Raw genomic sequence first — 64161 nt, forward strand, 5'->3', positions numbered from 1 at the left:
TTTTTCAGCACCCCCCCTAATCCCACTTCAGATATCCTTGCCTGTTTACAACCTCCTCCAAAGTTTGGATGATAAAGAAGGGAGGAGGAAACCCACCCCTCCACTTTCTCACCCTTGTTCAGCTCCCTGTAAAAGCAGTTTGATGCCCTCAGTCATTTACTGGGGTGGGAAGGGAGTGGGTTAGACACACGTGGAGAAAAAAAAAAAATGACAGCAGTCATCATCCCAACCACAAAGTCATGTATGCCCCGCCTTCATCTAACGGCCTGGTCATAAAGCTGCTGCTGCGGTGGGAGGGGAGCAGGGGAGGAGGGACCGGAGGGTGATGGTAAAGTTCCCTTTTCCACTTCCTCCCTCCCTGCAACCTGCCGCTCACTGCAGCACAAGGGCTGATACCCAAATTTCCCGATCTCTGTCCACTGTTTGCCTTGGCCTGACCTTCCTTTGCCCTGGGCGCTGTCCTCCACCACGGGTCCAGAGACATGCAAGCCATCAAGGTGTGTCGTGGTGGGAGATGGGTAGGTACTCCACTGGTTTGCTGTGGATGTGGGGAGGGAGGAGTGGTGACAAGGGCAAGAAAGAAAGTGGCTGCTTAGTGAAACATCCCTAGCTTGCTTCTGACCTCCTGCAGACTGTGTTCTCTCTCTTGCTCGCTCTTCCCTCTGCAGGGCAAGGGACCTTCCTCTGGAAGGGTGTGAAGAGGGAATTTTGGAAGGGTGTGGAAGAGGGAATTTTGAAGGGCATCTGCAAATGGGCATGGAAAGTGGAGCAGGCCTGTCCCACGCACAGGAGGTGGTGGTGTTGCTGCCAGATTGAACCTGTAGGCAGGAGTCAGATTTAAAACCCAAGAGGTACAAGCACCCTCCTGCAGGTGAATGGCTGCTAGAAAGCCATCTGCTCACTGGGACTGACTGAGAGAGGGCATGGCACTATGGTTCTGATGAGATGTCCTCCAGTATCTCTGTGTTCAGCTCTTCTCAGCACATTATCTCTGTATCGAGGCATGGGGGAGACTGTCTGGCAAGGTGTTTCTCTGGGCACAAGGAGGAGGGGCTCTTTCCACTGAGATAGGTGGAAGTGTATGCCAATTTGGGAGTGGGAAGTAACATAACCTTGCCTTCACAGCATGGTGGTGTCACTGCCCATGTCACGATCCCTGGAAATGGCCAGATCTAAGCCATCAATAAGTGAAGCAGTCAGTACGGCTGAGGGCAGGAGGGATGAGGTGGACAGGGCATCTTCTTGCCCTGCGGCTTGAGTAGATGTAGGGAAGAGAGGGGAGGAGAGTCCACATTTGGCATGGAGTAGGTTAATTCATTTCCCAGCTAGGAGCTGGCCAGGCTTTTATCTGGGGCATCTATCAGGTGGCAGATGAAGAGACATTTGCAGCAGCCCTGCTCCCCACAGCCACTTCCTCCTTCAAAAATCGACCAGGGAAGAAAATGTCTGCAAATGTAACTGTACATGTTAGACATATTCTCAGGGGCTAGGGCAAGGGGAAGGGGAGAAGGGGATAATGAAGGACAGAGCCCCAGATAAACACTGTTTCCTCTAAGAAAAGTCCTCTGAAGGCTGGAAGCTAGAGCTGGATGAACAACTCCACTAGGCATTTATCTGTGTCCTGTGAACCCTGCAGTTTCCCCCTCACACATTGCACTGACTCTGTAAACATCCCTCAAGGCAGCATTCCCTTCACATCATGGCTAACCCCACCACATGTCCTGCTCTCAACCCCTCTGACTGCAATTCCTCTTAAATGTCTTCTGTCTTGTCATTTGGCTTCTCTGTACATTGCATCTCCCCTCTCACCGTCTCGCAACACAACAGTAGTCCAGTCATCCCCGCATTGTTCTGGGCTCTCAGTTCACCCCCCTTCACATCCCTTCCAACCATACCAGCCATGTCACCCTCCCTCTGCTCAACCTTACCGACCACAGGACCTTCTGCTGTGGCTCTGCTAAGCCCCTCACATTCCCCCATGGCTGTTCTGGCCCCATAGCCCTCTTCATCATGCATCACTGACCTCTTAGTACTCCCTGAGTTCAGTCCCAGGAAACTCCAGGTGTGACTAAGCTCACCTCATCTCTCAATAGCTTTGCCGTAACCTTTGCTCCTTCCTTTGTGCTCCTCTCTATTCAACCACACTAATTCAGAACCATTCTCCCTTCCATGACAGCCCACTTCCCAATGCATAGATCTCCTGAGCCATTCTCTGCAGAGGTTCAGGAAGCCTCTATAGCTCTCCCTCAACATCTCTATGATAAGAAGGAAGCAAGGGAACTAGGGAAAGAGAAGGTGCTGAGAGAGGAGGATCTGAGAGAGGGGGTGGCAGGAGGAAGAAACAAGCGTCAGAGCACGCCAAAGAGCTGTTTCCTCCCCAGCGGCCCCACAGTGCAGTGACCGAGGCAGGTGCCTCGTGACCAGGGCGAAGATGTCAGCTGTGCCAGTCAAGGGCACTCCAAAAGGCAGGGCTGCAGCTCTGCAACGGCAGGCTTTGCAGGTACAGCTGAGGTGGTCAGAGCATCCCCAGCAGCGGGACCCTGGCCTTTCCCTCAGGAAGTGTGTCTCTCTCATTCTATGGCTGTGCTCCTAGCTTGAGGAGGCAGGTTGCTCTCACCACCTCCATTTCACACATGCTGTAATTGAAGCATGGCCAGACTGTCCCAGGCCATGCAGACCTGAGAAACAGCACCCCAGCAGAAGACTTCTCCTTTCCACACCTCTCCTAGCTGCTTTCTCTTCCTCTAGTTTCTCTTCTTCTCTTCTTTCCCTCATCACAGCCTTCACCTTGCCCACAACACCTTCTCCTTCCCTTGATAGCCCTACTTCTCCCTTTCCACCTCCCTCACACAAATGCTCTCACCCAGCCTGGACTGTGCAGCTACCCTGGCTTGTTTGTGCTCCACCCTGCTGCAGCTCCGGTGTGGGGGAGGCTGATGAGAGAGGAAGCACCAGCTCGTAGCTCAGAAACACCACCGGCAGCCACTGGCAGCCCCAGGGAGAGACACCTTGCTGGCTGCTTACAGCTCTCTCTGCAGGTGATGCTGCAGCTTACTGTGGGCAGGCGAGACTGGAAGGTGTGTGGCTAAGTCAAGAAGAGGGGCTATCAGCCCCTGGCCACGGCGCCTGCTGGAGCAGGCAGGAGTGGCTGCATTCAGGGGCTGTAGCCGGCCAGGCAGCTGCGTCCTGGCGGTCCCACACCAATCAATACACCTACCCTGGCTGTGAGCATATAGCACTGCGCACGCAGTGGAAAATGGGCCCCCACTTCTATCTCAGAGTGGATGTGTTTTAGCTGAGTGATCTCTGTACTAGACCGTAAAAACAAGCCTTGTGCTGGAAGACAACAAACATATCTGGGTGACATCCTGTCGTTCTTCCTGCCAATTGTCTAACCCATGATTACGCACTGTCTGGTCTTGTAAATGTGTTTCTGCTTCCAGAGATCATAGAATCATGGAATAGTTTGGGTTGGGAAGGGACCTTCAAGATCACCTAGTTCCAACCCCCTTGCCACGGGCCGGGACACCTTCCACTAGATCAGGTTGCTCAAGCCCCATCCAACCTGGCCTTGAACACTTCCAGGGGTGGGACATCCACAACTTCTCTGGGCAACCTGTTCCAGGATCTCCTGACAGGGCTAGCTTAGAGGTGTGGAAGGATTGCCCCATCCCCATCTCACCCTAGCAAGAAAGCCTGTGCTATCATAACTTCTTGCTATTTTTTTCTTTCTCTTCCAGAGCTGTGGGGAAAACCTGTCTCCTTATCAGCTACACCACCAATGCCTTCCCAGGAGAATACATCCCCACCGTGTGAGTGATGCATAAACAGGTCCTGGGTTGGTGGGAGGCATAGAAAGGCAAAGGGGTGCAAAAACCCCTTGTTGTGTACCCTGAAGGCAGGGTCACATCTCCATGCCAGCAGAGGAAGGGCTGCCAACCAGCAAAGGCACCTTTATGCTTTGGATCTGTCACCTTTCACCAGAAGCACAAATGGCCTTACAAAACCCTGGTATTAAATGGGGTATTTGGGAGACATGAACCAACTCAAGGGTCTATCTGCCTGCTAAGTTTACAAATAGTATATGCGTTCCTGCTAGGCCAAACAATCAGGCACCAGGCTACAAAATCGGGCCAGACTCAAGAGAAGGCCGTTGGCTGAACGGGGGTTCCCACTTCCTTTTTGTCCAAGACACCCACTGTCATTGGAGCAGGGATTGATAACCCTGACAGTAAGTTGCAGGATTCAGGTCAATGCCACAGTAGAAGCACTGTGTGATGCAGAAGATGTATGCGTGAGGCTGGGACAGAGCTGTAGACTATTGGAATAAGGAGAAGCTTTGAGTTGCTTTAGTCTGAGTGGTCAGATGCATTTGTGTCCCCATAGTGCATGGGGATATGTTTGGAGGTGCACACCGCACATACTCATACCGTACCACTGAGGTGTGGGATATGATGACACACTCCCTGAGGTGGGAAAAGGAGCTAGGCACAGTGTGTCAGACTGCCAGCTCAGGTTCAGATTCCTTGAGAAGGAGAGGTACAGAAAAACCTCAGACACTCACTTTTTTCTCCAGACCAATTTGCAACGGATGTTGCAGAAAGTGGTTGTGGCAGCAGGAACCCATCTCTTCTCAGAAGCTGGTTTGCGGAAGGGCACCATTTCTTCCTAACACGTAGCAGTGAAACGGCCATGCATTTTGTGTGTCACACACCTTTCTCCTCCTGTTGGAGGCTTGTATCTGGAGATGCGAAAGGGAGGCCATTTTGTGCTCCTGAACTGCATGGCTCATCTTACAACGGCAGCATATGCTGTGAGTGCATTCACAAGGTCTTTATGTTGATTCCTTCCTATCACTGGTTGCCCTCACCTTAGCCTGAAGAAAAAAAAATGAAACCAAAGGAACAGGAAAGGATATTTTCTAGGTCAAGGGAGGAACATCTCTATTGACTTAATAACACTTTTTTCCTTTAAGTCTTGCTCCCAAGCATGCAATCTTGACCGCTATTCTCAAATATTTCATGCTGGGTTGTCAAAGAGTAAGGAGACACACCTTGGCATATTGGCCTCAGTTTCAGCAGGGGTGTTGAGGAGTGCAGGGCTCTGGGGGAGCTAGAAAGACATAGGTTCTTCACTTTTAAGATGAAAGCTGGGGTTTAGAGCATGAAAGACAGACAGGGGCTTGGCTAGGGCAGACACAGTTGTGGGAAGGACACTGTGGAAAAAAATGGGAAACTGAAGGGTTTATCAATCTGCATGCAAGGCAGCAAAGGTGGATCTGCAGCCAGGCACCCATTCAGGACAGCTGGGTGATGAGGAGGAGGTTGATGCTGAGTGGGAAGTCCATAAGGTAGAGGTTCATGGGAAATCAGCATCACCCAGGTGAGCTGAGAAGAGGAATCACTACCCTTTGCTCTGGGGTGCACCTAGTGAACCCCACATACGCTACTGGAAGGACTCCCTCTTTTCCTGTTTGAGCCGTGGCCGATGTCTCTGCGTTTCAGGTTCGATAACTATTCCGCCAACGTGATGGTTGACAGCAAGCCTGTAAACCTGGGGCTATGGGACACTGCTGGACAAGAGGACTATGACAGGCTGAGGCCACTCTCTTACCCGCAGACGGTGGGTCACTGTTCCTCCCTCAGATATGCCTCCTTCTCCTGCTGCAAAATCAACATTTGCCATAACACAATGACAGGACTGTTCCCATCTCTCTCTCTACTTTTCTGGGAATACCTCTGTTGATATACAAGTGTCTTGAAACCCTAAAGGTAAAAGACATCTAAGGGTGTTTTGGACCTTTATCTAAACTTTAGTACTGGAATAACTTAGCAAGAAAACTGAGTTCTTCAAAGATATTTATGAGCCCAGCTGACATTGATTTCTGTGTGGGACAGATGCTTCACACAGCCATGGTTAAAAAAAAAAACAACCAACCTCTTGTGAAACTAAAGTGGCTCAGGGAATTTTGGAGCTAAGGCAGGAGCTTCTCACATTTCTGTGAACCCTGCTATTCTGGCTTCTGCCTTTAAAAGAGATCTGATGCGTGGACACATGTATTTGATCTGCTGATGCCTCAAGCCCAAGCCCCTAACAGAACAAATGGATGCCTCTCCTCACATACTGTGTTTACCAGTTTTTCACTGTGTTGACAAAGTGATTTCAGGGTTTCAAGATCACCTTCCCTGGAGGATGCTGTTCCAAGCAGCCTCTTGGCAAGCTCAGAAAGACCCTGCTGCCTCAGGCGTTGGTCTGAAGGTTGCCATCGCAACCAAAAGGGCTAGGAATTGAGGGCACTACGCGTTTCAACTATGTTAGCCACTAAAAAGTCAGACACCTGGTGTAAGCTTCTTGCCTAGGTGCCTTCTGCAGTCTGTGCAAGCAGGCACATTGCTCAACAATGTACTTGCACCCACCCTGAGACACATCCCAAGGATAGGTGGGGAAACTGTTCTGCAGGGTACTTGGATGCCCTCCAGGGTACTTGCCTCTGACAATTGTAGAGGTATGGAAATGGATAGGTTGGGCCTGACACACTTGTTTTACCTAGGTGAAGTCGAATGAAATAAATATAACCCTGAAGAGTTGGTTTGGTTTGGTTTGGTTTCGGTTTAAATGGAAATCTAAATTCTGCCATGCCCAGGAGAATCACTTACGTGGATAACCGAGACTCCGCCTCATTTGCGTCCTGCGTGTGCGCTTTTTGAGCTGAGCCCAGCTCTGTCTCAACAGCAGGCAAAATTATTCTGACCTGAAAGCTCTCTGGTGTTCTGTGAGAAATGAGCAGGACGCTGTCAGGCCGTTTCCCATGAGGATGAGTGTGCCTACCACAAAAACCCCATCCTCCTACTTAAATGTTTGGCTTTTCTGATAATGGTGGCTATGGTTACCATGAGTCAGGGGAGCAAACATCCTGCTCTCCTCTAGAGGCAATTAGGAGCCGTCAGGACTCTGTTACATTGTGAGACACAGCTTTCCCCAGCATGACCCTCTGCTGTAGAGGAAGGATGTTGACCACTCAGCTATTCTCTCCCCTCCCTGTCTCCTGTCATGCAATCCCATGCTCTCATCCTAACTCTGCACCATGGTTGTATGCCTACAGGACGTCTTCCTGATCTGCTTCTCCCTTGTCAGTCCAGCATCTTATGAAAACGTCCGTGCTAAGGTGAGAAGGAAGTAACCCTGGTTCATCAGGGGTTGAGGAAGGTGGGATTGATGGTGGTCTTGCAAAGAGAGTGACTGTGGGTGGAGACTGCTAGTAGGTTGTCTAGATTCAGAGAGGTAATATCTTTTGAGTCAGTCAGAAGGAACTAAAATATCAGCCTCCTTCAGGTGTCTTTTCCGGGTCATCTCAAAGAAGGCAGCCAACTCAATTAAAGGGCTAGTATTCATCTTGCTGGGCTATTGAGCTGTGAGGCCACAGGCTCATGTTCTGATGGCATCTTTCAGGCACAACAGTCATAACATAGACACGCAGAACCAGTCCATAGGGTATGAGAAGCAGATACCCATAGCGTTTGGATGAGAAGTGGGAGAAGAAGGAAGTGATGAATGGAGAGGAGAACAACATACTATTTGCTTCCTAGCACTTTCAGGTTCCTCCCTGGGTTTCAGGGCACCATGAAGGGTCGAGAGCAGCTTGTGCTTTTGCTTAACAGAATTTGAGTCCCCTGTCTCAATTTTACCTGTGGATCCAGCAACAGGGGCTGGACTGGGCCAGGCTATAGTGCCCAACACTGGATGGAAGGCCTGTGAGGAAGGACAAGGTGCCAGCTATCTTGCTGTCATTTTTTCAGGGATATCTCTTTTCAGGGATATCTCTTGTGCAGGACCATACATGTGTCATCTTCTTACACATTTTCCATTTTGCTCCCTTGCTAGTGGTTCCCTGAGGTGCGGCACCACTGCCCCAGCACACCCATCATACTTGTGGGCACAAAGCTGGATCTTCGCGATGACAAGGACACCATTGAGAAGCTGAAAGAGAAGAAGCTATCCCCCATTACCTATCCTCAGGGCCTTGCTCTGGCCAAGGAAATTGGTATGTGCCCAGGACATAGTGTTTCGGACCTAGCGAAACGCAAAGAGGCATAAGTTAAGGTCTTCCGCTCAACCTAATGAGGCTTCCTTAGAGGTATCACTGAGGGACACAGGGAGACACATCAAGGTTCATGGGACAAAATGCACTTCAGGAGACTCAGAAAAGAGATCTTCTCCTTGAGAAAGCCTCAACCTCTCAAGCCTCTGTTTTCTGCCTCTCTCTGGCCACCATCTTCCCCACACCCACACACAAATATACATTTGCACATTCCCCTCCCCTTTTACTCTGCTATTTCTATCAGGGCAAATATTTTTTCTGTGAAAGCCGCAACTGCTCTGTGGGCAGAGGCCTCTCCTCTGCATCCGGAAAGAGGCAGAAGGCTGAGTTTTCTAACATCTCTCAGGAAGAGTTGCAACTGCAGCTTCCTGTCCCTGCCTCTGACTGCCGGGGCTTATACATGCAACCTCAGGTATGCATGTCTCACCCCGCCATTCACCTCAGGGGCATCAGCTCCCTCCTGTATTTCATGACAAGCACAAATGTCTGTTCCAGGTAGCTTCTCTTCTCAGATGCAGCATGCAGGGACAGCAGAAAGGGTGGGAAACACAGCTTGAGGGAGAAGTTTTCAACCGGGATCTCAGAGGAGAGAATGTCGGATGAGGATAACACAGCCACCTTCACATGATGGCTCTGCTCTGGCTACAAGGGTGGAGAATAGGCAAACCCTAGTCTTGGACAGCTGGCAAGCTTTGACCTGAAGTCAAGACTGCCTGAGTGACCGAAGTGTGTCCTGACAATGCTTAATGGCTTTGATCACCTGAGCTGTGTTTATTCAGTTCAGGCAAGATCCAGGTGCCTTGTTCTTCAGTAAACCGTCTATGAGAATTTGGGGTACAGAGTCCCAAAAGGGAGATGTCAAGCAATTTGAGATGCCGCCAGAGGTGCTTGACACTTGAACCCTGAGGAGACTTGAGGCCTTATCTCAAGACGAGACTCAGGGAGTGTTCAGGTGGTGTGTATGTGCCTCAGGACACTGTAAAATGGGCACTGAGGGAGGAGGGTGCTGTGGCTGTCAGGTGATGGGAGCCAGAAAAGTACCTGCCAGAGGTACCTGCAACTCTTCCTGCTTGACATGATTTGTGGTATTCCTCCTGCTTGTTTCTCTTCTGAGGACCCTTCACAGCAGACTCCTGGGTACCCCCAGTGCCTACCTGATGGTTAGTTCCATCCTCCCCATTAAAGCACTTGCTCTGCTCTTGACAGACTCCGTGAAATACCTCGAATGCTCGGCTTTGACGCAGCGTGGCCTCAAGACGGTGTTTGACGAGGCCATCCGAGCAGTCCTCTGTCCGCAGCCCACCCGCACAAAGAAACGAGTGTGCAGTCTCCTCTAAGTGAGTAAGTCTGAGAGGATCCTTGGGAGTGATACCTGTGGCCCTTTCCTGATCCTGAAAAGTCAGGGCCACTGCGTTCCTAAGACCTGCTGTGTGCCTGGTGGGGTGGGTCACCCTCAGAGAGAGAGATGGAGACAGCTGTACTGATGGGGGAAAGGACAGGACACGGTATAACAGAGCACACGGACCCCTGAACCACCTCCCCCTCCTTGCTGCCCGCCCATGGGCAGGTTTGCCTCATTTCCTGGTGCAGGGCAGCCCAGGATTTTCCACCTCTGCCCTCACAGAGGTCTGCCACCTTCTGCACAGAAGGAACTCCATCCAGGCTGCCCTGGGGATGACCTGCTGTGAGAGCTGTGAACCCATAGCCCTTGCCTATATTAAAAAAAATAAATATATAAAAAAGCTGTTCCTTATTCATGGCAGCTGCCCAATGACCCTTCCTCTTACCAGGCCCTGCTCACCTCAAGGGGATTTTCATGTCACTTTTCATTGGGAGGCAGCAGCTTCTCTCCCAAGACACCTTTACTTCTCCTGTTGTCCCCACCTGCCCTTCCCCTTCAACTCAAGGCAGCAGAGGGAGGAGAGAGGCTTCAGGATGAGAGGCAAAGCTGGCCAGGGCCTGAGTAAAGAGAAGAGTGAGAGCTTTCTAGCTGGGACCCTGCCCCTTCCTCCTCCCACCAGCACCAGGGCAGAGGGAGGGAGGGCAGGAAAATAGCCATGCTGGTTTCACAAGGTCTGTCATGTTTTTGGCTACAGATCCCGGCCCCTTCCCGACACTCGGCTCTGCTGGGCATGTAGGAGAGCGATGGCTCCAGCATCCCAGAGCACAGTACCTGTGGCGGTCACAGGGCGTTTTACTTCTGCTGGCTTGAAAGACTGTTGTGGGTCTGCAGCACTGGTTTGTCCGTTTGCACAACTTCCCCACACTCGCCTCACCCAGCTGCCCCTTCCCTTCCTCACCATCCCCGAGGTAATAACGTAGTGAATGCGATGCAATAAACAGACTGTGTGTTCTTGCCATGTCCGTGATGTGTGGCACCTTGGGGACACAGCTCTGCAGCAGTGAGCAGTGGGATGGCTGGGGTGGTGGCACCTGCCAGCTGTGTCTTTCAGCACTGATAGCCCAGGCAGCACCACGCTGAGCTCGGTACCAAGGAGCCCCAGCCGCTATAGGATCAAGAGATGAGGCATGATTCATGTACGGAGTTGCTAAGTTCTCAGCTGAGCCCCCTGCATTCCTCAGTAAAGCGCAAATATCATGTGCCAGCCAAAGGGAGGAGGGTGATTACACTTCACATCTTGCCCTTCCTCTTCTCAGCCTCCATATGTTTAAGGGAAAAGTCGTCCCCCTTCCAAGACACACAGAGGACAAGATGCAGGCTTTGAGAGGGAACACCCTGGTCCAGACTCCTCTCCCTGGGAACTGCCCCTGCAGAATCCTGAGGACATCCTTTCACCAAAACATTTCTGCATTAAGGCTCCTAAGCTCACGTCACACGCAGTCATATCAGTACCAGCACTCATGCTGCCAGGCACAGGCAGAGTGAGAACGGGAGGGGGGCGGGGGGCGGGGGGGGGGGGTGGGGCGGGAAGCAAGGAATGAGTCACCAGTCCAGACAAATTGCCTTCAGTCACTAAATTAAGCTGAAGAGAGTGGTCCCAGCGGTACTATGGATCTGGCAGCTGTGAGCACCTGCCTTCCTGATGCATTGCAGGGTCTTGAGAGTGAGGAGTGTTACAGGATGTCTGCTACTGCCACTACTTGTGGGAGGGAGGAGGGCTCAGGGTGCAATGATTGGCACTGCAAAATCCTGCAGTCCTAGGAGGGCACAGAGAAACTGTGGAGTTGAGCCAGCTTACCACTCCCCGATGCAGCACCACTTCTGAGTTTCAAAGGCTGTTTCTTGCACCAAGGAAGGTGCATAGGTAGCATCAGCAACAACCTGCCACAGTGAATGAAGCTCCTGAGGTCCCCTGCCGCCAGGGAAATTTCTGCAAATTCAATTCATGATCGATTCTGAGAAAGGCAGTTAATTCAGTGATGTGACACATTATCCACTGATGATGTCCAGAGCAAGCCTGGAGGACATCCTGCGGCAGCAAGTTCCACAAATGTCTGCACTGCTGCCGAAAGAATTGCCCAAGCCCCATCCAGAGGTAACATAAATTGTGTCAGTGTAAGTCCAGAAGAGCAGAAATTAAGTCTCTGGTGTGGACATTATACCTGTGGAAGGGCAAGGGACACAAAGCCCTTGAGGTGGGGGTCTAGCCTGCCTTAAACATCCTAAACATTACGTGAATCAATGAATTCCCAGTGGGTTATTAATTCCTGTCCAGTTTTCAAGCCTTGGCTTTTACCTTCTCAGTCTGCCCTTTCCCCTGTCACATGCGGCAATGCAGAGAGGAGAGACTCACCGTATCTGCCTACCTGTGGAGGTGCATAGGCTTAGCTCCCCTCCCAACACAATCCAGGCCGTTTGCACAACTCCATTGGAGCTGAGGCAGGGAATAGGGCAGGACTCTGAGCATTGAGGAAGCCAGCTGGAAGCCTGGAAGTTGTGACCCTATGGCTGTGCTAAACGAGTCCTGCAAGGCGTAGCTGGCCTGGGTAGCGCTCTGCTGTTGCACGACTCTGTTTTCTCTATGACACGACTTGGGGGGCTCCCTGCGTGATGCTGTAGATACCTGCCCTGCCATGACAAAGATAACCACTGGGTGCTGCCCATGCCATTCCTTCCCCGGTGAGGCCTCATCTCTCCTCTGTGTCTCCAGACAGCATTGTGGCCAAGATCTAGGCTAAGGCGAACTGACAGCTTTGAAGCTCTGTACTGCCTTCATCTGTTCACCTTTGAGCAGCACTGACTGGACATGAAATTGCTCAAGCAGGTTTGGAAGGCCAGGTTTTAGACCCTGGCTATGTTCTGCTCGCAGAGATACTTCCTACGACTGTTAAGGCTGGAACTGGCCCTAGTTGCTCAAATGCTCCTAATGGCAGTGCCAAATGTCAAGAGCTATGTGACTGCACAGCACAAGGAGTCACCGATGTCAGCTGCAGGGTGGGGAAGGGGGTGAGGACTACAGGGAAGCACTTTGTGCAGAGAATGGGATGGGGAAATCCTAATTTCTTTCCTGGGAGAACTGCTCACACAAAGGAGCTTAATTTCTTGCCCTGCCCCATTTCTTCTGGGCCTACTCCTTGCAGCAGAGATGAAATTTGGTAGGAGAGTTTGGGGCTGTTGAACTGGACCTTTTCCCACAGAAGGTGCAAAAGACATGAGATAGATTGTGCATGGAGCCAGGGGAAGGAGAGAGTTGAGACAAACACCCCTCTATTTGCCCATCTGCCCTCAGCTCCATCCATCTGGAGGTGCTCACAGGGCAGAACAGAAGGGTTTGTGTGTTCAGCATCCACCTCAATTTCAAAGCATCTTGCCAGCCAGAAGTCTTCACCTTGTCCCTGCAGCTCTGAGCAGCACCGGTCCTGCCTGCAAGATCCTCGAAACAAGGAGCCCCTCTCCTCTGTGCCCGTGGGCATTCAATACACAACTCCCTTTGCCTTAGGGGAGCCGAGCTGAGCGGACCCCCCCTCCTGCCACGCCACTCTCCCACCACACTGCTGCTCTCTGCATCCCTCTCTTCTTTCTCTCCCTCTCCCCTCCGCTGTCCTCAGCTTCTTTTACCGCTCTCCCCATTCCTCCATCCTCCCTTCCTCCGCACTCCCCGCCTCCCCTTGCCCCTCTCCTGCACCTCCCTCTCCCCTTTTTATCCTCCACCCGAGTCTTTCCTACCGCTCCTCTCCGTTCTCCTGCCCCCATCGTCCATCCCCTCCTTCTCCTTCTCCTGCCGGTGTTGCCGTGCGTGGCGCCGATTGGCTGCCGGCATCCGGCCCCCGGTAGCCGCCGCTCCGCTCCCTCTGCCCGAGCCCGGTAGACGAGCCCCCTCTCCCGCAGGTGGCGAGGGGAGAGACCCGCCGGTGTGAGGGTGGGGGACCGCGCACCCCCGGCCGGCCGCCAGCGGGGCGCGGGAGCGGGCCCCGGGTACGGAGGGGGCGATGGGCAGGTCGAGGAAGAAGGAGTTGCGTCTCCGGTAGTACGTGGTGGGACTCGGTCCCTCCTGGGACTGCTTTGCTCGATCGCTTTTGAGAAAGGGGAAGGGGAAAAACATGACTTGGAGTCTCCCGGGGAAGCAGAGGAAAATGTACATCCCAACGACACGTAAGTACCAGGCGGCTCTGCCGGCTCTTCCCAGATGTCTCCCGCGGGCATGAGTCCATGCAGAAGTTAACTCTGCAGTCCCGGAGAAGGAAACCTGACGACCCTCACCGCCCCACTCCTGACCCCCCAACTCTGCCAGCCCAGCCTGGTCCCTACCAGAGGGCCCAGCCCCTCGGTGAAGCAGGGGGAGTCCTGAGCGGGAACAGGGCACAGGAAACAAGGCGGACAGGGTGGGAGGGTGGCAAGAGGGTGAGGGTTGCAGGTTAGTGGACACTGTGGTCCCTCCCTGCTTTTATTCCTGCTTTGTAACCAGGCCTAGGCTCAGCTTTTAGCATCCACCCCCTCCTCTCATTCAATGCAGAAATATCTATCTTTCATTTGTTTGTTTGTTTTTCCCTAAAGAAAGCAGTGGCACTAATTTACCTCCTACCTCTCTGCCTTTCCCCTGCTCTCCAGATGTATGGACCAGGTGTATTCTGGCAGCACCTGTTAGGGGATCCCAAGCCTCTTGCAAGAGGTGCTATCACATCACTAGGCACAGACCCCAAGCAGACGCCAACACACTCTCAAGTCTGAGGCCAAGGTTCCTCCTCAATTCCTACCTATGCTGGTGCTGCCAAAGCAGCCAGCAGTGAATCCAATCCAAATGACGCACTGATGTCCAGTGATTGGCCTGTCAAACTAGCCAGAATATGAGATACGGTGTTTGGGCTGGTAGATGGTACTTGGCAAAGTTAGAATGGCATTGGCAGGCCATGCCTGCTTAAAGACAAAGTTTCTCCAGGGCAGCTCACTGATTAGTGAATCAGTGCTTTGTTGCATGCCTTAGCATTTCTGATAGGGCTTTTGGAGCCCTAAAGCTGGGTTTACTGTATTGCTAAAGCATAGCCTGAGCAATCAGTTTTGAGGTCTGGACCCCAGACACTTCCTCATGTGCTTTTCAGCCCCAGCACGAGTGTCTCCCTCCATATTTGATATTTGTAGGGCTCTGTCACCAAATGACTGTTTTGGAAATTCCTTTGCATGCAGGAGGTACATCCAAAGGGATTCCCTAACTACGTCTCCACCTTTTAGAGGATCATCATTTTCTGAACATACTGTTCTGGTCTCTGCCACTCTTTGCAGGGATCTTTGTCCCCAGAGCAGCCACTGCCCTCCCCTTTCCTCCAACAAGTGACTTGTGTCACTGGAACAGCACTGGTAAAAAAATATCAGAGGAAAGATCCTCAAGCTCAGAAATAGAGTTTCAAATCACTTCTTACTCTGCCCATTCATTGCAGCCACTCATGATGTGTGGGACAGCCTAGTACTGCAGGACCCCAAGAGATGGGCTTCTATCAGGACAGTGTGTCACAGCCTGAGGCACCTGCAAATAAAGAAAATCTAAACAATTCCAGTCCTTCAAAGCTTATTGAAGTATAACAGGAAACATTTACGCAATCACCTGTAGAAATGGCCTTCAGATGTAGTTGCCCAATTGTGGTTTTGTGGGGCCTACCAGATGAGGTTCTTTCAGCATAAGATTTGTTAACACCTGTGGAATTTGTTGGGTTTACTTGTCTGATATCCAAGGAATCCATCCAAAGCTCAAGTCTCCCCTAAGGTTTCCAGAAGTTGGAAGGACATCTACAAAAAAAGAATAAAAGCTGTAATATCAAGACGTGTGAATAAAGTCATGATGCTACAGAGAAGCAAGCCCATCTGGGAGAAAAGTATCTGGAGTGTTTCTGGTTTCCTGAAAGTAGTTAATATTGGGAGTCCTTTCCTTTGAGATCCCCAATTTTCATTTCAATAACAAAGGAGCATCAAAGCCCTCAGAGTTTTGTTGGGATGGGTAAAGGTGAGCCTCAGGGTCCCTGTTCTCTTCCACCAAGTCATCTTGACTTCCAAGGAGCTAGTTCATCAAAAGAGTGACCCTGCCAGTCCATACCTCCAGAAAATTTTGACAGAGCCTGGTGATCCTGAAAGCATTACAAATGTCCCCTGCATAAGGTTTGCCAGGGTGCCTCTGGTCTGGAGTATATGCCGGGCTCTGTCACTCACATATCTGGAGCCCTGACAAGAGACAAACAGCACGTCCTTCCCTTATCTGCCTCTCCTCTCCCTGTAGTGTCTCATCCAGTGTCAGCAGAGAGCTGGTGGAGAGTGGGGAGCTTGTTTGTTCAAGGCTCTCTCGGAGCGAGCTGAGTGCTGTTTCCATGCCAAACCCTGATGTGACAGGCAATCGGGCACCTCAGATTAGGAAGGCTGGGACACTGCTTTGATGTTGCAAACAGCTGGGGCAAGCAGAGCCTCTTCCATTAGCAGTGTGTTGCAGGGTGCAGAAGGAGAGAGAGAGAGAAAACAAGAGAGAAAGGGACAAGAGAGATGAGGACTGATCCCTCTTGGTGTACCCAAAACTATCTGTCTCTTCCTTTACTCTCAAACCAGCATAACACAAGCCAGTTACCTTCCAATTCAGCTGCTGAGCTCAACCTCTGGGCTGGGACTGAGACCGGAGGTGCTTTCATTTCTGCTGGCAGGGCCAACAGCCCCATGATAACCTGGCCAGCCCAAAAGAGCTTCAGCAAGCAGAAGGATACTCAGTGAATGGGGGAGACAGAGTTGGAATGGCACTTAGTCACTGGATGCTCTTCCCTCTTTTGTTCATAAGGAACCTGCCACTCATAAATAAGAATCAGGCCCCTGGTGACTATGTCCTCAGTATTGGAGCCATTAGCAGAAAATGAGGAATTTCCCTGACCCTATCGTGGCCTGTGGTTCTTTCCCCAGAGGATCTTTCCCTAGGGGAAAGGATCCATTGGCTGACACTGAGCCATGTCCCTGTTTGTCCCTCCATGCCCACAGTGCCTCCCAAGGCCAGATGGGGTCGATATTGTCCTACATCTTCTAGTAGCTGCCAGCATCCGAAAACTCACCTCGACTTCCCATGCCTGTCCGTACCTACACACAGTTAATGCGTAGGTTATACACATGATTAATGATTAATGATTATACCTGTGGCTTGTTCAGCTGTCATGTCCCCAGTATCAATGGCTTTTTTCTCCTCCTCTCACCTCCAGATTGCTAACTGATCCTGCAAGGACACTGTCCCTCACCCTCTTCCCTGCCTCTGCTATGGACACTTCTGCTTTCAGCCTCCCCACGCCAGCAGTGTCGGAGGAGGGGAATGCCTCTGGCAGCTGGGCAGGCTTCACCACCCCCAACGGCTCCACCACCACCAGCCCTGGTGTGGTTGTCAGCGGTGTCCTCATCCCCCTGGTCTACCTCATTGTCTGCGTGGTGGGGCTGGTTGGGAATTCTCTGGTCATTTACGTGGTCCTGCGGCATTCTGTAAGCGAGTCAGTGACCAATGTCTACATCTTGAATCTGGCCCTAGCTGATGAGCTCTTCATGCTGGGCCTGCCGTTCCTGGCAGCACAAAATGCCCTGTCCTACTGGCCGTTTGGGTCTTTCATGTGCCGCCTGGTGATGGCTGTGGATGCCATCAACCAGTTCACCAGCATCTTCTGCCTGACAGTGATGAGTGTTGATCGCTACCCTGGCCGTGGTCCACCCAGGGAAGTCTTCCAAATGGCGGACAGCACGGGTGGCCAAGGCTGTGAGCGCAACTGTGTGGGTGCTGTCTTCCGTGGTGGTGCTGCCCGTGGTGGTCTTCTCAGATGTTCCCTTAGGGATGAGCACATGCCACATTCAGTGGCCAGAGCCTGCCTCAGTGTGGAGAGCTGGCTTCATTGTCTACACTGCCACCCTGGGGTTCTTTGGGCCACTGCTGGTGATTTGTCTCTGCTACCTTCTTATTGTTGTGAAGGTCCGTTCCTCCGGCAGGCGGGTGAGGGCTCTGTCCTCCAAGCACAAGCTTTCAGAGCGCAGGGTGACCCGCATGGTGGTGGCTGTTGTGGCTGTCTTCGTCCTTTGCTGGCTCCCCTTCTATGTCCTCAACATAATCAATGTTGTGTGCCCATTGCCAGAGGAACCGTCCCTCTTTGGCGTCTACTTCCTTGTGGTGGTGCTGCCATATGCCAATAGCTGTGCCAATCCTATCATCTACGGCTTCCTCTCCTACCGCTTCAAGCAGGGCTTCCGGAGGGCCATCCTCAGGCCATCCCGCCGAATCCAGAGCCAGGAGGCGCCAGCATGTCCCCCAGAGAAGACTGAAAACGAAGGGGAAGAGGGCGAGATCAGCAAGATCACCCAGAATGGTAATGACAGGCAGGAACACCCTCTAAGCAGTGGAGAAGGAGAAAGCAATGAGCAAAAAACACTCCCTGAGGAGCCCGTGGCATGTGAAAGGAGCAACAAGCTGCATGTCAGTTATTTGTGATGAAAAGGATGGTGCAGGGGAAAGAGATATTGGGACATGGAATCCACTTCACCCTCTGTGCTTTTTCACCTCAAAGGCAATAAGAGAGGTTGATACGAGGGAATATTCAAGGCCAAGACTCTGCTTAGAGATGAAGAGGGCTCCATGAACTTGTGAAGAAGCAAGGCATTGTTCTTGGCTTTGGAAGGGACACTTGAGGTTTGTGTGGTACCAGGTAAAGGAAAGACTGGATCCAAGGAGAGCTGAAGAGGTGATGGGCACTGACAGTATGGAGAGAGCAAAGTTAGCCCCAGATTGCATGAACCATCCTTAGATCACTCAGCTGTGAAGGGCATCAGCTGCCATCTGACTGTATCATCCTCAAGAAAGTCCTCAAAATGGCATATACAACATGTGCCATTGAAGATCTAGAGTAGGCATCCCAGTGCCTTGGTTATCCTCCTTAAAAACATGAGAAGCAGTTTACCCTGAAGAAATAACAGGAAGAAAACTGCAGCTAAGACATACCAGTTGCATGAATGGCTGACCCTTTCTCTAGCTCTCCAGAAAGTCTTGGAGACAACTTCCCTATCTGTGCTGGTCCTGACTTGAGACCACTCTGACTGCTCTAAGCCTCATCTTTCTTTCCAGGGCTCTCATGGACTCTGGCCAGGCTGATGAGATTTACCTGGAAGAACAAATGGGACAACTCTTTCCTGAACCTGACATTCTTCAGGGTTTTCCTGGTGCCTCTGCACCCCGGTGGAAGGTGTAACAAGGGTAGAGAAGAAGACAATGAGCCATGGGTTGGAGTCAGGGTTTCTTACAAGCTGAAATGCCCTTCCCCTTTTTTTCTCCCTAAGCCTTACTGTAAATAAACAAAAAGCCTTTGGACTTAAAAGGCCAAATGGGTAGAACCATTCTGTGTGTTCAGGGGAGGGAGGGTGCTATAGATTTTGGCTCTCCTGAGAATACACAATGTCTTCGAGATGAGTTGGTCTTTGTATGGAGTAACCTTTGGCTGGTACAGGAGATGAAGGCATTTATCAGTATAGGATGGGGGCAGGGAGCAGAGGGAGGGTGTGGGATCTCCAGGGTGTGAATTGATTTGTCTTATGGGAAAGGGGAGGGTATTTGGCTCAGGTCAGAGAAGAAATGGTGTGTCTGTATGTGTTGTATATGAAAGGTGGTTGTATATGAAAGTTTGGTCACTGGACTGTACATGTGTGAGAAGGGCTGAATAGGGTCCAAGATCAAGGAGCCAGTGCTGGTGGGTCAGGCACTGATGCTGGTCTGTGGGTGGCTGTGGGGTGTGTATAAACGTGTACAAACGTAGATGAGGGGGTAAGCGTGTGTACAAGTGTATATAAACACAGACGAGGAAGTTTGTTTATGTAATTGTGGGATGTTTAAGTGTGGATACGCTTGTGTAGGCACACAAGTATATACGGAAACGTGCGTGCACATGTGAATGCTTGGGTAAGAGTGTGAGAGTAGTGTGTTGCTGAGAGTGGTGGATGAGTGTTTGCTTCTGTTCATTGGTTGTTGGAGTGAAGTTGTGGGTGGGTCTGTCTGAGGGTGCAGTCTTGAGGAGCAGCAGTGTAAGAGGGTCGGTGGGATGAAGGTCTCTCCCTCCACTTTGGCTTCATTCCTGCAGGATCTGCTAAATGTCTGTCCCCACACCTTGAACTTCTCCACGAATGCTGTTGCTAAGCTACAGCCACCAAGAAGACTCATACCAGAGCCCTTGGTTATATCTGAGCACTTTTCTCCACAAATAATTTTGACAAGTGGGAAGGAGGGATCCACCGGGAGGAGACATGCCTCGCTGAGGTCAGGAGATGTTGGAGGAGGCAGTCTGTGGAGAGTCAGTGACAAGAGCTGGCTGGGTGATGGAAAAGTGTCTCACAGGTGACTTGAGAGAAGGCGTAAGGTGGAAGGCATGGCATGGGACCAGGTGTGCTGGGACAGAAGACAAAGGCCCTGGACGGGGAAGCAGAACAAGCTGCAGCAGCTGAAGATGACGGGAACAGAATCACTTTATGAGGAAGCAAGAGATAAGGAGAGACAAGGTCACCCAAAGGTGATGTGAGAAGAAGTGAAGGCCTGGCAGATGTCAGGGGAACTGGACTGCAGGACACTCGAGTCTGGGAAAAGACTGTAGCAGAGCATCAGGTGAGGAGACATGTCCTAGCCAGGCCAGAAAGCAGAGGAAATGTGGAAAGGGACTGCAAACATGAACAAGCAAAAGACATTCAGCTATGCTCTCAGCCACTGGTACAGCCATCACCTCCCTGACAGAGGTGACAATTGTCCCTATGAATCCTCCATCCTCTTGTTTTGTCTTTGAGCCTGAGATGCTGGTGCCAAGCAGTCTGTGCCTGTAGGCTCAGCCTCAGGATCTGAGCTACCATCAACAACACACAGCTATTGCATTCCTCCACTTATAAAGTGTGCTTGCTCCCCTGAGTGTGGGCAGTCAGGCACCCAGGAGTGCTGGCTCAACCTATGGCAAAAACAAAGTCCTTGGTAGCCAGTTTCTATCCTCCGCTACCTCTTCACATCTCCTTCTCCTTCCATCCATGCACCAGCTGCCCATGCTGTGGGCCCAGTGAGAAAAGCAACCAAACTATTCATGGGTGTGGGATACAGAGTCTGTTGGACAAAAAAATTCTATTTTTTTTTCCTTTGGAGAGCTCCTGCAGCACCCACTGGAAGAAGCATAGCCAAGAAATCCTAGCAGAATGAAGATGAACTGCCAAATCTCCTGCCTCTATATGGGGCAACAAACAGTAGGAAGATTAAAAGGTTTGACTACTGAGTAGTCAACTAGATAGACAATGTAGCACTTTAAATGGAGGTCCCTGTTGCTCCTCTTGCAGTGAGGAGCAGGGCAAGGTGAATTCTGGGCACCACTGGCACAGCAATCACTGTAGGACAGAGGAGAAATAGAATCATAGAATCAATCATTGAATCATAGAATGGTTTGGGTTGGAAGGGACCTTAAAGATCATTTTTTTTGCCATCTGCCATGGTCAGGGACATCTTCCACTAGACCAGGTTGCTTAAAGCCTCATCCAACCTGGCCCTGAACAACTCCAGGGATGGGGCATTCACAACTCCTCTGGGAAAACTGCTCCAGTGTTTCACCACCCTCATTGTAGAAAATTTCTTCCTTATATCTAATCTAAATCTCCCCTCTTTCATTTTAAAGCCATTGCCCCTTCTCCTATCACTACACGCCCTTGTATAGAGCCCCTCTCCAGCTTTCTCATAGGCCCCCTTTAGGTACTGGAAGACTGCTCAAAGATCTCCCCGGAGCCTTCTCCAGACTGAACAACCCCAATTCTCTCAGCCTGTCTTCATAGGAGAGGTGCTCCAGCCCTCGAATCATTTTTGTCACCCTCCTCTGGACCTGCTCAAACAGCTCCATGTCCTTCTTGTGTTGGGGACCCCAGAGCTGAAAAAATGGTATTACCTAGGGAACATGTAGTGCTGTTTGTGGCTGACAACCAGGTACTGGAGAAGGCATCTGACAGGGAATGAGGACCTTGCAGGAGGCAGCTCAGATGGGTAGGGGCAGATATAGGAAGGGTTTCCTTCTCCACAGAGCAGCTGCCCAGCTGCCTTGGGGAGACGGGGGAGTTCCCTGGCTGCCAATACGCTTGACAGAGACACTCTCCTTCACCACTAAATTGAGCTGAGACTTCATTTCACACGCGTTTGCAGCTCCATCTGCTGCAAGTCACCACTCAAGAAACTCCACCAACTGGTTGGCTTCTTAAAATACCTACATCTCTGAAGAGCCCAAGCACTGCAATGCCAGCACCGAGCAAGCATGCCAAAGAGACATCATTTTGATACATGGAGTCTGAGCTCACCAGCAAGGCAGCTCTGCAGGAGAGCCTGCTGGGGAAAATAAAATGTTTTCCAGGGAGACCTGCAGACAACTGGAGGTCTTTAGTTTAAACAGGAGTTTAAAAGAAAAGAGTCACAAGTATCCTATTGTTCTGCCTTGTGTTTTCTTCTCCCCCCTACGCCGCATCCTATTTTTCAGTGACAAACTGAGGGAAAAAATGGAGATGAACCAAAAATAAGACTGGAGAAGGGAAAAAAAAGGTATTTTTCTAACTGAAATTCATGAAGAGAAAATAAGCACTACAAAATTCTGCAAAGTATCACCATTGATTAAAAGGCTGGTTTTCGTAGGAGCAGATGTTTGGAATGACAGACGGTACCTCGCCGCCTCCTCACTCCTGCTGCTCTCCTCAGCTCTGTCTCCCTCCTGGTGAATCTCCAGCTTTCTCTGTGGTAACAGCATTAACCTGACTGCCCTTGTGATCCCTCTCCTAACGATGGTGTGGTTGACTCTGGGCAACCCAGAGGCCACCGGGTCTGTGCAGAGTGGCTAAGTGAAATTCTGGCTGCGTTCAGGGGGATTTGTTCCAGTCAGATGTGGAAATGGATTTTTCTATTCTGAGTGCGGAGACACGGAGATAAGGGCTCCATCAAGCCCCATGCTGCACAAAAGGTTTTATTCTTGTCACGTAGAGATCGGAGCTGCAAGACTAGAAAGGGCCGCAACGATTTCAGCAGCATTGTGCAATGCCTCTACCCAGCAAATGTTTGATCATAGACGGGGTGTTAGAGGCACGGAGAGCCCATTCTTCCAGCTGCTCAGAGAGTTCACGTGCAGATGTCAGAGTCCACAAGAGCATATAGATATGGAGAGGCATATATATGTGGTGTGTATGCATGCATACAAATGAGTATTTAAGTGGTTGCACGAGCGTATGTGCAGGTACATGTGACTGTGCGAATGTGTATAAATATATATACATATTCATGTCTGTGGGTGCTTTGATTCAAGTATATCTATGTGTGGATGAGACCATATGCGGCCACCCACACACCCAGACACGCGTGTACCTCTCGGCCTAAGCATGAGCGCAAGAACACAGCACATACGGGCTAAAACTGGGAGATGACAACTGGACCTTGCAAATGACCCTCCCCACACACGGACCCACCACACATGCCCACCCAAGCACATTTCTGCCAGCCCAGCAGTGACCTGGAGCAGCTTCAGACTCACACAGTTTGATCCTCCTGCTCTGCAGTGGATCTTCAGGAGTGAAACTGGAAGGGCAGTGAATGGTGACCGGGGAGGTTTTCCAGCGTGGGGAGCCGAGGGTGTGTTTCCAGGCTGTTACTAACAGCCCACACTGACTGTCATTTGAAGCTGTTTTTAGGGAGGGAAACTGTGTTTGTCATCAGGAGGGAAACACAGCAGCTCAGCTCAGGCAATAGCACAACCCTCTGGGCCACCTTCTGCTTCAGCTGTTGTACAGGACGGTGGAACCAGGCAGGTGGGGAGGGGGCAGGAGGCAGTTAATCAGTTGTTGAAATAAGGTAGCCAGTAGATAAAAGAGACAAGGAGATACAAGAAAGGGAAATGCCCTCAAAAAGAAGGTGCTCCTAGCTCTCCTGAGGATTCAGCGGAGAATTGAAATACTTCATGTGCTCGAACGAGTGGAAAATATGCAAATATTTGCTCATGAAAACTTGGGTGTTCTTTGCCTTCCCAGGCATAAAATACGCAAACGCCAAGCACGACGCAGCCGGCTGGCTCAGATCTCACACTTACACCTCATGCACAAACACAGGCACACACATATACGGCACGTCAATGCAGCCAGCTAAAGACACGCGCCCGGGCTGCAGCATGTCCTACCCGCGACAAACAGGGCCGTGCGGGAAGGAAACACATACGTCTCGACTCATGGACCGCGCGTGCATGGACGGACACACACACACCCCTCCACCCCCCGCCATCGCCGTTTCCTTCGGTGGTCTTTAACTGGAGCAGCCGCTAAGCTGCGGGCGGCGGTTTGCAGAGAGGACGAAGGAACGTGAGCCCACCCGAGCCACCAGCCTGCCCCAGGGGGCTGCCCGCCGGCAGGACGAGGGGGCGCCGGGCGGGGAGGCGGCGGCGCGGCGCGGTCTGCAGGGGGCAGTCGGCAGCCGCCGGGCGGGCGGGGAGGCGGTGGCGGGGAGAGCCGGGACGGCGGGGGGGCGGGAGCGCTGCGGCCGAGCCGTGCCCGCTTGGCCCAAGTCTGCTCTTTTCCCGTCTGGAAGAGTCTCGGGTTTGAAGCAGGGCTGTGCCCGGCGGGGAGGCTGCACGAATGGCGGGTCCCAGCACCCCTGCACGCCCGGTGGTGCGCCGACTGCCTGAACAAGGGGTGGTGTTGGGGCTTTTGTCAGTAGCCGTTCCCTCTCTCCAACACTGCTGGCTTCTTGGAAATCCCGTGTGTTCACCATGGAGGTGTGTGGGCCTGGAGATCCATGCAGAGCCCTCCATTAGACAGACCCTCAGAGGCACTGTAGCTACTGCAACGCATCACGCAGTTTCAGCAGAGATCTGTTGCTGTGAAAAGCATCGAGCTTTGCTGCACGGGTATTGAACAATGCCTGTGCACCAGGCCTTCAAAATGGAGCAATGAACATGCTTGTGCTGGATCAAATGGCCAGAGAACGTGACAGGACTCTTGCCCTGTTGACTGGTTTTAGGGCCAGACTCAAGCCAGTGCTACCAAGTGATGGTGGGATCTCTCCGTTTCAAACGGCCGTGGTGTCAGGGTGGTTCCCTCAGTAGGAAGTACCTGTCACAGATTCAAGAGTTTCTGTGAGCTCTTAAACACCAGCTTCCACCCTCTTGCCGCAAAGTGCTTGTTTCTTTGGTGAGAAAGCTCATGGGTACTTCTGAAGAAAATTTTCTTGCCCTAACCACTGTCCGTCTTTCTCAGCATTACTTGTGACAGCTGAGATGCTCTCAGCAGTGACCTGGTGTTGAGAACTGCTCAGGGCAGGGCTAGGAGTGTGTGTAGGAGAGGACAGCACAGGGGTAAAAACCCCTAGGTCCACCTAGGAGCGGATGGGAGGAGATGGCATTCAGATGCATTCAGATGTATTCATATCCAGGGAAGTAGAAGGGAGCGGGCTCAGCTGCAGGTTATTTTTAAGAACTCATTGAACCCAGCTGCAATGTCACTTGGTATCTCCCACCCAGCCAAACTGTTGGGCCTAGATGCTCACAAGGCAGCAAAGTCTTGCTGTTTGCAGTAGGGTTAGCGCTTGCAGTCACTTGCCGGTGTTTGGGGTGGGTACTGGCGCAGTTTCTTGTCTCAGTGGTCTTGCAGGCAGGGTCACAAGGCATGGGTAGGAGACGGGACGCTCAAGTTGGAAAAGCTGCCTATGGGGAGAGGGGCAGCCCGGGTGATGCGCCCTTCACTGCAAGGCATCTCCAGCTGACGCAGCCTGTCAGCCAGTCTCTGACACAACGTTCATCTCTGTGTGGCAGACGTGCGGTGTCTTGGACTAGCTGTGGCGGCAGTGGGAAGTGGGAGACAAGCTCACGCTTTCATGCTCAGTGCCAGAGACTGCCAAGGTCTAGCAACAGCTTTGCTCTAGTGATGAGTACAGGTGAACGGCTCTTCCAGCTGTTCCTCAGCCACGTGGCATTTCAGCAATGCACAGAAAAAAAATGTCAGGGCTTTGCCAGGTCTTGATCTCTGTGAGACAGCCCAGGCTGCTGAGCATCCCACAGCAGAAATCCCTGCTGGCAGAAGTGCCCTCAAACTCAGCAGCTGTCTGCATAAAGCCAGGGAACGTGTCATTCCTAGTTGGTCCAGGCCCCGCATGGGCAGAAGTTATGAGAGAAATGTAGCCACGCAGCAGATGTCTAACAGGCCTGCCCTTCCTCCAAGACGTACAAGATACTCTAAGCCAGTAATTTCATACCGTGCTGGTGCTGTTGGGTAACAAGGGCTGGCTGTTACACAAGCCTCAAGCACAGGCACGGAGTCCACAGGCTGGAAAAGATTCATCTTTCCAACCCCTTTTGCAGCCCAGCCAGAGATGATCAGTGATCCCGATACGGCAGAGGACTCATTGCTGTTACAGGGTAACCCAGGGGCACCCCGAAGTACAGAAGCATAAAAACTCACTGCCACCTTCCCGTTTCTCAGGCATCCTCCTCCCCGTTTGCAGGCACTAGGGAAGGGCAAGCTGAAGGGACTTGGCTGCAGTTGGGCAGCAATGGAGAGGAAGTGAGTGCAGAGCAGCACTCCCCATCACTTCCCAGCTCTTGAAATACGTATGAGCTTGCTTTCCAAGGGTAGCAACGGCAGTAGCCAAAAGCCTGAACTTCGCTTCCAGAAGGAATCAGCTGTTGAGCTGAGCAAACCATGATGTTGTGCGGGGTGTGTGGAAGGAGGGGAGGGAAGGAGAGCCCAGCCTGACATGGGCCAGAGAGGGGGGGAGGCACTCACAAAGGCCTGGGAGGCAGGATGGAAGGACGGTAATTACATAAGAGCACTTGGCGAGCATCTGGCTGGAGTCAGCTGGGCCCCGCCAGCCCTCCCTCCCCGCACTGCTAAGCAGGAGCAGCTAAGGATACGGATAATCCAGTGCCGGACCCCTCCAGAGGGGAGCGGAGGTAAGAGGTCCTCCACTTCGCCTCCTGGCTTGAGATGCTCTTGGAGAGTGGGGGCAGAGGGGTGGGGAAAAAGGGAAAGGGGCTGTGGTGAAGGAGAAGCAGTCATGAAGGGGAAGAGAAAGGGGCTGCTTCTCTGCCTCTTGGTGCGGATGATACCTTTGCTCCGGAGATTTTGGTGAGGGAGGAGCTGTGAAAGGGTGAGTGTGTGGGTGCTTGTGGGTGGATTCGAGTGTGTGTGTATGTGTAGCAGGGCAGGGGTCCACATGCGCTGGAAAGGGGAAGAAAACATAAAAGTCATTTCCTTCCTTCTGTACCTGTGGGAGAGAGGGTAAAGAGGATGGAGGCAGTCATTGGGGGAGAGACAGGCTTTATGCCCCTACTTTGCCTGTGTTGGAGGGGTTGCAGAAGGGAGGAAATGTAGAAGGAGGATGAAGCAGCTGCTTTTCAGTGGGGATTGTTGTAGTCCGATCTGGCCAGAGCTTCCCTGGGCTGCCTCCAAGGCAGAGCATGCAATGAGAGAGAAGGAAGATTGTTGAGTGCACAAGGTTCCTTCAGGCTTTACACTTAAAGCGTGGCTGGCACAGGGTTATTGGATAGCATTCTTGAAACTCGTATCTTTAGCATTTAGCCATCCAAGTCAAAACCTCCTGCAAATGTGGCTGCCCTGGTAAAATGTTGCTGGTACAGCCAGTTCTCTTCAGGGAGCTGGGCGATATTACCCCAGCTAAAGTGTCTTTACTGGCAAAAGCTGCTGCCCAGCTGGGCAATGCCACCAGAGCAAGTCTTTGTCTGCTGACTCCCTGTGGGTCCCTATTCAGCTCAGACAAGACATTAAATATGAAGTCCTGCTCACTGTGAGCTGTTCTTGCAGTCAGATGAGACAAAGGCAAAGGCCCCAGCTGATGAGGTCCTCCACGAAGAATGCTTGTTTGGTTGTGAGCAACTCAGAAGTGCAGATGGAAATGTGGGATGGAAACAACAACGGCCTCCCTGCTACCTGTTCTACTTGGAAAGGTAAAGGAGGCCAGACACAAGGCTGAAAGCTGCAAAAGGGGGTAAGGTCATGCTTGGAAATAAGCCAGGCAGGAAAACCTGAGGGAGTGAGGCACCGCAATAGCTTTGATGGGACCAAGAGGAACTTTGCCTTCAGTGTCAGTCCCTGAGTTTTCATGGACCCCAGAAACTTATTGGCTTTCAACAGTACTGTCAGCTGCCAAAATCCCACCAGCAGCAGACAGGAGTAGACCACACAGCTGATCACAAAAACCTGCTTCTGTCTGCTGGCAAGGCTCCATGAGTAAGAAGTGTTGCCCTAAACTTCCCCCCTCTCATTTTCCAAAAGGGGAAACTGAGGCACAGGCAGACGTGGGAGACTTGCGCTTGGTCTCATTGCATGTCAGTGCTGGAGCCCAGCTAGAAAGTCACGAGCGTGGCAGCAAATTTCTTGGTCCTCTTCCTGCCCTGGCTGGGAGGCATGTTCACTCCATGTTCATTGAGCTCCAGGCTGACAGGCAGCCTGAGAATATCTCCAGGCCTCCCAGCCCCCATTCCTCCCTTCCCCCCAGCTTGCAGCACATATTTTCCCAGAGTTTTCCGCTTGCTTCTCCAGTGGTGCTGGGGTCCTGCCAAACGCCAGCCACTCTCTGGGAAGCGGGGCCTCCCATTCCCAAACCAAACAAATGGGAGAAGGAAAACAGAAAAAAAAAAAGCCCAAGCACACGTAGACATGCACAAAACCCTTTTTCCCTCAAAAACCTTGGAGCCTTCTCCAGCTTCTTTTGGAAATTGCCGGAGGCACAGTGCTGACTTGGCATTTCTGGCCCCTGCGGAAGAGAGCTATTGCCCATCCTTCCTTCTGCCTCCCAAAGACACATATGTGCACCCCTTCAGAGTGTAAGTTCCCAAACCCAGTTTTGCTGCAGGGTAGGATCCCCAAAATCCTCTTCCCAACAGATTCTCCAGTGTAAGAAGTCTCCTCTCCATCGTACCCCCCCTACACACACACTCTTGCCCCACAAAATGCCCTTCATTCCCAGGTTCTGGTGCAGCCACGTAGCGCTCACCCCAACAGCCCAAGCACGTCAGCTTGGCGCTGGGCTGGGGGCAAAGATCACAGCCAGGGTTTGCTCCAGATCCTCAGCTTTGTTGGCAGGCAGCTCCCCACAGCCGGGCTGTGCTTCAGGCCAGGCACAGCCCTCCCGTGCAAATGCTCAGCCTGGGACCTGACCGAGGGACGTGACCGGGTGATGACATGCTCTGGAGTGCAAGGCTTGGGGCTCTTCCCAGGAAGATGGAATGACCAGAGAGAGAAAAAAACTGATGCCTCTCCCAGTTGGCAGATGAGCCTGTGAGCCTGCTAGAAATACCATGCCTGGGGTGAAAGGCCGCAGTGACATGCAGAAGAAACAATGCAGGAGAGAATGAAAGATGAAGTTTGAGGACCACGAGTGGGACAGGCACAGCTGGGGAGAGAGCATGGCCAGCCAAGTGAAGGGCTAATGCACGGGACAGGTGACTAATGGTGAGGGCAGAGTCCTGCACCATTCCACCTAAAGGAAAGTCTGTCTCTTGCACCGATGCACCCCACCGAGACGCTCAGGGTGGGGACACTGCCCTGCTGCCTGCCAACCCTTTGCACAGGGTGCAACCCGTGCTGTCTGCATTTTGCTGAGCAGGGCTAAGCTGTTCAGAAGTGAAAAGGCAGAGAAAAAAAAACACAAAAACAAAACCAAGAAACCACGTACAAGGAAAAGGAACTACCTAGGAAAGAGTTAAAAAGCCAGTTTGCAAGGGAGAGCGCCCAAAGCCAGGGAGGGAAAGGGAGGGAGAGGAGAGGGGAGGGAGCAGGTCCAAGCCCAGCTTGCACACCCAGCCAGCGCTCGGCAGCGCCTGTGCCAAGAACCAGCTTTCTTAAAGCCATGGGCCCGGGGGCCGGCCCTGCAGGCGGAGGGGAACCGGCGCGCAGGGGCTGGGGAGCGGCGAGGGGAGCCCGCAGCCGCCGGGGTGAGGTGCCGCGCTGCGCCGGGCTGCAGGCAGAGGGAAGGCGGGGGGGGGAGGGCAGAGGCTGGGAGAGGGGCTTTCTCAGCTTGTTTGCGTGTCTGCCTTTCGTAAGCATGCTTCTCTGCTGCCTGCCTGCTCCCAGCTTCCCGTCCTTTTCCCTCTGCGGCGGAGCAGCTCCCTCTGGTCCGTCTGCAAAGGCCCGCTGTTGCCTTCGGAGGAGCCAGCCACCCTTTGGGAAGGTGCTGGGGTTTGCCCGAAAACACAACTGAGTATTGGTGGGAGGGGGCTGAGGCACTGAGAGGAACGAGATTTGGTGGGGGGAAGGACGAGGGCTGAAGTTAAGTTCCCAGCCCACAGAAGAAGGGGCTTCTCTGCAGAGCTGTGGGTCCAACTCTGGCTAGGACAGGGGAGTCATTGGGTTAGGCTCCCATAAAGAGTTCATATCTAGTGACTGGAGGGCTGGAGAACTTTTTTGCAGCCCTCCCCACAGATTCAGCGGCCTACTGGAGTATGCTTTTGCTAAAGGGCTATGTGGCTTGCCATGTCTCCTTCCTCTATCCCAGCCTGGGGACTGAATCTTCTAGTGGTTCCAGTGGTTTGCCTAGTGAGGGTCAAGCCTTCTTCCAGGATTGGCACCTAGTCTGCGTTGGTCGGGGCAGAAGGGCGTGGGGCATCCTCTTGAGCCATGCGGTTGCTACTCAGATTGCAGCCTTGAACCTCCAGGGACTTCAAGCATGTAAACACCCTCCACAGGACAATGCCACTTCGTCCCACCCCTGGCTCCAGCTACAGAAAGACATTTTGTGGTGATCTCTGTTCCATCCCCCATGTCCTCCCTTTCTTATACCTCACTCTGGCGCTTCCTCATATCTTCCCAGGTCACCATGGACACAATTTACCTGCACACACCCTTGGCCTTCCTTCTTCTCCCTCTTGTCGTGCTTGGGGCACCCACTGATGAACCCAACCTCACAGAACCAGCCCCTGGTGCTTGCAAGCGCTGTTGTGACCCACTGGACTCTTCCACAGATGCCCCACCGCTCCCTCCCAGCCACCACCACTTGCCCTATCCAATGCCGGAGGTCCGTCCCTTTATCAACATCACCATTCTGAAGGGTAAGTGCGCCTCTTGGCTCAGGCACCAGCTGCACTTTGGTGGAGGTGACAGCTGGGTTGCTGGCATGCTGGTTAAGCTAACGGGCTCCCAGATGCCATCCTGAAGGGTATGTGCCCACACACACTGTGCCCAGGGTCTAGATGTTTTGTGCTGTTATCAAAAGGAGCGTGGGGAGAGAGAAGTTGATGCATACCCGTGCTGTGACCCGCATCTCGGGATGCTGCCTGCTACCAGCCCTTCCTCCCTGCTAGCACAGGAACGGCAGTGGTCGAGCTGGGAGGACACCTTCCTTGCGTCAGAATTCCAGAGTCCTGTAGCACCTAAGGAAAGGAGCAGTCTTTATCCAGCTGAAAAATAAGCAGGCTTGGAGGGTAGGCATTGGCACCCGGGAAACCTTCTCTGGCTCCATGAGTCACAGGCATTTCAGAGCGAGAGGAGGGCAAGGGGAGGCAGCAGCTATTTGCAAGCACCTCCAGGCTAACTGGCAGTGACCCCCAGCTCATTCCACCCTGCTGTGGCTGGCTTGGCTAACGGGAAAAAGCTCCCTATTTTAGATCAGCTCCTCCCTTCAGGGCTCCCCTTTTAGCCTTTGCTGTGGGCAAAAGCCTGTTCCCAGTTGGATCCTGCTCTGCTCACTTATTGTTGCTCTGTGGTTCCTCTGGACTAGCTGGGCAGATGTTCCCCCTTCCCTGCCCAGCCTGGAAATAGCTGCAGTCCATCACAGCTCAGAAGCGTGTCTGGGGCAGATAGAGGCAGGGAGTTGCAGACAGTGCAGACCTGTGCACCAGCAATTTGGCAAAACCACATAGGGGAGGGACAGGAGGAAAGGAACAAGGCACAAATTTGAGATGCTGTCACTTGTGCAAGAGGCTGCTCTGACCCCCCATCTCTCTACATACAAAGAACATTCTGGTTCTCTGTATGTATGCAGTGATGCCTGCCCAAGTGTGTGACAGGCAATGCATAAACCTCAGGGAAGAACTGCAGTATTAATTTGACAGGATGCTCTAATGATGTCAGTATTGTCAAAGTACCAGCCTTGTAACTTGTGTTGCACCATCTGCCAAGTCCAGGTTGGATCTTTTCCCTCTGACCCACCTCATTGTCCCTCTCTAGTCATATTCTCCCACAGGTATTAGCACTTCTTCCCCTTCTCCAGCCTACAGCAAGAACAGAGTTCACACTATGTGGATAATTCAGTCATGGGAGAGGTGTGCAGGAGGCCAGGGGCTGTGGTGGAGGTAAAAGAGTGTGGAGGAGAAAGAAAAGGCCAAGAGCCCCAGGGATACTTTGCAGGGCTGGGCTCCATCTCAGGCTGAAATCTCCTAGGGACAGGTCCTAGTGCCTCCAAGGTTATATCAGGTGGTTAACAGGGGATTCGTAAGAGAAGAAACCCCAGTCGCACGCAGAGCTCTGCTAGCTCCTTTCCCATGAAGTGCAATGATATTGTGACCCTCTGTAGTGTTCATTCTTCTGGTGTTGCCTCATGCTTGAGCAATCCTCTGTCTCCTCACTGGGCTTTCTGACTGCCACTTCCACCACTCTCTCTGGTATCACACAGGAGTTGTGTCCTCTGCTTCCTCTTGTAGGAGAGAAAGGAGACCGGGGAGAGCCTGGGATGCCAGGGAAATGGGGCAAAGAAGGACCACGAGGTGAGCGGGGTGCCCAGGGCCAGAAAGGCAGTAAAGGACAAATGGGCATGGCAGGAGACCCCTGCAAGCATCAGTACGCTGCATTCTCTGTTGGTCGCAAGAAAGCCCTGCACAGCAGTGAGGGCTTCCAGGTCTTGATCTTCGACACTGTCTTCGTCAACCTCTACAGCCACTTTGACATGTTCAATGGCAATTCTACTGCTATGTAGGTGGACTTTACTATTTCAGCCTCAACGTCCACACCTGGAACTTCAAGGAGACCTACATGCACATCATGCACAACGAAGAGGAGGCAGTCATTCTGTATGCCCAGCCCAGTGACCGCAGCATCATGCAGAGCCAGAGCCTTATGCTGGAGCTTCAGGAAAACGATGAGATCTGGGTGAGGCTCTACAAGCGGGAGCGGGAGAATGCCATTTACAGTGATGATGTTGATGTGTACATCACCTTCAACGGGTACCTGGTCAAGCCCAGCCTTGACTAACTGCCTCTCTTCCTCCTTGGGGCCTCTTTGGCCTTTTCCTTCTTCATCTCCCTCTCTCATTACTGCCCGCAACCACTGCAAATCACTTGGTAATGGGCCTGTCAAGTTTCAGGCACTGAGTGTGAAACTTGTCTCACTGGCTCCCACCTCATGCTGTCTTGTAGCCAAACCTGTATCTGTCCACTTACAGTGTGACACTACCATCTCTCGCCCCCTCACCTCATGACTCCAACTTAGATTATTGGCTTCTAAATCTGCCAGGTGAATTGTGTCAGGTATTTAGGGTCCTGGAGCAGGAGGAAAGGTAAAATGCTGCCTCTAGGGATGTATCCTTCCTTGGGGCTTCATACACAAAGGACTCCTGTAGAAAAGGCTATAAGGTCTCCACTGCCCAAGTGCATCCTGGCTTCTCTCTATCCAGCTAGACGTGCCAGTTTTAGAGCCCCTGACATTACAGGCCTTAATGTCACCTCTCACACGTGTGGTCTGGAGAGTGGACTGGGGTCTGATGGCCTCCTGTAGCATAAGGAAGATGAAGGAACAGTGAGAGATTATACTGTCTTTCCAGAAAGGGGACTCTTGGCCTTCTGAAGTATGTCATTGGCTTTCCTTAGACACCCTTCTCAGTCACAGAGTCCAGGTCAGCTGTAAAATCTAGGCCTGGTGGGATTGTCCAACTCTGTGCCAGCTTTAGCTCTCCAAAGAGATGAAGGGCCAGACACTCAGCCAGACCCTTCAGAGGCATCTGCCGTTGAATCAGTAGTGCCCACCACTCTATTTCCACTAGGGATCATAAGTGCAGAACAAGAGAGACAACCCTACCAAACCTCCTTCCCAAACCTCCCCTGGGGTGCTGCTCAGTCTCAGTTCCCCGGCTGTGGGAAACTGGTCCAGACAGTGAACCCGAATCTGCTCTCTTCTTTGGCAGAGGTGCACCCATGCCCTTCCATTGGTACCAGCAGTCGTGTGCTAATAGGTGCTGATACGAGAGGAGAGTTGAGCCCTGGCTCCTGTGTGCCTTACGTTGTCCTCCGGAAGGTGTTTCTTCCACATTGATATTGAGGGACTGCTGTCTCAGGATCTGAGCTGGAGGCTGTAAGGGCAATTGCAGTTCAGTCAGTTCCAAACCTGGGCAAGCTGGCACCTCTTTGCCTCTGTGATGGAAAAGAGAGAGAGGTGAGACTACAGCACCTGCCCCAGGGTTAAAAGCTTCCTTGCCACGTGCTCTGTGCCCTTTTCTGGCAATCTCATCAGAGCAACTGAGAAAAGCATGTGCCTAAAGCAAACCCTCGCTCTTCTTGTCAGGTTGGAGATGTCGTAGGGGGAAAGGAATGCCAGCGGTAGAGTTCTCTAGTACCATTTGTACTGGTCTCAGGCGCTGCTCTCACTCACATCTGTCTGGGATTGCTACGGTCCTAGGGGGGAGCAGATGAGGCTGACTCAGCACTTTGGAAAGCCTACTTCCACATGTCGTGATGCTCCTGTAAACAGCAGTGTCAAGAGTTGTCTCTTTTTGAGTCTCAGGACAGGACAAGCAGGAGAAACTGTATTTCTCCTCTGCCCATCACGAATAGTGAAGTCTTCTGACTTACCTAGCTTCTGCGGTCTCGTGATTAGCCATGGTCTCTGCCTATAGCACTTGGGACTACCAGAGCTCTCCCATAGGAGATATGCATCATTGTACAGGACTAGATCCGGTACATTCAGCCTGGGGTGGCAAAGGCACAGGGACCCAGGCTAAATATTAAAACGAACTTGAGAGAATTGCAGGACATATTCTCTCTTGCCCTGTTTACTTACTCTCCGTGCTTTACTAAGGACGCTGTACAGACTGGAATGAGTTTCAGGCACTTTGTGCCCTGGATCCTCCCCACCACTGACACTGAGGCAATGGGGATAAAACCAGAGTTTCACAGAGGCAAAGCTGGGTTTTTCCCAGGGAAACATGTGATGATGGGATCATAGGAACTAAGGGAGCTGTGAGTTTCTTCCCCTCACTTAGCAGGTCAAGCATGTGGAATTGCTCAGAGGCAGGATTTCAGGCAGTAGAGAGGAGGAAGCATGCTGGAGGTCATCCTCAGGACTGAATCCCTTTCCCTTTTCCTCAACAGGCTGCAAACCCAGATGTTGTCTATTTGCAGTGTGTAGTGCCCCTGTGTCTCCCTGACGAGAAGCAAGCCTCTCTAACACTGAGTATCCCCAGAAAAAAGTTTCCTTCTTCCTCCTTTTCTATTTGGTGTTTGAATGCCGGTGCTAGGTCTCGTGTGCGACGCATGAGCTGCCGGATGATGCCTGATGCACATGAGAGAGGAGGGCAGGGGGCCTAAAGAGTGTGTTTAACAGGCTTCTTGGTGCTAAACAAGATGGCAATCCCTTGGTGCTAAACCAAATTTCAGGAGCATTGGGTGCTTTCTGGAAGGTGTAGTAGGCTGAGTTGTAATGTACTGTGGAATTAATGGTGCTTTATGTTACAAAACCAAACAAACTCTGAGAACTTTTGTATATATATTTTTTTTCAGTGGTATTAAACTTTTTTCGCTGGTTGTTTTGCACTTAGATCTGCTTTTCCCTCCCAACCTGTTCCTTCTAGCTCTGGTTATCGCCGAATAGTGTGATGGAAAGACACTGACCTGAAAGAGACAGATACAAAGTCTAACTCAGCTTTGAAACTTCCTTGGGCAATCCTTGGCAGTCTTCTGTCTGTTTCCTTTGTGGAGAACCATTACCTTAAGGATATTTACTGCTTGAACATTTCTAATTATGACAACCCTCTCCTCTTTTCCGGGAAAGCTTTACGCAAATTCAAGGAAGGATTCTTTGGAAATTACAAAAAAAAAACCCCACAGGATAATACAATGGATTGTACGATTAGGCTTCAAGTACTTTATTAATTATATTGAGGAGGGCTGGGCCAATGCTGGAGTTCTCTTAAGGGGGATCAGAACCTTCATCATGTGAATTTTTTAGCACATCCTTCTGTCAGGTACTTAGTAAGCACATGTGTTCTCTGTTTTCCCTGTGGTGTTTCTCTTTTCTCTGCAAGAGGTAAAAGTCAGAAAGCACAGACATAAGAGGGGCATTAAACTGTTGATTAGACACTTGTGCTTGCTAACAGTGGGCTGGGTGGCAGTTCCAGGGTTAAGCTGGACATGCATTTTTGGAAGACCTGTGTGTGGTGGGAAAGGCTCGAGGTTCAGGTCAGAGGTGAAAAGTCAAGTGGCGATTGCCCATAAGGTTGGGGAAAACGGGGAGACATGATGGGGGAGCAGAGACTTGGAGGCTTGAGTGGAAGATCTAGGAGCAGTACAGTCCTGAGGACAAGGAGATGCCTGTGAGGTCTCAGTGCAGGTCCAAGAGGTAAGTGGGGGGGTTTTTAGCATCTTTGGGATTTGGACTGAGGGGACTCCTGCTGAAGTGGAGGAATGGACAAAAAAACAGGAGGAGATGCCCATATAGACCTTCTGTTTTGATTTTATTTCATCTTCACATAGCTTCTCCTGTGGTTTGACATATACCAGACGCTTTGTTTGGCAAGGGGTGGAAAACATAATCATATGCATCCTACAGGCCTCTTTGGTCCTATGTCAGGCCCAGAGCTGAGGCTGTGTATATCCTAGTAAATGCGACACTCTGTCAGATCAGGAGCCCATACTTCTTTCTTTGGGTTGTTTTATTTACTTCTGAGGAAGCAGATAGAAACGTGTCCTCAGGAAGTGCAGGGCTTGCACTTGTGCATGTTCCTGGCCCCTTGAGGTGAGATGCTGGTAGATTGGAGGTGCCTTTGTCACACTTACCAAAGGTGAGGATGGAGGGAGGGAGAGAGGAGCGGAAACGTGTAGCCAGACCTTCTAGAAAAGTTTTCTATGATTCAGTCGTTCAGCCTGCTGCTGGGAGGGGAAAGTGCCACCTGAAGAGTCTCTTCAGCCAGATCCCTTGAGGCTAAGATGCATGTGTGACAAATGAAGTCTGTAACTGGTGCCACCCATCACACCATGGATGCCCAACTGGGGAGTGGCCATAGGTGAGGCTTAGCTTAGGCAAGGTGGACCCTGCAATGCTGTTGAAGGAACAAGGGCTGGACTGTGTCAGACCAGCCCTGCTGCACTGCCAGTGGGTGCAGCCGTGCCCTGATGACCACGAGACTTCCAGTCTCCTCTTTCATCCCAGGGCTGGGTCCTTTTCCATGCAATGGGGCTGCCCTGCGGTATGTGAGCCTGGGGTTGGTGACAGTCAGCATCTCTCTCTTAGGCAAAGCAAGAACCATGCCCTGGAGTGAGCAGCTACAGCACTACCCCTGGGGCCGTGCCTCTCTTTTCCCCTGAAAGATAAGTCCAAGCTCTGTTGCAAAGGGCTCTGCGGCCACATCTCAAGCTTGTTCAAGGTATGTGCCAAGGGGTTGGCCCTTTAAACAGACTTCCTGCAGGTTTGTGGTCTTCCAGGTATGAAAGCAGGGGGAGTGGGAGAGGATGTAAAGGGCAGGATATGGTGCTGTCCCTGGGGAAGGAAGCGCATGTTGGGGCCAGCTCAGCAGAAGCTGGAGGCCCTGGAATAGCTCCTTGCCCCATGATAGCTGTAGGAAGGGGGAAGAGAGAAGCAGAGCAAGAAAAGGAGTATAAAAAGAGACTTTTGACCCTGCTGTGGGCACTCCCATGGAGACAGGTACATGTGCCTGCACCCAAAGCACCAGGGAGGGCAGGAGCTGCAGCAGGGCAGACCTGCTCTGCATCTCCCTGACCCTTTGTCAAGGCTGGGCCCAGCAGATGCTAGCGGAGCCCGTGCCTCCCTCCATCCTGTGCATCACAGGTGGATGTCATCAAGGGGTTGAACCTTTCCCAGATCCTCTATTTCCACCTTCCCTTTCCTGTTGCGGCTGGGAGCTGCGGTTGGGCCCAAAGGGCTGGATGCAGACCCTGCCCGTGGATGCATAGCTGATGGGGCACAGCGCATTGCTGAAGACCAGCATGCCACCGCCTCGTGTGACATGGCCCTCCTCTGACCACAGTGGGAACACGGGCATTTGCCGAGCCATGCCAGGCTTCAGAGGCCAGCGTGGTGCCGCGCTCCGCTGTGACACCCACACATGTATGCACACACACGTACCAGCCCCGTACGGACATCTCTCACCTTCCTGCCAACGGAAACTGTTGCCCTTTGCAAGCCTGGCTCTCTCTGAAGATGCTATCAGGAGGTAGGTAGAGGGGGGCTGAGGCTCCAGGCCTCCTCGATACGAGCACAGCTCCCTCATCTCATGACGTGTCTCCCCACTTCTCCCACAAGCCCTCTGTGATCTCTCTCCTGCAGTTATACCAGTGACTGCCAGGGCAGAAGTTCTAAATCAAAGGCTTCTGACAGTTTCTCAACCCACAGACCAGCCCCATCTCTTGAGATTGTGTCACTTAACTCACAAATGACCAGGGAATTATTGCAAAATCTCACAACTTTCCGAATCTCTGCAACAACTAAAATGAGAGGGAGCAGGATGGAGAGCTCTTGAGTTGGAGAAGCTAAGGACTATGGGGCTCCTCATCCACCTGGGAAGGCTAGGAATCCAAACGTGGGTGAGTGGGAGGTGGGGGGGCTGGATTGTTTATTGATTCACTTCAACCTGCTTGCATCTATGCCGTTGAGAAGTGAGGCTGACCTGCATCAGCCTCAAAGCTGCTGAGGGGCCTTGACTGCCAGGGAGCCCAGGCAACCCAAACTGCATTGCACCTCTGAGGTGGGAGATGTGTTCAAGCCTCACTGGTTGCTACTGAGGACAGCTGCAACACTTCAAGGTAGCCAGGGGAAGGAAATGTCCAGGGAGAGGAAGGAGGACAACAGGTCTCCTGTCTAACTGACACCCATCCTGTAGACATGATTTGCACTCTTCTGGTCCCCTGCTCTAAAGTCCTTACCACTCTCCAAGTGTTTGACATAACTACGTCCTAGTGCAAGACTTGGGCAAACATCTTCCATGGGGTGCCTGAGGCTCATTGCATTCTCCTGCTTGCCCCACGTGTGCTTTTCTGGACTCATGGCATTTTTCTATTTGCCCCTACACACAGTGGGTTTTTTTCCCCCGTGTCCTCAATTCTTCCCCTAAAGTAGCGGAACGCAGCAGAGCTCTACAAAGACTTTCCAGGAAACCAAGCCTTGTCCCTGCAGCCACAGGCAGCAATTCAGCAGATCTTCTGGGCAAGAACCCACAGAATTACCATTACCACAGTCCAAAACACTTCCAAAGCCCTTGCTTCGCCTGACTGCCGCTTATCTGCATGTGATATGCTGGTGGCATTGTTTGACTCTTTAGAAGACTTAGGCAGGTTTTTGCAGTTGTGCCACATTTCAAGTTCGGTCCCACAAGACTTTGAAATGTTTTTTTGAAGTTCCATTTGTTCATGATATGCTGGAGTCTGAAGCACTCCCCTGACCCTAGGACAGGCTTGCTTCTCCTCCCTCGTCCCCAGCCCTGCCAGCTGTGGAGGCAGAACAGCTATGTCTTCATTGCAATGGTCAGACCAGGCAGGGACAGTGGTGTGTGGGCTCAGCCCGTGACTCTCGTCCTGCCAGGTGGCAACCTCAGCTCTGCCAAATGGAAAGAGGATCAATGCATTGCCTTCTCTTTGCTGCAGGGCTTTTTTTTTTTCTGCTCGCCCCCCTCTTTACGTTCCTCTGCCAGCCCTCCCCACCGCTCTGCAGAGAGCTCTCTGAGTGCAAAGTGCGGGGGAAGCGGTGGGAGGGTCAGGTGAGGACTGAGAAGGGCGAGAGGAAAAGGTCAGTGACGCAAGCCCAAAGCGATGGCTCTCAGCTGAGTTGCTCTGCTGTTTGTCCGTGGTGTGCTATTTCTACTCGGCAGCTATTCACACATCTGGGGACCACAACCTCCTTCCATCGCCCACACTCTTCCTCCCCCTCTCATGAGGGCTGAGGCAGGGGAGGGAGGAAGGAGGGAGAGATACTGCACCAGGCTGCCAGCATCATTTCCAAGACCAAAGGGGAAGAAAAAAACCCAGGCAGTCCTTTTCAACAGCACACTTCCCCCTGGACACTGAGCGTCTCTGAAGAAGGAACCTGCTGCCTGCAAAGAGGGTAAGGAGAGTAGGAATAAAGGGAGGATCCTTTCTTTTGGGGTGCAGGCAAGGTCAGCACTGGGGAAATGTACTGACACCCTTGTCCTTGAATCATAAAAGCAACAGCACAAGTTTCCCCTTAGAATTAACGTCTCACCTGGGTAGACCGTGGCGAAGGAAAGGGACCCTGGTGCCTGCAAACACTGCCCTTGGCCTGTGTCCAGGGTAAGCATTTGAATGGAGCCAAGAGCTTGATCCCCTCCATGTTTGCCCACTGGGCTGCAGCTGTGTGTACGTGCGAGTCTGTGTGTTTGTGTGCACGAATGTGTGCACAGGTGCAGGCAGAGGGCATGCCCCCCCCGACCTTCTCCACAGCCTGCTCCCAACTGCGGGGCACTGCGCCCCTGCCTAAAATAGCCCTCCAAGCTCCGTGCTGGCTCCCAGGGCTGCAATTGCTCTTTTGAGCTGCAGGGAGAGGTGAAGATGAAATTATGAACTGCTTCAATGCTCTGTGCCCTTTACTGTTTCTTTTGCAGGAAAGCAATTGGAGCAACAGGGAATGGTGGCATTCAAAAGGGCATTACCCTCCTGTCCATGAATACCACTCTCAGGAACAGAAAAGGAGGAAAGTGACAGCCTGGTCTTGTTTCTCTCAAGGAATCAAGTCCCATTTTCCCTGAAACTTCTGCATCTCATTTCCCAAATACAGGCACAGTCGGTGGGGCAGATGTGGTGAGATGCGGCTTGGGCTTCGTGTTACTGCAACGAACCTGAAATGCATCACGTGTGAAGGGCTCTGTGTCGCATCTCTTGAGGAGAACCTTCAGGTTCCTCAGAGACCATAGCAGGGAAAACAGTAATTTCCAAACTGCTTGTTTATCCTCCAAGTGGTGGTCTGGCAGTTTTCACCAGGATCTGGCTAGTAGTCTCCAGTAACAAGCAGCGCTTCCAACTCCAGCCCCCATCGCCAGAAAACAGGCTTTTGAATTTTGTGCAGCCATACCCAAAAGCCTCATGAAGCTACAGAGTCACCCTGCTACAGGCAGTTCATATCAGAGGAAGGCTCCCTAGGAGGAGAAGTGCTCAGAGGAGCAAGCCCACAGCTGAAATCCTGGCAGAGATGGGCTCTCAAGAGGGATGGGGAGTCCTTGGGCTGACCTGTTTCACAAGGTGGTACATCATTTGGGGGAGTGAATTGCCCCCAAGTCCTTGGGTCAGGTTGTGGACCTGGACTTCACCCTTCCCTTCCATTCCTTCCATCCAGGCATACTGGTTGTGGCCATCACCTTTCTCATCATATCTTCTGCCTCCCAAGTTGGGGAAGAAAGAGTAAAGTGCTCATGAGCAGTAACGTCAAAGAGGCAAATGAAGGGGGCTGAACTTGGGAAACCACAGAACAAGGGAAAAAATGGCTCTCCTGACTGATCCCAGGGGAGAGACAGGAGCGCAATTCCTGAGCACCAAGCTGCCAGGAGACAGGCAGCTGCATCCAAACAAGTAATTTCTGTTCAGGCATTTTAATGACATGAAAGATAATTGCCATGGTCACAAATCAGTAACCCGCAGAAGGGCTTAAGGGCGAGCAGAGGGTTGGCTTTTGGATAAGCATGACATCATCAAGCATATTTTTAAAACAAAATCAACAAACTAATTAACTCCCTTTCTAGAAACTGCTCAAGCACAGAGATGAAGAAAATGGAGGAGGAGCAAGGAGAGCTCTGAGCAGAAAGGGGGTGTTTGCTGTAATGATTTTTTCCTCTAGAGAAGGAAGGGAAATCTGATTAAGTTAGGGGCAAGCCTCGCTAATCAAAGCACCTGAGGGTTTATTCCCAAGAATCTCCTTGCGGTATCATGTCTTGCCTTCAAGCAATTTTGAATATACAGTAAATCTCTGAATTCTTCTAAATTTATTAGGTCGGGAAGCCACCATTGCTTCATATTAGGCTGTCAAGTGTTTGCACACAAGTCCCTCTAACTTTAAATAGAGAAAGATGTAACACATTGGCAGGCTCAGAACAGAGCAGGGCTTTATCTTTCCAAGACCGCCCAGGTAACAAAGTAATAATTTCCCTCAAAGATGAGAGCAGTCGCTGGTGCTGAATAGCAAATTGGCCAGTGTTCAGCTTGTTATCTTGCTCGGGCACAGATTTGGTGGAAGGCTGGTCTCTGAATCCAATGCTGCCCTCCTGTAGATCATACAAGTTGCACACGCACTCCCTCTTCAACACAGGTCTGTGAGCAAGTTCAGTAGGCACTCTGGCCGTGCATCTTCAGCATCCCACAACAGGAGAACCCTCACGGACTTGCATAGGCATGTTTTAATACTAAAACTCAATAACATCCCTACAGACCTGGGCAGTCGACACTTGCGTGCAATGCAGGATCTGGTGCCTGCTCTGCGAAACTCAGTTCTTGAAGAAGATGGGAAGATGTCCCTTACATCCCTTTCTCTGCTGTGGAAATTGAGAAGCAAAGAGGATGTGAAAGCTGTACAAACACGTCAATAGTCCCGCGGGTACGTGACCTTCCTTCCAGTTCACACCGATGAGTTTTCCATCGCAGATGTGCCATGCTAAGACCATCTGCATACACAGACACCACAATTCAGCTGACAGAGATCACTTGCCACACTGCTTTGGCTCAAATGCCTGCTGTGCCTCATACTATGTCCACAGGCTCAGACAAGGGACATAGTACTCATAGGTACTGGCCTTCCTTCATGTTGCTGAGCCCAAGGCTACTGAGGAACACAGAGGGCCAGAACCAGGGTGAGAGACCAGATCTTCAATGAGTGTCTCTAGGGAGGGACTCTAGGTCGAGCAGCCCTTGTGTCACCACAAGCCCCACTGGGGACCAAGGCATCCCCACCTAGGAGCTCTCTTAAGCCTTGAGTCTGCTGCGTGGGCTCCAGCCTTTCAGACCAAAGACCTGACACTGTCTGGTTCTACTCAAACAGAACGAGGAGCTGGGGCTCAGGTCCTGAGTGGGAGCATCTCGTGACTGTCGTCCCATGCTCATGCTCATGAGTTCATAGCTATGTGTTCACAGGCAGGCTAAGAGTGAAACTGCTCGAAAGCAGCATGCTTCCCCTCCCACCCTTGTTTCCCCCCTTCTCTGGGCCTGTGACCATCGCTGGCAGGGAGTGAAAGTGAACACCTCCTCCATCCCCTCCCACCTGTGGCCCCAGACTTGCTGCGGGTGAGACTGCCTGCAAATGCCTCAACTTACTACTACTTTTGTCCATGTTCTACCGTAGCCTGTAGGGCTAGGGAATCCCTACTTTTGAACATTTTGTGTATTTCTGTGTATGTTTGGTGTCTTCTGCTTTTATCAGGCTGATCAGGGCACTCTCTGTGAGACAGAAGGTGGAAGGGAAGAAACGTAGGAATATCATCTGCTGTGTAGGTGGGATTAATGCTTGCTGCCTGGCATGGTTACCCCATTGCGGTACCTGATCCCAGAACTTAAATTCCGTTGCTTAAATGCCTTTCCACTTAAACACAGTGATGGAGATTAACCTGAGGGCAGCATTTAGCCTACAGCAGCAGTATCCCTAGGGACGATGGAGAAGGAGTTAAAAAAACAGCTTGACTCTTTAATGTCAGCCCAAGGTTGCCATTTCGATACAAAGCAAAGCCTCTTTTAGGCTGGTAATGTGAACAAATTCAATAAAGAGTGCACCGATACACTGAACAGTGGTTCCCCGCGGGGCCATTTTAAAAGACTTTTTTCGGAGTAGAACCACAATTTAAGGGGAAAATAATGGCAGGCGTAGAACAATGTCGTAGTTTTGAGAAGCTCACATATACGAATGGCAGGAAATTCAATGTAAAGGTTATAGTTAAAACAACATTATTTGGAAAGTACCAAAATTAACCTACAGAGCGTCTAGAGATCTTTGCAGTGTATCCTGTCAGGAAGCGAACTTTGGTGGCCGTCAGGGCATCTCTGTCCTCATCCCCTCACCTCCTGCTGGCTCTGCACCCTTCCCACTGCTCCACTCCAGAGCACCATGGGGACAGGATGCCGAGATGGATCTGTTGAGCCCTCCACTGAGCTCGACCCTGGTGAGCTGGGTGGTTTGTAAACCACAGGCAAGGCATCCCAGTTAGCCTTTGACTCTGGCCCCAGCTGAGAGCCAGCAAGGGAAGGGATGTGCCTGGCCTAAGAGCAGCTCATGAGCTGACGAATTGCCGGATAATCAACACCACGCAATCTTTGCCCTCCACACTTCACTCTCTCTGTCCTCTGTTCACCTCTGCCATTCTGCGAGACTCTCAGTGGACATGCAACTGAAAATGAACGTTTCAGCAGCACTGCCTCTTCTCTAATGAAAACAGAGGAGGGGGGAGGGGGGGGAATGGCCTGCGCGTAAGCACCTGCCCCAGCCTTGAAGATTTTCAAAACTTACCATTGCTTCCAAAACACCTGTCTGGCCCAAACAAGACCTTTAAACAAACCTTCAACACCACACTTTTACCTGCTGTTTTAACACTGAACAACAATGCTAACTAAACAACGCTCATCCCTCTCAGGCACCATTATGGGGACAGGAAGGTAATCACAAAACACCTCCCATGTGTCGCTGACAATGTGGTTTTGTTTGGCTTCTCGCATTACAAATGGCACCATTCCTAACTGTCAAGGTAAAGGAGACAAAAGTGCCACATTCTTAGTAGCAGGACGTCCTGGGCAATCAAGTCTGAAAACTGTGCTGACAGCAAGTGTATTATCTGTATCAGATGAATCTGGACACAATCATGGTGTCATGTCTGTTAGGAAACCTTTGTTGTTTGGTACATTTCAAACTGTATTTCCAAGGGAAATCAAGCATTTTGAAGCAGCCTGTGCTCCATGCATAGGTGTTTGCTGTCTGTTAGCCAAATGGACCAAAGTCATACCATTTCCCCTCCCTTCACGATTTTGGAAAAGTCAATCAATTCCAGTCACACTTGACAAAGAGATATATCCCTTACTATTGTCAAGCAAAGGTGGCTGGATAGAGGAGAGCTGCTCTCTGTTAGGACCCTCATTAGGAAAGTCTTCATAGTGACATCAGTCCTCACTAGATATAAAAAAATCTGTATCAGAATCTATCGTAGCGACCCAGATCTAGAAAAAAACATTCTCCAGTGAATTGGCGGACCAGATAAATCCTTGTTTTTAACTGTAGCAGCCGCTCATCTTCTCTAGGCACTAACTACATGTTAAGTTTTCCTCTTCACTATCTCAGATACCTCAGTGTACAACCAACCTTTCTGATTCTTAACACATTTAAAAAAAAAGGAAAAAGAAAAAACAAAAGGAGTCAGTGGAATTTTTCTTCGATAAGCTGAACAATAAATGGAGTCCTTTCTACTCTTACTTTCCCAAAGTGATCTCTGGTTTGAAAGAAGGCACAGATATCTCAGTCCGAAGGACAAATGAGAAAAATAATGGTTAACATGAATACTGCATTGCAGCTGCATAGCTGATGATACCAAGAAGTTACTCACAGAGCACCTTATTGCTTCAGCTGAGAACTTCTATGCCAGAGTAAAATGCACTAATGTTAAGAGTCCCTGGGAAAGGCAGGCTGTGCCTCGATGACACATGCCATTACAGCTCCACCCTGGTGGGAGCCTCTAAGGTGCAAATACCACAGTCAGTGACTACCAGACCAGGAGATCACATAGCCCATCCTCTCCCCTGCTCCTCTTCAACAAAGGCTGGCTGGTCAGATTCTCCAGTTGCCCTCACAAAGGGTGGCTGTAACAAGAGTGAGGAAAGAGGTGTTGCACTCCAGACCACTTGCTAAGTGTACTTGATACTGGAATGGCATTTGAACTGCAGTGTTCCAAGAGCAGCCCTGCAGAGAAGGACTTGGGGTTTACTGGTGGACGAAAAGCTGGACGTGAGCTGACAATGTGGACTCACATCCCAGAAAGCCAACCGTATCCTGGGCTGCATCAAACAAAGCATGGCCAGTGGGTCGAGGGAGGTGATTCTGCCCCTCAACTCTGCTCTGGTGAGACCTCATCTGAAGTACTGCATCCAGCTCTGGAGCCGTCAGCACAGGAAAGACATGGACCTATTCAAGTGGGTCCAGAGGAGGGCCACAAAAATGATCAGATGAATGGAACACCTCTCCTATGAGGAAAGGCTGAGACAGTTGAGGTGATTCAGCCTGGAGCAGGCTCCAGGGAGACCTTATTGTGGTCTTTTGATGCTTCAAGGGGCTTATAAGAAAGATGGGGACAGATCTTGTAGTAGGGCCTGTTGTGATAGGACAAGGTGATATCTTCTGAGATCCAGTCTCTGGGCTCAGCCGCCTGTGACTAAAAACTCATCCTCCTCCTACACCCTTTTTCCACAATCTGAAAGCAAGATCCCTTTGTTGTTAAAGGAGGCCCCATCCTCCAGACCTATATAGTCCTCAAAAAGGAACTGCCTGGAGACTTGAGATTAGCCCCTGGCAACCTTCGGTCAGCAAAACCTGCTTGCCGGACCTGAGCTGCTTTAGGAGAGAAAGCTGAGGAGCGTAGAGTGTGGTGACCACTGCGTGTATAAAGGGAGATTCTCATCATCTGGCCCCACACCAGCAGCCATCTTCGTGCAGACCAGACCAGACAGGAAACACGATGGTGCTGCACTTCAGAGAATTGATCTGTGTATGGAAAAAGAGAGGTGTGCGGGGACATGTACGGGTCTGCACGCCTGTCTGTGAGCTGGGCAACCATTGGGCTGCGGCTTTGCGTTGTGCATCTCTCTTGACTTGGGAGGTGAGGGCAACGTGTGCTGGGGAGACATTTGCCTGTGGCAAAGGATCTTCTAAACTGAAACATGCCCAGCAGGGCGTGTGAGGGGTTACCCATCTGCAAAGGTGAAGGCGCATGAAGCTTTGGAAGAAGGTGGACATATTTTTTGCATCCCTTTCTGGCCTGTTGAACGGACAAGCCATGCCAAACAGGCACTGCAGCTACCGCAGGGTGGTGTCGCCTGTCTGGAGCAGCTGTGAGGCTCATGTTGGAGGGGGTGGTTCTTCCTTCTGTGGACGGAGTGGGGTGCTTGGCTGGGTAGGGAGGCCGTGGGATGGGTGTTCCTGTGGTGTCGCACCATCTGCAAGCGTGAGGGTTGTGCCTCAAGCTTGTTCACACTCAGCACTGCCCTCGTTCCACTCCTGCTCTGACCAGGATGGATCCTCTGAAACTGGGGCACTGGTGGGGAGGCCGGTTTCATTCTGGTGTTGCTTAGGTCAACAACTCAAGTCATTTTTCACAAAGTGGTCCGTGGTATTTCTACTGCAGACTGACTTCTGTCGCCGGTTTCAAATTGATCTGTAACACGTGTGCAGATCCTGAGAGCGGTACGAGTGTCTCTCTGGGTGTCTGAAAGAGGAAGCTATGAGTCTCTTGCTGGTGTCCCAAGAGGACAGGTCCTTCTCTCTCTCTCTTTTGCTTCCCAGCAATAGTTATAAACTGGTCCTGGTATATCTGAGCACTGCAAGCTAACCCTGATCCCTCCACCCTTGTTTCTGCACCTATTGCTTTACCAGCAGGAAGTAGGACGTGGTTTGGGGCTTTTTATTCTCGGCCTCACTAGCCTTTTCGATACTTCGGGGCCTCGTCTCAGTCTGACAAGGCAAGCAAGCGGCAGCTTCCTGTGTAAAGGTGAGAGGGAGAAGGCAGAGAGACCACGCACGTACAAGAGGAACGGATCCACAGCAGAAACTGCCAGGCTGGAAGCATCTCTCTCACTCCAGCAGCATTGACTGACAGCTGGACATGCATTGAGCTAGGATATTCACCTCCATCCCTTTCCCTTTTCCCCTCTCCCCACTCCCCTCACAATTTGACATCCAGCACCTGCTTCCATCCAACCTTGTGAGCCAGTTCCCGGGAACTCCCTTCATCTGGACCGTCGGTTGCCTGGAGCTGGAAGGTAAAGGGGGTGATGCCAGCTCTCTCCTACACGGGGGTGGCTGATCTGAAAAGCGTCTGGAAAGAGTTTCAGTCTGACAAACTGAATCTCGCCTTTGGGGAGGGCTGAGCACGTATTTATCTCTCTGTCTCTCCACAGTCCTCTCAACTCATACCCCACATCTCAACAACCACGCCGCCTGCTTTCTTACTCTCTCTTTCTCTCCCCTTTGTCTGTGAATGCATTGTCGTCATGTTTTTCTTCCTCCGAACCTAATCTTTTATCATGACGGGAATCAATATTATGCCTCATGCCAGCCCTTTATAAACCCTCTCTTCCCGCTCCCCTGGCAGTCCCAGCGGGGTCCAGCGGGACTCTGTCCCCTGCCTGGGCTCCAGGCATGCTGAGAGGCGAGGGTGGTTTCCTTCTCCTGTGGGCAGAGGCAGACCTCGAGGTACGGATGTCCAGGTGGATGGGGAGAGGGGGAGGCTTAGATGAGAAGCCCGTAAGCTCGGTCTGTCTGATATGGAGCACAGCTGTACAGGCTTTGTAAGACACGGTGTCTCCCTGAGTGCCACGGGTGGGTGAGGGGTGCTGCAGTTTCCTAATTACAAAGCCCAAATTTTCTGCTGCATCTAAAACCACTGTTCCTTTGAAGGCAATGCAGGGTCTACTTGGCGAGAATGGTGCATGGTTTGTATGCAACTATATAATATTTTGTGATATGGTAAAGCCTTGACTTTCCAGAACCTGGTAAACTCCTTCTCCCTGATTTCCTCCCCTGTCCCAAGCAAGCCATTCAAAATCTACCTCCTAAGCCATGAGCTCTGCGACTAGATTTTATCAGTTGCAGCCAGAGACCCCGTTTACCTCAGCAAGCACCTAGTTATTTCAGCTCTAGGGCTTACCAAAAAAAGAAACTTCAAAATGCAAGCTGTGCGCAGCCAAGGCATCACTCTCTACCTGAGTCAGCAAGCAGTCTGAAACAGCACCCGGACTGCTCTGCCCTCACACACATGTTTCCAGAAGGCATTACTCCTGCAACACAGCCTATCTGTGTTGCACTTTGAAAGGTTTCAGTGCTGAGCAAAGCACCCAAGGCAGGAAAATGATGAGGTGCTGAGGGAAAAGCACACACTCCGGAGCAGAAAAGGTATGAGTTTAGTGCATTGACACTGGCTTTGAGCCCTGTCCTGGGACAGTAGATGCCTCCTGTGAGATGACATCTTCCTAATTTGCTTTGCTGAGCTATGCTGGGGGGGCGTCTTCTCTCTTTCAGAGTGTCACCAGTACAGATGAAGCCCTCTTTGATGCTTCTGTGTCACCTCTGGCTGTTCAGCCTCACGCCTGTCTCGCTGGCATCAGGCTCGGCACAAGGTAAGAAGTGATTCCCTTCGCCCATGCCAGCTGGGAGAGCAGGGAAGGGCGTCAGTCACAGGTGTCTGCATGCCACAGTGTATTGCTGTGCAATGCTCATGTTGTAACCTACAGCCAGAGGAGGTTGCAGTAGGTAAAGGTCTCTTATAAGCACATCGACCTCCAAGGACATAGAGAAGTGAGTGGCTCTGCCTTCTTACTCAGAGAGAGTTATCCATCAGAGTCTGTATTTTAGGATGGGGCAGAATCGTCCAGGGTGATGGTTAACGCCAAACATCATTGCTAATTCAGCCACGTTGCTGCTGTCTCTTCTCTGCTGGCAGGCACCTCCAGCTTAACTTGTTGGTATGACTCGCGGGCGGCTCTTTTCTGCGACTGGAACCCAGGCAGGGACCTGGTTGAAGCACCATGCCAGCTGGAGATTTTATCGAAATTAGCTTTCTGTGACAGGTGGGTGATTGGAGAGTCTGAGGAAAGCCAATACTTTGAATGAAAAGTGACCTGGAAAGTTTACCACTTAACAAAAATGTAGGCTCCCCAGGCCAGGTGTAGTGGAGTCACACATCCCAGGGACTTTATGTTGATCTCTGTCTCTAACTCACCTGAGCTGAGATGCTGGCCACTGCTCAAACAGTGTTTGTCATCTGACGGTCCCAAACTGTCTAGCACAACCCATCTTCCAGCTCCATAGTGCTGTTTGTGCTTCGTTTTCCAAAAATCCCTCTTCCTTGATAGCCATCCTCTGGGCTGAAGGGCATTTTCAACGGAAAAGGAGAACAGACATGGGGGTGGGGGGACGTGGAATTAAAGTCATACAGAGGCCGTTTGCCCATTGCCAGGATGAGCTGGGATGTTGCACCCTGAGTGACAATAAATGAAGGAAAATATCGTTCCCCTTGTCTCCCATGGCCCTTTCAATCCTCTCAGTTCATGATGTTTTCCTCTCCCACACGTCTCCCAGCATATGGATAGGTGTGTGGCCAGTACTGCAGTGGGGGCTGGCTGAGTCTCTGTGGTCTCCAAGTATGATATCTCCAGCCAAGAGGCTTACCAGCCTACCCCAGGACTTCCTGGGTGTCCCGTCATAAGTTGAGGCTCATTGTGATTCTGGCAGTGGGTGGGTTGCTTGTAACTGTCATAGAGACACCTCCAACAGGGTGAGATTGGCAAATATATTCTGGGGCCTGGCGTGTGGACCTAGAAAGTCAAAACCTCTATGTTTTTCTGTGGGTATGAATCACGGAGGCTGGGGCTGAATTTGGAACTGTGCCATTGCTTGGCTGGGCTCTAGGGCACCACCTCTCCCCACCGTCAGCAAGTCCCAGGCTTGATCTGACCTTACAGCTGGAGCAGGCAGCTCAGTCTGATACTCCCTCAGCGGCAACCTCATGGATATTCACGCACCCTGTCATCTCCTGTGCCATAGCTCAGCTTAGGCTATCCAGCCACGCTTGTCAGAGCAGAAGAGAGGTCATGGCATAGTGGTGCCAAATGTGGTGTACAGTCCTGGCTGACTGGAATGTGACCTGGTTTAGAAGATATATCCACTCGGTATCTGAGATCCTACAGGACTGTCAGTGGCTTGAAGGAGACCTGTAGAACCTAGAGGGACTGAAATGGGCACCTGTCTTCCAGAGCCACTTTGGCACAGTTGTGGGCAGCAGGTGTATTTGGGCTTCGCATGCCCTCTGATATCAACAGGAAGCAGAGAAGATAGCCACAGGGTTTTGTGAAGACTCAGAAACTGGAAACCTACTGTTATGTTTGGCTTGAAATACCTGGGTTGTTGGCTTTTCATGTGCCAGCACATAAAATTTTTCTGAGTGATGCAGTGGGGAGAGAAAGTGGGATTACAGCCTTGCTGTAATGTGTTCAGCAAATATGGTAGGAAGCAAAATGCTTTGAAAGGCTTTTAATGTTACATACAGTTTGACTAAGTACAAAACAGCCTTCTCAGCTCACTGAAGTTCTCCTGCTTAAAACCCAGGTTGTTTCTCTTACCTGAAAAACTCAAGGAGCACTGTGAATTACCCAAGGCAGAACACATGACAGGACTGAGAAGATGCATCAAGACCTTCAGCAAAAATGAGAATGTGAGTAATCCATCTGAGATGTCCTGGCTAATGACAAGGTGGAAAGAATTTGTGTGTGGATTTTGGATATATAAAGAGTGTGACACCCAGGAGCAGTATAAAAAGCCCAAACCTAATCTCTGGCTCAAGTTCTGGTCTTCGGCTTGGTATTGTTTGTCATTGATATGTATCGTCCCTGTGGGTTCCCCTGCAGTAGGGGTTGGCTTCATTATGAGCTGGACCATGCTGTCCTGACACATGCAGAAGAGGTGCAGGACACAGACCACATGCAGTATCCCATGTCTCAGTTACCTGGGTTTGGCCCAAACCTCTTCCTCTGAGGAGGGATGGACATCACCACCAGCTCTGAGGTCACCTCTTGACCTCATTTTCATTGAAGAGGTCAGTACCGTTTTCCAGATCATTAACTACTGTGAAGTCTGGTTAGATGTGTCAAGTGCAAGGTGCAACAGCAACACGTCACTGGAGCTAATGATGAAAATGCTCTAGCTATTATTCTTTATTTAAATCAGTCTTTTTTAGATTCATTATCTACTTGCCTCAGTCATATCCAGAATTACTGCAGTCCTTGTGTTTCCAGAAAAAAACTCACCCAAATATGAGCTAATCCTCCTATTGACAAAGTCACAAGCAGTTATAACGACAGATAAGCTTTCCTACATTTGCACATCATGTGCAAAGACAAATTGCAGGGCTGGTAACAGCTCCAAAATCTTTCCTTTCTAATCAAGCTAATTTCCCTATTGCTTATTTAATACTGTATGATGTATGTGGCCCTTTAGTATCATTGCATTTCAAGAGTAATATTTAATACTGTCATCTCAATCTTACCAATGAACACAAAATGCTTTAGTAAAAATATTTTTTCTCAATAAATGTCACTTAAAGATAGTCACTTTTTTCCTGCTTAGCCAGTACATACGACAATGCCAACAAACTAGCATATCACAATATTTCGTGCGTTTCTTATCAGTGAACAAAAAAAATCCAACTACATCAAATATAAATCTTTGGTTCCTCACTGACTGCTGAGGCTTATGCCTTTCAGCCACGAATGTAATCCATATTTATTGTCAAGTATTCCTAAACCTCTTATACATGGGCAATGCTTAGAAATATGATTTCTTATTGATGAGGCTTCAGTGTCACTTATGGTAAATTTTCCTTGCAGACTCAATGCTTCACCGCTGCTGACCGACTTACCATGTCTGTCCATTGCCAGATTGGCGAGAACAAGTCTATACCTGTGCGAATAGAAGATTTCAGTCCACTTTCAAATAGTGAGTACTCACCTGTCTTGCAGTCTCTGAAGCTTCCCTACAAAATGATAGCTAATTTCTCTTCCCCATCTTGCAGTCTCTGAAGCTTCCCTACAAAATGATAGCTAATTTCTCTTCCCCATCCACCCCTATGCAACTGATTTTAGACTTGTCTCTTTTCCTTGTCCCCTACTACATCTAGCACAGATGAACTATGTTGAATCCTGCCACTTGCACCTCTAACGTGCCATACCATGTCATGCCAGCCACTTCTTGTCCTGTCCTGTATTTGGGGCACTGTGGAATGAGAGTGCTATGCACTAGGAGTTCTGGCTTCTAACAGGCAATGACAGCTCAGCTGATCTCCTGAAAAATGCATGCTGCAAAATGGAGAGAAAGTCCTGCTCCTCTTCCCCGCCCCTCTTACCAGACATGTGCTTCCACCTTCCTTTAAGCTAGCTTTGCTGAAGGGATTCAAACTCACTAAATCCAGCAGAAAAACATCTGCTTGGGTCATTTTTTTGTAGGATATGTGAGTGTGCCTGGCTCAAGGAGAGGTTCTATAGAGCTGCTGGCTGCTGCAAGGTGAGGCACAGGAAGGCATGGCTGGAGTCAGAGGCTGGGAAGGATCAGCCCAGACAGTCTATGTAACTCCATCCTCTGTGGCTGTAGCTCTCTGAAAGAGCAGCTGGGAAGCATCTGTCACGCCAATCGTGCTCTGTTCCTGTCTGTCCAGTTGCCTTGTGGGTCACCCCTACAACATGGGTCATCCCACGCATGGCTGTGTGGGCTGATTGCAGTGACTGCAGGGGCTACGCTCAGAGGAGGAGCTGCCTTTAACATAGTCCAGAGACAACAGGCCTTTTGCCTTCAGTGGCAGTGGGGAAGAAGGAGAAACAAAGAAAGGAACTCACTAACCATCTCATGTGGCCGTGGCTGGCTGGAGTCTGCAAGCACAGCCAAGACATCAACCCTGCTGCAAGGGGGTTTGCGGTGGAGCCCTGTTGTGGGCAGACAGTGTGGAGGTATCAGCCCTGCTCCTTCTCTCTTTCCAGTAAAGCTGAGGCCTCCAGGAAATCTTCAGCTGGTTAGCAAAACTGGAAACACTTACAACTTAACGTGGAGCCTGAACGTTTCCTCTCACTATTTGGATGGGCAGCGGGAATACCAAGTGCGGTACCGAACCACAAGTCAGTCCTGGGAGGTGAGTACAGAGTGGGGGCACTGGGATCCGTCACCATAGGAACCCTTTAGGCCTTCTTTACACCACCTAGGACTTGCTTCTGGGCCTCCCCTAAGGTGAAGCTAGAGAGCAAATGACACCTCTTACCCTCTTATCTGTGTGCTTGCTACCAGTGTTTGGTGATGACATGGAGGCAGATGGGAATTCTGTTTTACTTAGTGCTGTCACAAAGCAATTCAGATAGCTCCAGGACAGACCTGAAAGGGATGAAAAAAGCAAAGCAAAGAAGACTTGTCCTCCAGGGTGAACAAGCAGTGCCCAAGGTGCAGGGATCCGAGACAGATCCTCTCTGAGGGCCTTGGAAGAGGTGGGTATGTGAGACTGTAAGCAAGGGTGTTGATGATGCTTTAATTTTGCCCTACTCCCAGGAAGCCAGGATCTTCACCATTGTGCAGGACCAGATGTGGGTGGTGTTTGAGAGCCTCTCCCCCGACTTGAAATACGAGGCAGCTGTCCGTGCAAGGCCCAGTGCCTCAGGCACCTACAAAGGCACGTGGAGTGACGGAGCGAGACGATACTGTGGAGGACACACGCTGACCGTAAGGATCAGAGTCAGGCAGTCTGGCTTGGAGGGGGAAAGGGGGACTCAGGGGAAACAAAGTAGAAGGGCCAAGCAGGTTGAGAAGCTGGAGGAAGATGGATAGGGAGGATTGTGTTAATCAAAGAGCAACAGAAAGGTCGGAAACAATCTGCCTCTCCTAGTCTGTTAGGTCAGGCTGGCTCAATAGGACTTAAGGGTGAAGACCTCCTGACCCCAAAAGAGCTCCTCTGGCTTCCAGAAGCCAGGCAGAATCCACAAGATGTAAATCAGGGACTGCTTCCTCAGAGCAGGCCAGATGTCTGACCTGCAGAAGCAGGAGCCAGGACTGGCATTTTCCCAGGTGCTCTTGTGACCTAGGAACATAAATCCAGTTTTCTAAAGCAGCCCAGTTCATTGGAGCCATTGATCAGTGAAATGCAGTGAAAACGGAGCACTTGGCTCTTGAAACGAAGGAGACCTGAGCCTAGGAAGCAAAGTCTTACAGAGAATGAGAGACTTACATGCATCTAAGTCCCTTCCAAAAAGGTCTGCTGAGACTTGCATCAGTCATTACCATGAACCACAGCACGGAGGACACCTCCAGCCTTGAAAGATAGTGCCCTGAGCAAGTCACTTCGGTGAGTCATTGGCTGCGGTCTCTGTCATTTCTTTTCCAGAAAATAAGCAGATAGAGGTTATCCTTCTCATGTCGCCCCCCACTCTGCCCCTGCTCAGCCCCTCCTTGTTGTGCCTGGTGCTGATATAAACAGAGGAGCTATGTTTAGAAAGGGCACTGTGTTGCTGTGGCGATCAAATTTTGACAGTGTGTGATGTCAGTGAATAGGATACAGCCGCAACCAGTTGTCATAGCAACCAAGACCCAAAGATAACCAGCATACCAGAGGCAGAGGAGACAAAGTGATCTGAGTAGCATCTCAAGGACAGGCAAAGAAAGAATGTCCTAAAAATGTCTCCTCCTTATTTTATTTTTCTCTGCTCCCTCACAACTACTCCAGAGGAGCTCTTCAGGCCCAGATCAAGAGGTACAAGAGATGAAGGGAGATGGGGGAGTCAGGCAGAGGAGACAGGCACCAGAGTAGCAAGACCAAGCAATGTGAAAGAGAGAAATTAAGAAAAGTTTGAGATCATGCCAGACAAGCCTGAGGAGTGCTGGCAGTGCTGGCAATGTGGGAACTCGTGTCTCTTTCTCCTAACTCTACAATCCAAGTACCAAAATCATCATATGATGGAAGGCTGTAACCTTCCTAGCCTCCTAAAGCTTTCCTACACCTCTTTGAAGAAAGAAGCCAGCCCCTGACTTCTAACCTTCATCCTGCTCCTCCTGCCCTCTCAAAGACCCATGAACTCCCATGACTGTATCTCCCCCACTGACTGATAATGGTGTTTCAAGTGCCCAACTTGACTTATGCTGATTTTAGAACTCCCCTGCTTCCTTTACAACAAAGCAGACAGGTTGATGGACACTTCAACCAGTAGACTCTGGCACCATATCTGTGGCAGCCCCCAGCTGTGGTGATGTTGTCAATAGAGAGTTCAAGTGGTTCAGCACAAATCATCCAGTAAGCCACGCCATGTAGACTCTGAAACCCATCTCAGCTCAAAGGTATCCTACACAACACAGCAGAACTCATTTGTCTGACCTGTTATCTGACCTATAAAATTACAATAAAGTTCCACTTCGATCAGCTTGAACAGCCATGGAAGGGATGCAGCTCCTACCTCCAGAATCCTGGCTAAATTTTCAAAGCAACTCTCTCATTCTCTCTTGTCTTGCAGAAACATCCCGGCCGGTCTTGCCAGCTCTTTTAGTGAGCACTTGCATCTTCGTGATCATTGGGACTGCCTTTCTTATTAACCTACGGACCCTGAAATGGTAAATGAGAATGAAGTCTTCCTCTCTATTTCTCTCCTATATCTTGTGTGCCTTCTCAAAACCAGGGTATTTTTCATATTCTCAGGATAGAGAGTGAGTTAAAAAATATGGGTTATAGCCCAGCCTTTTGAAGCTGACATTTGTCTAGAGAGCTGTATCACCACCCAAAATGATGTGGTTTCACTACTATCATCGTATTGTGCCATGATCCTGTGCCCTGGTGCGTGCCCTGGCAGAATTAAAACCAGCTGCCTCAGTGCTTCTGTTGCCCATGGGTTGGAGTACTGTTCCCTGGCAAGGATGCACCAAAATTGCCCCTTAAAAAGCAGGTCAGTGGATTCAGCACTCCCTCAGTAGAGAGGACCAAGCCAGCCTAGGTACCACCACCTTCTCACTTCTACACTTGAGCAAGAGCTCAGACAGGACACAGTGATGTTCAATCTGTAGGCAAAACTCCTGAGTGAGGAGCACAATTCTTCCTCTCCCTGATCTGTACCGTCCTGAAGTGTCTCATCACACACTGGTAAACATCTACATGATGCTTTAAAGATCTCTTTGCCAGTGTTTCTACACAGACTTAGCTTTTATTCAGGACTGAAGGTGTCTCACGAGGCTACCCCATGCAATAATACGGAGAGTGACCTGTCAACATGGCAAGGTTAGAAATGGCCTCAGGTTTTCTCATCTCAGGACAGGGACAGAGAAGCAGTGTGTTGATGTTCATGGCAGGGACCAGGGAGAAATGTTCTCAGGGATGAAGCAGCAAAGGCTAGGATGGCTTCTCTGTAAGGGAGGAAGAAAAAAGCGTACTGAAGTAAGATGGATACTGAGAAAGTCACTGGTCACTGTGTTTTACCTTGAGTCGTAACATGAAGGGGAGGAAGCATTAGCTGTATGGCACAGAGAGAGATAAAAAGGCTTCCTTTCTCCACAGAGTATAATTAACCTGGGAACTGGATAGAGGATAATGCTGAGGTAAGATCCAAGGAAGAATTAGACATGCATGAATAAAAATAGCATTTGCAGTGATGTAAGGTAGTTTATATGCAAGAACTAGCAAATTCTGATGCTTCAGAGAGTACACCGATTGCTTCCAGAGGTTGGGAAGGTCTTTCCTCAGAGCATCCCACAGCAAAGCTTCAGCAAAGGGCTGACAGGATCAGTCGCTTCTCTGAGGGACTGAGGAGCAGATTAGATCACTTCATGCTGCCTCAGGATGACAACACGCTGATTCCAGTAAAGTAGAGGCCACTGGGTGGATGCAAGGCATGCTCAAATGGCTTGCATGGCCAGTGTGTCCTAGCTATACCGTGCAGTGTTCTGCTAACAGGACGGACAGTGGTGGCACAGCTTTGCTAGCAATGGTCCCGTTCAGGCCATGTGGTCCTCTGAGTCATTATGGTGACAGCAAAGCAAAGAGAAGGCAACTTACAGCTGCTGGACCTTGGAAACAAGGGAGACCTTCCTAGCTTGTCATCAGGGCGGGAGGGGAGGGAGGCAGATGGAGAGGTTAAGGTGATCAACCAAGGCAGGGAAGAAATCGGTGAACTGTTGGTTGTGCTTCCCCAGAGAAAAGGCTGAGAGGAGTGCTTTTTCCATGCCAGGTTTAACTGCCTCATCTCCATATCTCTCATCCCTCAGCTACTGCATTTCAGGCCACTCAAGAGCAAGTTTGAGTTCTTAGGCTTGTTCTTACTTTACCTCTCCCCCGCGCCAGGGTAGCACCCATGAGCTGTGATGCTCTCTCCTGCCCCCAGCACAGTGACAGATTGGTCAGGATCAGTCCCTGCTTCATTTCTCTTCTCATTTTCTTTTCTCAAGGTTTAAGAAGGTCCTGAAGATTCATATCCCAGACCCCGAGAAGTTCTTTCCTCCACTTGTTCAGTTCACGGAGGTGACATTCAGGTATGAGACTGTGGATGGAGCCAAGTGGTTAGAAGAGAGGAAAGGGGGAAAGGAGGGTCCAGCTGCACATGCCCAGGACAAACACTCGGTTGTCAGATCTACATGTGCACACATAACACATGTGCCTGTAGCATCAGCTGCTGAGTTCTCCTCTTGAGTTTTATTTTCTGACCTTCTAAAATCTGACACTGGGCTGAGGCATCTCTAATTACAGAACAGAGAAACGGCAAACCATGCAAACCTCAGCACCCTGCTCCCTTAATGAGAAGCTTGAGAAAAAACAAGTGACCTGTGGGAAGGAGCTTGGCCTCTCAGATCCCCTTCCACCCCACTCTGGTCCCTCCCTGCCTGCCTTGGCTGCCCAGCTCTGCCCAGCTCTTCCCCAGATTTTCTGCTGTGATCCCTTTCTCCTGGCTCTGAGCCTTTCCTCTGCTTCTAATGTGAATTGCCATCACGCTGGATGGCATTATCTGTTTTCTACATTCTTCTTGTCTCTTTCCCTTCTTCTCCACCCACACTTTCTCCCTTTCCCTAATCTCTCCATGAGTATGGGCAGCTGCAAGGAGACAATTACCATTCTGTGCAGTGTTAAAGGGAGTGTCAGATGCAAGACGTGGGAGGTGATCTCGAGGGGCATCTCGCTTGAAAAAGAGTGGAAACAAACTACAGAAGGTCCAGAGGACAGCAAAGCTTTCAAAAAGCCCAAGTACAAAAAGCCTAAGAAAGATTAAACTACAGAGGAAGAGTACAGAGTAGGGGTGCAGGGTGCGCAGTAGGCACCGAAGACACTTTCTCATGGAGAAAGAATGAGAAAGATTGGCTTTACTGATCATAAAGGCAATGAAATTGGATGTTATCAAAACCAGTTTATTTTTAAGACTAACGATACACTACAGGATGTAACCCATGGTGAGTGTGGAAATCTAGGCACAAGGGGCCTGGAAGAGCACTTTAGACAAGAAATCTACATAGGGCCACGTAGATACATCAGATATAGATTCAGCACCTAGGAATAGATTGCATGAGATGCATTCTGGTACTGTTTTTCATGTTTCCATCTTCACTTCATCTTACAGTCTTATAATTTTTTTTTCTTCCTTTCACTTTAATCCTCCATCTTCCATTCACCCCTTCAGAAATCTCAGAACATAGGCTTGCAAGATCTGCTCTTGATTTCAAATGACAGAAAGATATACTCTCTCTGAAAATCCTGCAAATGAGACATCATGAATGTGAATTTCCCTCCCCATCACCCCTGGCAACTCTTGCTTGCACTGAGAAAAGGTCCCTGGATTGCTGTGGGCACTCAGCAGAAGAAACCTCTAGTTCCTCACTTGGTGTCATACTTGGGCATAACAGTCTCTCTCCTGTGTTTCTTCCCCATCAGAAATGGCTGTCCTCCCCATTCTCCACGTCTTCTTACTGTGTGAACAGCACAACCCCAGAGATCTCCATGCTTGAAGTGATGCAGAAGAACAACCAGGAATCCCAGCTTTTACTTTCCAAGGGAACCCTGACTCCTGAACCTCCCTTAGAAACCAGTGGGGCACTCTGTATCCAGCTGCTTCACCAACCAAGGCTACTTCTTCTTCCACCTTCCCAACTCCTTGAGATAGAGCCCTGTCAGGTCTACTTCACCTATGAGCCTTTCACGCAGGAGGGCAGTGGCAGCGAGGATGGTGAGTCTTACCATGCTCTCCCTTCCCCAGACCTCTGCACACTGGCAGAGGACATGCCCGTGTTGTCCCACAACTTCCTACACTGTATCAAGGTGACCCGAGGCTTCCAAAACAGCTCCTTCGAGGAAGAGACGGAAGGTGAAGCACAGCAGGCCATGGCTGTTCCTGGGGCTCTCTGGTCTAGTGAAGGCACCTCACCAACACTAGTTCCAAAACAGGATGAGAAGGTGATGGACAGAGCAGCTTTACAACCTGCTGAGGCTCGGTGCCAGCTGGACACTGACTTTTCTGGCCCACTGGACCTGCATGACAGTGATACTATCGATGTAACAGAGGGGAGTGGGAAGGCAGGACCTCCGATTGACCCGTGTACACCAGCGGCATGTGCCACCTCTTCTTTCTCTCAGCCTCCACCTCTAAGGCAAACTCAGGATGAGGATCCATGCAGAACAGCCTTCTCCAGCCAAGTCCCAAACACTGGTGCCTACCTTTCTCTGAGGGACCTCCAAAGCCAGTACAGCCATTGCTCTGTCTAGGATCTACCTGAAGGAACCCGCAGGTGGGAAAGGCCTTCTCTGCAGGGAAGGCTAGATGGACAGTTTTTCTGTTTAGGACATGAACGTGACTTCAGCATCAAACCCATTGGGACTGTTCTTTAACGAGGTTGGAGAACACAGAAACTCTAGAGGGCTGCAAAACCAGGAAAGGGTTAGGATGGACAAGGTGTAAATTCATGGATGGCTACATGGGTAGCACTAGTTCCCAAGGTAAAGTGTTAGTGAAACAGACCACTGGAAATGAGAGGACATTTTGCGTGGAGAGCTGAGCTAGTGGACAGTAAAGCAACACATGGAGAACGATGAAGTCACATTACAGCTCTTCAGTGGCTACACAGCTAATGGAGATGTAGAAGCCTGATTCTTAGACATACAGGTCAACAAGGACTCACTTTCATAACTGAACCTATTTCTCTGCTATTACTGGATCCAATGGCATAGAAACCCCTTCCCACATCGCTCAAGTGCCCTCTTGAACCTCACCAGCTTGTTTTTATCTTCTCAGCTCCCAGTAGGAGGCTGTGCCAGCACTTCCGTGCTCTGCATCTTGGTGTAAAATAGCTCTCAGCTTTGAGGCTGAGCAGGTACGTGGTCCATTTTGCCTCGTCCCAGCCTAAAATCCTCTAATGGGAGGGAGAAATGCCTGAAGAGGTGGATATGAGATTTTGTACAAGGGACAGTAGTGCTGCCAGTCAGTGCTGGGGCCAATGATGAAATGGATGAAGATATCTCCTCCGAGGAGTGACCAAGGGTGTAATTTCTTCTGTTACATCCCCACTTTAGGTTTTAATCAGAGCTTACATTCTGAGCTACTGGGTCCAGCTTTAGACTCAAGTCTCTAAGGTCAGCTCAGAGCCACAACTGTGTCAGCTGTCTAAGCAATGCAGTGTAAAAGAAATCCCCATTATTGGTTCAAAAATACTGGGGAAATCCCCTCCCCCACACTTCTTTCCTCCAAGTCTGATGATGGCAGTAAAAAGAACACATACAATTTCCCATTCTTGCTGCACTATTTTTCATGAAATCGAAAGCTTCTCTGCCCTGCTGGCAAAATACAGTTATTTGACTACGATAAGCGGATTGCAGAATAGTTCATCCCACATCCTGTATTAGTGGAAAACATCGCAACGGTGCTGCCCATTCCTTCCATTGCTCAAGGGAAACCATTGCCTAATTAGCGGCAAAGATGCGGTGAATGAGCCCAGAAAACTAACCCACGAATCAGCACCTTTGCTGAAAACAAAACCTCAATCTACTCACAAAGAATGAGGATAGCAGAGACTACTTTTATTTCTTCTTTTTCTTTTTCCTCTGCATTTGCTGATCTGGATTGAGAGAGACGCACGCCACAGAAGAAAAGTGTCAAGGCAAAGGAAGACAAGCTGTTCTGGTTACATCCATCCCTGCATTCAACATCTGTACTGTCTGCTCACTTTCTTGTCCTATTCCTGGACTATTCAGCAGTGGGAGAATACCAGCCCTGTACTAAAGATCTTTCTTCTAAGAGTTTTTATATCAAAAAGGTCAAGGATATCGAACTTGTTGGTACTTCTGTCACCCAGAACTAATCCTTCCCTACCTCTGTCTGCACAAGCATCGAGCTTCCCCTTTGTCCTGGTCTCACACTGCTACTTGACTTTGCATTGTGCAGCCTGAATGTCATTATAAGTCCAAGCTATGGGGTCACCCACTGGCTTGGATTTCACCTCAAAAGAGCTGCTCAAAGGAGTTGAGCCTGCCTGCAGCTGAGAGTCTGGGGGAGCTATACGGCTCCTCTCATCAGGGTCTTCACCACCCACATCAAGACGTAGACTGCTCTGTTGTCTCCAGGAGACAGCAGGTGAAGAAGACCCCCACAGCTTCCCAGATAAAGGGACCACAAGTCTTGCCCAGCTGTTTGCTGTACTTTGAGAATCTTCCCAGATGGACTTCAGAAAGAGTCTTGCCCCTGATGGGCAATTTGCTATTTTACATGGGCCAAGGATCCTAGCTGTACTGATGGTTATCCTGTCCCAATGTAGATCTTAATAAGCTTCTCAATTGTTCTTGCTGCTGAGTACAAATGAAAAAACTTTGCCTTTTGTAAATAAAAGAAATATTAAGGAATCTACAGTGTTTTTCTGTCCTTTGGGGTGAGGGGAAACAATTAACAGCTTTTCTAAATGGGGGACTAGGCAAAGCTTTGCTCAGTCCAATATACCTTTAACCCTCCTTCCTACTCCCTTCCTCAAGGGACTCAGCCACCTGAAACAGAAAGCAGAGTTGGAAATGATCCTGCTGCAAGCCCCTGAGGACCATCCTGCTGGCTCAGTGTTTTTCCCCTCCTTGTGAAAATGCTGACAACTTTCGAGCTGGCAAGCTGTTAGCACTGCATTCGCAGCCACACTGGGTGTGAATGTGTGACACACTGCGGCAGGAAGTGCTCAACATCAGATATGGTGATAACCGGACTTTTCTTCCAGGAAAACAAGATCATGTGGTCTTCTCATGTGAGTAACCCAGGTTGTGAATGTCAAAGGCATAACAGCCTCAGTGATACGGGGCCCTTTCTCCGCTGGGTCCCCAAGACTTCTTTGGAAATGTCACATGGGGAGCAGTCACCTCTCAAGCTGATGGGAACGCACAGTGTGTGGTTCGCAAAACCATAGAAAGATGCTACAAACATGTCCATCAGTACCACCAGCAAACCAAAGCTGAACAACAGCACCACATGAAAAATATTGAGCTAACAGCCGCCGACATGAGTCGTCTCTTTACCTTAAGCCCAGAGGCACCAAAGATAGCTCTCACATCTCCCTCTTTCTAAGGTACTTTTTGATAAATAGGCAACATGACTCTCAGCCTCCTCCCACATCCCCTCCTTTTTTATTTTACTGTGAAGAAACAAAAAGTAAAGAGTACTTGTAGCAGAGGAATTCCTCTTAAATCAAATCTGATCAAGGTTTTGGGTCTTTGGTTGATTCAAAAGCCTGTGGTGATAGATGTGGTATGCTTGCTTAGATAGATCGGATTGAGATTCTGTATTTTTTGTTCTGTTGAAAACACCAGAGAAGGAGGATGCTTCTTTCCGGGAAAGATAGACACAAAAAGTAAAGTTTATGGCATTAGGAAACACCCTCAGCTGGGTTCTGACCCACTGTGGCAAACCCTCATAATGTAAGCTTGGGAAAGCCATATATGTATACATGTATGCCTAAAGATGCAGCTAGACCACAGTTATCTGGGGAAATTTTGGCTGAAAGTAGCTTTTAAAAGAGTAATCTAGTCTCTTAGATCTCTCAAGCAGTTCTGAAAGCATCTTATTATCATTGCATGCCTCAGTATGTACAGCAATGTACATATCCTGACAATGTACAGTTGGGATAGCCACACTGACACATTTCCAGTCGAACACTGCAGATTTTCATTCACATATAACGTTCATCTACTTGAATCCACCATGAGGCAACTACAGCAATGGCTTTTCGTCTTCATGCAGTCTGGGACTAAACCTGAACCAGTTGCAGAACTGAAGACAGCTATATCCCTGCCCAGCTGTCAAAATGAACCCAAATGAGCCCTGGCCCAAATGAGCTCAGCCCCAGGTCAATGCCACTGGCTGGAGCTCAGCCCCAGGTCAAGAGTCGTACATGTCCCCATCACCCCCCCGCCTTTATTGACATAATAGCTCTATTTACTCTGCTCTAGCTGGAGCGTGGTTGCTTTTTGTGAAAACCAAAGGGGCATGTACAGAGCTGCAGGGCTGTAAGCAGAAGGTAGTTCACACAAGGTAGGTGAGGAGGACCTGGGGCTAGAAGAAAAGCAGATGCTGCAAGGAGGAGTGAGCTGTGGTGCAACGGAGTGCAGGGAGCCCGGCGTCAGGAGAGTGGGCTGCAAGAAGAACAAGACGACCAGAGGGAGTGTTACCCAGGGTAAACAGAGGCTGCTCCCAACCCTTCACGGTGTTGTCCAACAATGAAGGGGTTTTCGGGTATCAGG

At 50.5% G+C, this 64161-nt stretch overlaps 4 protein-coding genes across 4 annotated transcripts; all 4 read left to right on the forward strand.

Moving 5' to 3' along the window:
* Nucleotides 1-393: 393 nt before the first annotated feature.
* On the forward strand, nucleotides 394-10475 carry RAC2 (Rac family small GTPase 2; the record flags this gene model as incomplete). Its single annotated transcript, XM_009984826.2, has 7 exons — nucleotides 394-518; nucleotides 3741-3812; nucleotides 5505-5622; nucleotides 7103-7165; nucleotides 7882-8041; nucleotides 9305-9439; nucleotides 10195-10475. Coding segments are annotated over 6 exons (669 nt in total), but the record flags the coding sequence as incomplete, so codon positions are not given.
* Nucleotides 10476-16769: 6294 nt separating this feature from the next.
* On the forward strand, nucleotides 16770-17996 carry SSTR3 (somatostatin receptor 3). Its single transcript, XM_009978963.2, is given in 2 exon segments — nucleotides 16770-17192; nucleotides 17194-17996. Coding segments are annotated over 2 exon segments (1206 nt in total). The 3' UTR covers nucleotides 17977-17996.
* A 12340-nt stretch (nucleotides 17997-30336) lies between these two features.
* C1QTNF6 (C1q and TNF related 6) lies at nucleotides 30337-32705 on the forward strand. The gene is given in 3 exon segments (XM_009983461.2): nucleotides 30337-30568; nucleotides 32159-32410; nucleotides 32413-32705. Coding segments are annotated over 3 exon segments (777 nt in total).
* Nucleotides 32706-48951: 16246 nt separating this feature from the next.
* On the forward strand, nucleotides 48952-60162 carry IL2RB (interleukin 2 receptor subunit beta). The gene is given in 14 exon segments (XM_086610838.1): nucleotides 48952-49033; nucleotides 49357-49483; nucleotides 50962-50970; nucleotides 51021-51126; nucleotides 52298-52406; nucleotides 53441-53589; nucleotides 53997-54129; nucleotides 54132-54179; nucleotides 55946-56042; nucleotides 57864-57919; nucleotides 57922-57947; nucleotides 59335-59490; nucleotides 59492-59552; nucleotides 59555-60162. Coding segments are annotated over 14 exon segments (1767 nt in total).
* Nucleotides 60163-64161: the final 3999 nt, after the last annotated feature.

Source organism: Tauraco erythrolophus, chromosome 4 (genome assembly GCF_009769465.1).
Source record: "Tauraco erythrolophus isolate bTauEry1 chromosome 4, bTauEry1.pri, whole genome shotgun sequence".
NCBI classification, from domain to species: domain Eukaryota; kingdom Metazoa; phylum Chordata; class Aves; order Musophagiformes; family Musophagidae; genus Tauraco; species Tauraco erythrolophus.